Source organism: Neophocaena asiaeorientalis, unplaced genomic scaffold (genome assembly GCF_003031525.2).
Source record: "Neophocaena asiaeorientalis asiaeorientalis breed wild unplaced genomic scaffold, Neophocaena_asiaeorientalis_V1.1 scaffold437, whole genome shotgun sequence".
Lineage (NCBI taxonomy): Eukaryota > Metazoa > Chordata > Mammalia > Artiodactyla > Phocoenidae > Neophocaena > Neophocaena asiaeorientalis.
In genome coordinates, this window is record NW_020173375.1 from 1,735,508 (window position 1) to 1,807,596 (window position 72,089).

The following is a 72,089-nucleotide window of genomic DNA, read 5'->3' on the forward strand; positions in this document are numbered from 1 at the left end:
CAGTATTTTTTGTATACTCACAGAGTTGTGCAATCATCATCGAAATTAATTTTATTTTTTATTTATTTTAATATTTATTTATTTATTTTGGCCACGCTGGGTCTTAGTTGCAGCATGTGGGATCTTTTAGTTGCAGCATGTGGATTTCTTAGTTGCAGCATGCATGTGGGATCTAGTTCCCTGACCAGGGATCGAGCCTGGGCCCTGCATTGGGAGCACGGAGTCTTACCCACTGGACCACCAGGGAAGTCCCCTGAGTTAGAATTGTTACAGACAATAAAATCTACCCTTTTGAGTGTATAATCCTGAGTTTTGACAAATGTTTGCTGTTGTGTAACCACCACTACAATGATTAAGGAATAGAATATTTCTATCAACCTTCCAAATGCCCTTGTGCCACTCCTTTATAGTCAATCCCTCTCCCACTGCCCACCCCGTCACTCAGCTCCAGCTCCCGGCAACCACTGACATCTGTGTAATCCTCTGGAGGGTCACCCAAATTGCTGTGTATGTCATTACTTTGTTCCTTTTTCTTGCTGAGTAGTATACCATGGTATGGATATACTCCAGTTTATTGGACTATTCACCTGTTGAATGACATCTGAGTTGTTTTCAGTTTGGGGTTATTATGCAAAAATCTACTAGGAACATTCCTGTATAGGTTTTTGTGTGAGCATATGTTTTCATTTCTCTGTGTAGTGATATGTCTTTGTGATTTAAATTTTCATTTCCCTAATGGCTGATGACGTTGAGCATCTTTTCATATGCTTACTTACCATCTGTATATCCTTTTTGGTGAAATGTCTGTTCATGTCTTTTGCCCATTTTCTAATTAGATTGCTTATTTTTTCACTGTTGAGTTTGGGATTTTTTTGTATATTCTAAATAGTAGTCTTTTATTGGACATGAGGTTTGCAAATATTTTCTCCCAGTCTGTAGTGGTTTGTTTTTTCTTTCTCTTAATAGAGTTTTGGTTTTCTTAGAGCAAAAATTTCTAATTTTGATGAGGTTTAATTTATCAGTTTTTCTTTTTTGGATCATACATTTGGTTTTAAGTCTAAGAACTATTCACCTAATCCTAGATCCCGAAGATTTTGTATTGTCTTTCAAAAGTTTTATGGTTTTATGTTTTACATTACATCTATGATTCATTTTTAGTTAATTTTTACACAGAATGTGAATTTTAGGTTAAGGTTATTCCTCCCTGCCCCCCCACCCCCATGTATGTCCAGTTGCTACAGCACCATTTGTCGAAACGGTTATCCTTCCTACACTGACTACCTTTTACATGTTTGTAAATAATCAGTTGGGCATTCCAGTAACAAGGAGTACACCTAGTGTCCAGAATGTGGTTTCTAATATCACTCTCCAATAAAAGGAATAGGACTCCTTAGAGGAATTGTTGATTCTAGGGCTGTGGCAGGAAATATATAAGATGATACTGGAGAATCTTATAGTATCAGAAAGTAAGGAAGTGATTAAAAAACAAAACAAAACACACTGATGGGGGTACGTCAAAGGTGCACAGGAACCAACTGGAAGAGCTCCCAGTGGCCGAAGTTGGAACAATTTGAGCAAGAAAATAAATAAAGTAGTATTGGATTAAAGCTCAAAGTACAAAATAAATATCCATGATTCCATACTGAGGTAAATGATTGAATAATAAATAAATAGGAGAGAATAGACAAATCTCCCATACAGAAGAATTCCAAATAATTGATGCAGATATTTTGACCTCAAGGAGAGGAACATAACTCCTCACTCTTTGGGTGTGATCTGTGCATGGTGACTTCCTTTCAAAGAGTAAAGTCTGGAAATAGGAGGAGAGCAACTTTACAGTGGAGAAATCTGACAAACACTAGATCAGCCAGGTGATCAAACACAACATCAACAGTCATAAATCATGCTGATAATATGCACTTTTGATATGAGGTGATAAAAATAACACTTTACTTCTGTTATCTTCCTCCTAGTAACCATTACCATAGTCTTATTAGGAGAAAAACATCAGACAAATTCCAATTTGGGGGCATCCTACAAAATATATGACCTGTACTCCTCAGAGCTGCCAGGGTTGTGAAAACAAGGAAAGTCTGGGAAACTGCCACAGCTAATAATAGCCTAGGAGACATGACAACCAAAAACTAAGAAAATCTGAATACACTATGACCATTAATTAATAATAATGTGTCAATATTGGTTTCTTCATTGTAACAAATGAACCATCCTAACGTAAGACATTAATTATAAGGGAAACTGGGTGCAGAGTATATGGGAACTCTTCGGACTATCTGCTTAATTTTTCTGTAAATCAATGGAGAAGTGAAACTTGGCTGTAAAAGCTTCAATTCTGGGCTTCCCTGGTGGCGCAGTGTTTGAGAGTCCATCTGCCGATGCAGGGGACACGGGTTCGTGCCCCGGTCTGGGAAGATCCTACATGCCGCGGAGCGGCTGGGCCCATGAGCCATGGCCGCCGAGCCTGCACGATACATTCGTTCCCAGGGTTGTAAGGACACCCAACTGAATTAACATCAGTTTCTTGGAGAAGATGTGGGTCTACCATATATTCCAGATTGGGGTTATCAGGACACAGGACACTGGATCTAGGGTCACCTAGGTTATTCCTCCTGAACCATCTGTTTGTTTGTTTGTTTTTAACCAAGAGACTCTCTAAGTCCATGCCTTTAACCTCTTTCATACCCTAGTGAATTGCATAGTCCCTAGGCATAGCTAAAGTTATATCTTTATCCCCTCCTCCTTTTTTTCACCAAAGTCTTTTTCGAATGTTTTTGAATTTGGGTTGATGGGAAGGAACTGTACCCTCCAACTACTCTGCAACTGCCTTATGAAAGGATTCTGCACCTTTTTCCCCTTTGGCAGTTTATGAAGCCTATGGCTCTCTTCTGAGAATAGTGTTCTAAAATCTATTTCATAAAATACATAGGATCACAAAGGAAACCAAGTATTGAAATATAGTTATCAAAATATTAAAACAGATGTACAGTATATTTCTATACACTTCTTTATTAACAGGTTAAATATTAAAATCTAGTGACAAATTTATTTGCCATCACAATTTCAAAGTAACATTGAACAAAAATGATATTTCAAGATACTGGCAACAGCCATAAAGCTAATTGAAGATATCTGTGAATTCTATTGGTGACAAAGTCATTGGTGGCGTGATACTGCTCTGGTATATTGCCTCCATTCATTATTGAAGGAAATGCTAGATTTTCAGTTAGAGGTTTTTTTTCTTCCTCTGAGTTCATGGCTTAATGGAATCCCATTTCTGTTCTGTGAGATTCTTCACCCTTTTCACATTTTACTTTATTTGTCTCATCTACCAGCATTTTCTGTTCATTTTTATTAACCCCTCTGGGATGAGTTTCAGAAGGAGATTGAAGGGAGCAAGAGATAGCAGTGAGTACAGATTTGCCTCCTGGAATGGATGCCTTCCCCCCAATCCCCCACCCCCAAGCCTAGCTGGCTGCTGCAAGCAACTCCTCAATCATAAATACCAGCCCTAGTCACAGAGGGCTTGGACTCTGCATTGATTTCCCTCTGTGCTTTGTTGGCTTATCTGCAAGACCTACTCACAGCAAGTTGTTCTCTCCTTATCCTCCCGAAACTTGTCCTGTTGGAAAAGTGTTTTGACTCAGACATCCTGAATCTGGGCAGGCCCTTTGAAATGTGTGAGAATGTGTTTTCCAGTTCCAGCCTCTATAGATCCTAGAAGGCAAAATAGAACCACACATTTAAATACCACCAATAAAGCAGAACACTGAAGAATTTGCTATGGAAAATGAGCCCTCAAGGATATAAGTAATATATTGCCAGTACTGTGAAGTTAAACAATGAAGGCAATTATTTTGTTAAAGTGGGGACAACTGTTTAGCCTCTGCAACATTCTTCTCTCTTCAGTTCCAGTGCCTGGAGACCAGGAATACAGTGGGACTCTCAATGGTGAGAATGAGATGTGTTTTCTGCCTTTGGTGACACTGCTGTTTTTACAGTGCTTTTCTTGCTCTGGGACTCTTGTTGATTTCTGCCCTAGAGGTCGAGGGCAGACATGTTCCAGCTCTCCTGAAGAGTTCCCAGGGGACTGAGAGTGGACTGGATTCTGGCCATGGCCATTTATTCTTGAAGAAATTAGAAACCAGCGGGATATGGCTCTGCTTATTCAAAGGGAGTAAGAAATAAACTAGCATGTGACAAGGGCAAGGAAGTTTATCTTCATCTAGACAAACTTTTATTTGTATAGGTCTATCGAGGGGATAAAAATGAAGACCAGGAGAGAAGATATGGCTGGTAGTAAAACAAGAGAGGAGGGGGAGAGAGAGAGAGGTAAGGCAAGTTTCTATCCAGTAAAGGTTGTTTTCATGTAGATTTAGTGTTCTTCCCCCTTATTCTCTCTCACAGTTCTTTTTTCTTAAATTAAGAAATTTTAGAATATATAAAGCACACAGAAGGGCAAAGTTCATTACATAATAAACATCCATGGAGTCACCACCCAGATGGGACAAGTGTTACAGACACCTGAAAGGAGAGGGAAACTCTGATGAGCCAAGAAAGATGCCCAAAGAGAAAGAGTCACCGTTAACCATCTTCCTGGCTCAGAGAGTGTGAAGCCACCCAGCCAGGTAAGAACTGTTCTATCCCCTTCCTATCCTTGCTGCTAACGCCCTACCATATGGGAGGAGAACAAAACAGCAGGTGTTTAGTGGGTGAAGAAGAAATCCAGGGAGAGCGGAGAGCAGAAGACCCTATTCCTCTTTCCTACTGCAGGCTGCCAGCCCCCCGGTCTGGTGGAGGGGAGAAGGTTTACCACTAAGTGAAGTTGTGAGTTTTGATTATTTCAGGGGATTATGTATTCTGATTGCTAAACTGAGACTGTGTTTGTGATTTAAAATGATTGTGGGATTGTTCATTATTTAAGAGGGAACAGAAAAGCCATGGGACTCACAGAGTTTTTGCTCAGGAACAGGGAAGGTGACTTCCACTGGATAAATGTGTAAAGGAAACAGAGGGAAACAAAGCCAAGTTGAATTTCATTGCCAGGTGTCATGCTTATTCCACATACCACATGGAAAGCATTTTGCCAAATCTAAGATGCCATCAATACTAAGGCAAACTATAATTTTATATGCTACTAAGAATGAAACAAAATTGCTACACATGATACATCAAGATTAAGGCAAAAATCAATGATCAACAAAATACCAAACTTTAAACAGACAGGATCAGGAGTACTGATTTTTCCTTTTGCCTCAGGCTTCAATATGTCTTGGTATGGCATTGTCACTGATGTTTATCTAAAAATGTGATATTTTGTTCATCTTTTTTGACATTAATTTTATTTTTGAAAATATTCATTAAAATATATTTATCTTGATTTATTTTTGTTTTTTGGCCATGCCTTGCGGCTTGCGGGATCTTAGTTCCCCAACCAGGGATCAAACCTGCAAACCCTGCAGTAAAAGTGTGGAGTCTTAACCACTGGACTGCCAGGGAAGTCCCTATGTTGATTTTTGAGGGTTTTGGCACTCAGTTAAAATTTTCATCTGATGAATGGATAAAGAAGATGTGGTACATATATACAATGGAACATTACTCAACCATAAAAAGGAACGAAATTGGGTCATTTGTAGAGATGTGGATGGATCTAGAGACTGTCATACAGAGTGAAGTAAGTCAGAAAGAGAAAAACAAATATCGTATATTAATGCATATATGCGGAACCTAGAAAAATGGTACAGCTGAACCGGTTTGCAGGGCAGATATAGAGACACAGAGGTAGAGAACATATGTATGGACACCAAGGGGGGAAAGTGGTTGTGGTAGTGTGATGAATTGGGAGATTGGGATTGACGTATATACACTAATATGTATAAATTACTATATATATATGTAATTAGTGTATTATGTATACACTAATATGATAACTAATAAGAACCTGCTGTATAAAAAATAAATAAAATAAAATTCAAAAAATAATTTTCATCTGAGACAAGTGCCTCCCTCATCTTACCTGCTTCGCTCAGTTCCTCTGGGGTAGAAAACAAAGAAGAAGAAGGGAAGAAAGAGAGAAAAAAAAGAATGAAAGATCCTTTTGCATATTTTCTTGCCCATGTAATTATAAATGGGAGAAATAGTTTCATAAATTTCTTAGACATCTCATTAAAATTCTGGCTGGAAAATATCAGAGATGGTCTAACTGATAGCCCAAGATAACACTGAGGAGAGGAGCTCTAATCTCTTTGAGAAGACTCCAATTTACTGCCTGGATGACAAAAGTCCACAATAACCCACTAAACTGGTGCTTTCACTGCCGCTGATATTAAAGTAGGAAGCAAAGTTCTTGTTGTGTTTATTTCCTCATTCCTGCTATTTAAGGAAATTCCCTCTAGTTCCAATGAAAGTGTAAAAAGAGATTTATGACACCTGTGTGTAATGATAATACCTGGTTTACAGGTCTCTACCATTTCCCTCATCTCACTTAATTCTCGTAATATTTCTTATTCAATTCTCAAAAACTACCACAGGGGGTAGGTATTGACTTATTTTATGCACAAGGTATCAGTCTCATTTTTCAGGTGAGGCTGACCTAAATCACATGATGAACTGCTACCCAATGGGAACCAGTACCCTGATCTTTCTACTTCAAGGACAGTCCCTTTCCTTTAGTGTCGTTTGCCCCTGAAGACACAGGGAGAGACACTCTTAAGTGGCCGTGTTTGAAGGATTGCAGCTATAATCAGAGCTGGTTAGCAGCTGATCTCCCTGAGGCTATCTCCAGTCTCCTAATGCTGTTTCATATTAAACAGGTTTGGGAGTGAGTCATTTGGCTGGCACAAAGCAGCAAAGTGATTGCTTCAGCCCTGCTTGGAAACTCCCTTGGCCTGGGGGAATCAAACTCAATGCAAACCACAGCTATAATATTGCAGCTGCTCTGGGGCTGACTTTGTGTTTCACTTACGTAATTTCAGGCTTCGTTGAGCATTCACCCATTTTCGCCTTCCATATTTATGTGATTTGGTACAGTGTTCTCTTATGCTAACACCCCGGTTTACACACGTTTTCCTTTGTTTAGGTGATATTGGAGTAGAAAGGAAGACACGCCCTATCCACACAGCTCTTAGTTAGAAAAGGATAGGAAGCCCTCAATTAGCCCAAGTGGGCTGCTGGCTGCCTGACATCCAGGTAAGCCTTAGAGGTGACAGAATTTTGATCAGTCCGAGGAGGGAATTTGGATCTTCTGCTTCTTCTTGTCCAGGACTGAGGCATAGGTTGCTCTTGGTAATCAATTTGGGAGCTAGAAAAATATCCCCTCCAAAGCTCCATTGACCTTACTGATGAGAGAGCACATACCTTTCCTGAGCTAGAGGTAAACTAGGTGACCTCTTCCTCAGTTGCCACTCCCATGCCCTACAGAGAGGTGTGACACAGCACTCAGCAGTGTTTTATTGTGTTCTTTTATGTTAAATGGCTGTTTTCTCTATTGGACTATGAACATCTAGAGAGGAGGGGCCATGTCTTATACTGTAATCCCCTGAGATCTGGGCCACCTTGCAGCCAGTTTTATCATTGTGTGGCATCCAAGAGTAAAACACGATTCCAACTGCAAAGAAGTTCATAAAATCTCCAAGAGACCATGGGCAGAAATTACAATCTCACACAAACACACACACCATGTGCTATTCTGGCCTTTGCAGGTCTGTCTCCCCAGGCCCACTCATTGACCCACCTGCTCCCAGTTTTCTCACTACCTCAACTCCAGCCTCATTCAGTTCCTTCTCTCTCTCTCCTCTCTCCTCTCTTCTCTCTCTCTCTCTCTCTTTCTCTTTCTCTTTCTCTTTCTCTCCTCTCCTCTCTCTCTCTCTCTCTCTCTCTCTCTCCTCTCTCTCTCTCCTCTCTCTCTCTCTGTCTCTCTTTCCATCTCTCCTCTTACCCTTTCCCTCTCCCTCCCTCCCTTTTTCAGCTCCTTTGGATCTCTGCTCTCCTCTCCTCTGATCATCACTGGCTCAAAAAGATTAACATATGTGTATTCACAGCCTCCATCTCCCCTTCACTCCCAGCTCCTTTATGGCGGCTTCTATTCACATACTCCACTTCTGGAGCTGTGCTGTGTTGATCAGGAGAATGAGTGAGAAAGAAGATTGAAATAATTGAGGGGAGATGATATAATAAAGAATTGAGGGGCTTCCCTGGTGGCGCAGTGGTTGCGAGTCCGCCTGCCGATGCAGGGGACACAGGTTCATGCCCTGGTCTGAGAAATCCCTTGTCCTGACATGTCTGCCAGGTATATGGGGCCTGCTTCACACCTTGATCCTGCCAGCCCTGTTTCCTAAGGCTGGGCCCATGCTCCAATCTCCCCCGTGCCTCAGTGAACAGAATGCTTCAACACACCTCTTCTACCCAGTGCCCCTCACTCTTTTGACCCCAGTTTTTTGAGTGGGTTCTTCCTGTGGCCCCTCAACCCCTGCCTGTACCTGGGCTGAGTCTGTTGCATTAGGCTCAGATTTCTGTCTTTTATTGTTGATCTCTGCCTGACCTACCTCTACATCCATCTCTGTTGTTTTTGCCCAGCAATTTCTTTTCCTTTTTACAATCTCCTGGCAACCGTATTCCTAACCCTTTGCTGGATGCAAACATTGACAGTCTTCTTATAAGATTGTGGGTCTCAACTCTAGAGAGCCATGGCTTGAAGTGGAGAAGGAAGAAGAAAGCAGTGCCTGCTATCTGAACAGCAAGGCCCACCTGTTATGGCCAAGGCTTCCTGCAGAGACTTGATTTGAAGGTTAGTATTAATACATTTTGGCAAGAATATTGGATATAAGTGACTTTTCATAGTTTGACATTAAGAAGTGTTTCTACATTATGATAAAAGAAGAAACGTGATATAAGATGGATGGAGAGTTAGGTTGAAATGGCAATAATTCTCTGAAGACATTATGACAATTCTTTGAAAAGACAAGGCACCAGGATAGTGCTGAGAGGAGAAACATTTGTTGGATGATAAAATTTTAATTTGTTCCTGGATAGAATCCTCTGAGTTCTACTGCTCCAACACTGCTCAAAATCCAACTGGGAGGTGAATTGGCTCTATTTAAATCCAAGTAGAGTTTACCTATAGGCCTCTGACTTTTGTTCAGACTTACTAGCCATTAAATATTAGCTAGAGACGTGTGGAAAAGTTTAAGATTACCTGGATAATGTCAATACTAGTAGAAGTGTTATTTTATTAATATTTATTTTACGTAGAACACTGTTCATTGTTTTTAGTGTTTCATTTATAAATAAGCTTGCCGATTCTCAGGGGTTTCTATCTCTGAATGGACCGATAAAAGATAGTGGTAAAATACTGGTTTAATGAACAGCACATAGGGCCCAAGTAGGTGAGACAGTGAACGCAGATGGGAGAGAGATTAGAATAAAATAGAGGAATCCATGGGTTAGCACACTAAAGGAGGTCAAAGAGAAGTTGTCTTAAAAGAGGGAACTGGAAAATGGACTGGTAATGGGTTTCGGTGGGATATTGGACTTTAAGTTGGCAGAATTGAAATAGCTCTGGGTAATGGTTACATTCAGGGTGAAGCCACAGGAATGGCTGGTGAAGAGAGAGGAGGTGAAAGTCACCTGTAACCTTGGCAAGACTTGGGGAAGAGAGTTAGACTGAGGTCCAACGAATGTGGAGGGAGTGACCAAGAGAAGGATAGATGACAATGATGGCCACAACAAAGGGTAGAGAGTTTTTCTAACTGAATGAAGAATAAGTGTTTGAATATGGTCATAGGGAGCCAGAAGATATAAATATGTTCCTTTTCCCAAATAGCCATGGGGTGTGTGAAGAATGGAAGAATAAAACATCCTCACTCCCAGGGGCCTGCGGGAAAGGCAGTATCCTTCAACAAGTGTTGTGTTTCAGTCCAGGAAGGAGGGAAAAGGAGCCCAAGGAAAGCCTTACATTGTAGAGAAGGGAGTTTGTCAATGAATGAGGGTTCCAGAGGACCAGTTGGAAAGGGTGGGGTTGTGGGGAGGGAAAAGTAAGAATGAGCCAAGGGAGGTTGGAGGAAATAGTAACAGAAAAAGACAGGCCATCGGAGGGGCTAGTATTCAGGGTGGCAGCAAAGCTTGCCAGTAGTGGAGAGATAGGTAAAGCAGAATTAACTAGCCTGGAGCATCTGTTTGGGCCTCTGGCATAAGGGGTTTCTAAGCCCATGCAGAGAGGGTGCCAGGTGGTGTCTGAGGCTAGGTGCTGCCCACCCTCTCGGTCTTGTCAGCAACAGGAGGCCTCTGCCCAGGGCACCAAAGGGTTGCAACATGGCTATACGGTTGTTTGTGTTTCTGCATGAACCAGCCTCAAATAAAGAGGGTAGAATTGTTAGACCTGAATCAAGGGAATAGAACTGTACATGCTCCCAGGCCTTTGAAGCACATCTAATCATGGGTCCTGACAAATTAGCTAAGCCTCTCCTCATGTTGGTGACACACCCCCAACCCTGGTGTCCCCTCAGAAGACTTGGACCTCAGCTACAGAGTCTTCAGGCTTAGGAGAGAGAAGAAATCAGCACCTAAACTCCTTGGTCAACCCAACTTGACCAGGTGACCAGAAAATAAAGCTACTCCCAAGAGTTTTCATCATGATAACAGTGGGTCTCCCCAACACTGCTTCCCTTTGCTAGGGTGACCACACCTCACCCAACCCTGTAGTGGGTAGGGGGCCAGTTGCTGGGGATTTAGGTATGAAGTTGGGAATTTGGTTCAAGAGGGAAAAACTGTAAATTCAGGTTTAGGGAAAATTGATATTAAATTAAGACAGGAAAAGCAGCAAGATAAATGCAGTGCTGAATTGGCGAGTGGCTGATCTAATCTTTATGTAACTCAGACATCAGCTGTAGTCACCCTGCCCCGTAGTATCTGTTAGGATTGTCTCAAGCCCATCCTGGGGAAGTTCAGCGCCCTCCTCGGGTTTCTACACAGCCCCTCCTGCTGTGATTCCCAACTTTGGCTGAGTTCTCCACCCCCAAGTGGACCTAGTCACGGGATCTAGCTCCTTTTCCTTGGTTCCCTCCTAAAGCACTACTCATAGAAGTTAGCAGCACGTTGGAGAACTTCTGGTGGCTCTCCAGATCAGCACTAGACAGTGGGTGACACAGAGTTAACATCAGATAGGCCTGTTTGAAAAATCCCCTTTGCCTTTTCTCCCAACTCCCAGATTCTAGACTTCCTACCGCATTGCCTAAGCCTCTTTTTCCTCCCCTCTCTCTCCCATCTCCTTCCTCTTTCACTCTCTCCCACTCCAAGTCCCTTTTTGTTCTTTTTTTTTAAGCAGAGATGTTTATCTGCTTCCTTGTTAACTCCTGCCAGCCCCTGTCCCAGGGCTCACCCTTTAGCACCACCTGGCTTTTCAAGGTATTTTCCTAAACAAGGTAGTTGCTTCTCTAAGAGGAATTCTGCAGAAAGCTGGCTAAAAGATTTTCCTTACTTCTCTATTTTTACTGCCCCTGTTGAAAGACACCTGGCTCCCAGAGTCTGCAATGGGGCTTAACGTACAGGTACATTTTAAGTGGTTCCTGATATGATGGGCAGAGGAGGGGTTATTAGTGCTGGGCTGTTCCCTTGACCTTCTCAACCAGGGATTGGCTCTTACACATTCTCAAATTTGTGGCCCCCTGAGCGACTTCTCTCACGGGAACCTCCAGACCACCTGTGTGCTTACTCTTGGGAAATGCATCAGCTTGTCTTTTATTCACTCTCTTTCAGGTAGCAGACTGGTCCTCCCTCAGTTTTCTCTCTCTCTCTTTCTCTGAACTTCTAGCTCAATGATATCTTCCTCCTTTCTCTCCAGGAGGACAGACACAAAGCAGCTTTTTGTTTAAGGCTTGAAAACTCAGTGTCTTTTTTCACCTAATTGGAAGGAAGTATTTTTCCGTTCACTTCATTTTCTCATTGGAAATTTTGCTAACTGGAGCTGAGGAGCTTAGTTTGCACACTGAGTTGTTCATTAATTAACAGTCTCCAGGCCAGGTTGTCCTTATCAGTACTTAATATCTAACTCAGCACTGGCTAAACCAGAAAGAGTGCTGGAAATTGCTTGTAGCTGCTGCTATGCTGGGAAGGACCTCTAAGGTGGTAGCAGCTCTCTTTTCTGGGCTGGAAGCTATTCTGAAGATTAAGACTCTCCAAGGACTGTAACCTGAAATGTTTGGGGATCCTTAACAGAGATCAGGGATGGCCACCCCTTTGCCAGTTTCTTGTAATCATGAAGTAAGACAAATACCTCAAGATTCTAAGAGACAGAAAATAGTCAAAAGAGGTTTTTAAAAATTATTTTTTCCAACAAGTCCTTTCTATTATCTACTCAAGAAAGCACTAAGTAATTGCCAGCTATTGCCTCGCTGGTTTCTCCATCCTCTGCTGTCTGGTTGTGATAGGCAGAATTTTGGCCCCCAGATTTTTGCTCCCTGATATTACTCCTGTGGTTATGCTGTATTAATTGGCCAAAGACACTTTGCAGATGTAATTAAGGTTACTAATCAATTGACCTTAAAATAGGGATACTATCTGAGTAGTTTCAGTGTAATTATGGGAGCCCTTAAAAGCTGGAGGCAGAAGGGCAAGGCAGAGAGATTCCAAGCATGAGAAGGATTTAATGTGCTGCTGCTGGCTCTGAGATAGAGGGGCCGTGTGCAAGGACCAGGGAGAGGCCTTTCAGAGCTAAGGGTAGCTGACAGTCAGCAGAGAAACCTTAGTCCTACAACGGCAAGAGACTGAATTTTGCCAACAACCTGAATGAGCTTGGAAGTGGATTCTTCCCCAGAGCCTCCAGAAAGGAATGCAGCCTGGCTCACACCTTAACTTAAGCCTTGTGAGACCCTAAGCAGAGAACTCAGTTGACTCATGCCATATGCAGACTTCTGACCTACAGAAACTGTGAGACAAATATGTGTTGGCTTAACCTTCAAAGTCTGTGGAAATTTGTTGCAGAAATAGAAAATGATTACATGGGGTTTCTGTTTTTTTGTTCAAAAGTTGTGAGCAGTGAGGACTCTAATTTCTTAGGAGGAGCTGACTAAGCAAGGGTCTTCATGGCAAGGTTTTGTGGGCAGACTTGGTTACCATGCTCAAAGGGGCTTGGTGGCTTGGCCTCTCGTTTTATAATCTAGATCTGTGCAGTCCAATATGGTAGTCACTAGCCATAGATGGCTTAAACTGAAATTTAAATGAATTGAAATTAAATAAATTTAAAATTCAGCCCCTCAGTTGTATTAGCTGTGTTTTAAGTGTTTGATACCCCTATGTGGCTAATGGCTACTACATCGGAAAGCACAAATACAGAACATTTCCTTTATTGCAGAAAGTTCTATTGGACGGTTCTGGTCTAGATGATTAACAGTGATGACATTCAACTGCAGCTGTTCTTTTTCTCATTTGGGGCACTGAGAAGTAGGATTCCTCTCCTCTTTCGTAGAATTACCACAAAGTAGATGCATGCAGATTTCTCCCAACTGCAGCAAGAAATGGATGAAGTTTGTGAAAACTTTCATGTCTCTACTCTCCTTATCACTTGCATAAATTATCTCCTGGAGATAAAAAGCCCTGGACTTTCAGTAGAACACTTTAAGTATAATAACGACAGGGTATTAGGCCTCACTTTTTTCTGGATGAAGGAGGGGTTACCGTGAGACAGACGGCCAGAAGGCCCCTGGCTCTGACTGCAGGATTTTCTAAGGGTCTCCTGTATAGTAAGACAAGGTAGCTGCTGGGGCAAGCCAATAAGGTACCCCCTGAAGCAAATAAACCCCAAAAGGCTATAGCTGTTAGACTCTCCTCCTTCTGTTGGTTTGCAATGCCCCAAAATGACACTAACCTAAAGGGGAAAAAGAGCCTTATTCTCTCAGGAGACTGAAGCATCTTCTGCCTCAGGCTCAGACAACAAAAGCTGAGCCGTAAGACTTCGTGGCCAAACTCCCTTGTAACTGGTGGCTGTGGACTAAAGCTTGCAGGTGATGCAGTTGGAGAGGTATGGTACAGGCCAAGGGAAAGGACCTAGCTTTGGGGTTAGAAGAGCTGAGTCTGAATCCTGTATCCATATTGCTTGTTACCCTGAGCTAGTTAATGAACCTTTGTGAACCTCACTTTTTTCATCTGGGACACAGATGAAACAATTGGAGGATAACAACTTCTGATTCTTGGGGCTGTTGTAGGGTTATTGTGAGGATTAAAGGAGAGAATTGCATAGATTGTATGGGACACGGGAGTTGCTCAGGGAATAGTAGACCAACGTGGTTACTCACACGTGTGTCAGCCCCAGGTTACATCAGGAAAGACGTTTCATCCAATACCCCGGCCAGTTACATACGTGGTCTTGTCTCTGTTCCCACCTCAATCACTGCTCCTATGACTAGAGCCTCACATGAGGCAATTTGACAATTGTACTCCTCACCAAAAACCCTACAATTTCAAACACCCCACTCGCTTACCTCTACTCAATGCATTCCTCTGAACATCTGATTCCCTATGGTCTTCGCATATCACTAATACCTCCAGTCCATTATTTCACTGGAAAAATAGAAGCAGCCAGAAAAGAACTTCCACAAGCTCCTACCACCACATCTTCCCACCTTCTGGCATCTGTGCACATAGACTCTGCCTTTCCTCCTGTTGTGATGGGTGAACTGTGTGTACTTCTATCTAAGTCAGCCTCACCACCTCTGCACTGGATCCAGCTCCTCTTCCCTACTCTAGAATTTCACTCCTGCAATTATCCTTCTCTCCTATATCTTTATTTTTTTTTCTTTTTCACTGGATCATTTCCATCGCATCAAATATACCTTAATATTTCTTATATTAAAAAATATCCCTCCTAAGCAACCTAAATGTCCATCAACAGATGAATGGATAAAGAAGATGTGGTATATATACACAATGGAATATTACTGAGACATGAAAAAGAAGGAAATAATGTCATTTGCAGTGACATGGATGGACCTAGAGATTATCAGACTAAGTGAAGTCAGACAGAGAAAGACAAATATCATATGATATTGCTAACATGTGGAATCTGAAATAAAAAGATATAAATGAGGTTATTTACAAAACAGAAATAGATCCACAGACATAGAAAACAAACCAAAAGGGAAAGGATGGGAGGGATAAGTTAGAAGGTTGGGATTAACACATACACACCACTATACATAAAATAGATAACCAACAAGGACCTATTATATAGCACAAGGATCTATACTCAAAATTTTGTAATAAGCTATAAGGGAAAAGAATCTGAAGAAGAATCTATCTATCTATCCATCCATCCATACTGAATCACTGTGCTGTATGCCTGAAACTAACACAACATTGTAAATCAACTGTACTTCAAAAAAAAAAAATCCTTCCTAGATCCCTATCTTTCTTCAGCTGCTACCTCTTTTCTCTGCTTGCTTTATAGTGTACTTCACTGGTGTTTTCTCATCCCCCTGAATTCTAAATGTCGGTGTCGCAGTGTTTGGTCCTCGGAACTCCACTCTTTTCTGCCTACACTCGTTCCCGGGGGATGGACACAGTTCCATGACTTTAAACACCTTCCATGTGCTGCCAGATTTGTATGTCCTGCCCGGACCTCTCCCCTGAACTGCAGACTCTTATATCTAACTGCCTTCTTAACATCTCTACAGGATACCCATTAGGCATCTTAAATTTAATATGTTCAAAAACGAACTGTGGATTTTCATCCCTCAACTCCCAAATCTACTCCTTCCATAGTTGTCCGTGACTCAATAAATGGAACTCCGTTCTTCCATTTGTGCATACTAAAAATCTCAGTTTCTCCTTGGTCCCTCTTTTTCTCTCTCATACCTCATGTAGTCCATTAGAAATCAAAGGGAGATCAAGAATCTGGAAAGGCTATTTCAACCAGGCCAGAGAAAAGTCCTGAGTCAAAAGAGAATACTCCCCTCCAGTGATTAGAATTATTACATACATAACTTAGGTGTCTTCAGCCTTAATTCAGCAAATATATTTGGGACATTTACCACATTCCAGGCAATGTTCTAGGTGATAGGGATTTAACAATGAACAAAAAATTTCATGGAGCTTAGCTTCTACTGCAGGGAGACAGAAAACTTGTCAGATGGTTAAAGAAAAATACTTCAGGGTAAGGGGACATAAAGTGAAGTCAGGGTGCTGTTTCAGGTAGGGTGGTCATCTATGACTCCTGCAATAAGATTCCAGTTAGGCATAGATATTTAGACATTCAGCATAGTGAGCCTTGCAAATATCTGGGAATAGATTATTCAAGCAGGAGGGGAATGTGCAGAGGTCCTTAAGCAAAAGCACTCTTCGGGTGTCCCAGGAGCAGGATGAAAGAATCTACGGAGTGAATGAGGAGGGTAGTGGTGGGACACGACAAGATCAGAGAGAGAGTGGGGGTGAGAGCACACAGGTGTAGCAGCCGAAGAAAGACATCTGGGCTTTTATTCTAACAGGTAGGAAGCCAATGGAGTGTTTTGAGTGGAAATACTTGATGGTCCTTACATTTAAAAGGATCAGCCTGACAACCTGATCTGTGGCAGGGAGACAGTGGAAACCAGGAGACCAATTAGGGGGCCTAGTCCATTAATCCAGGTGCAGGAAGATGGTACTTGAATTAAATGGTTACTGTTGAGGTAGCAGGAAGTACTGGATTTAAAATTCATTTGAAGGTAGAGCTGACAGGGTTTGCTGAACACATGGTAGGTGCACAATTTATATTTGTTGAGTGACGGATACACACAGTGTATTCTGGGGTGAGGCAGGACTTTTCCCTGACCTGGATGAAATATCCTGGCCATTGACACCCACACCCTTTGCTCTCTCTCCATGATTATCTGCAGCCCTCTGATGACTACTTTGTTCCACATCCCCTGACTCTAGGGAGGGATGTCCTAAACATTGAACACTGGGATATTGTCACTGGAAAATATCTACAACTCTAACTTAGTAAATTGGGATTCTGTATATTTGTAATTCTCTTGCCAGTTTTCCTCAATTAGACCATCTCTCTTTACGCTGATAAAGTTGAGCTCCAAGTCTGAAAATTTGAAGCCCACACTCTGGAGCATCGTGGTCCCACGTGGTCCTTTTACACTGTCGGCCCATTCTGACCCATTAATTGGAATCCTTGTTGAGAGGCTTCTCTCATTTTAGCAATACATGCTTCTCATGACTCTTCAAACTCATATTGTTAAATTTCTAATATGTGGAATAATATTATTGGGTAGAAACCCAGTTATCATTATCAGAGACTTATAGAGTTCTTCTTTACTTCCAAGTCCTTTTCTTCAGTTCCAAGGGCAGCAACAATGCCTACCGGGGCCAGGACAAGGGTGAGGTAAGTGAGGAACCTAGGGTGCAGCATTTAAGGAATTGCTTACTCTCAAGGTCACGTAAGTGCAGGTGGGCACATGGGAATGAGGGCCACCTGAGACGTTGTGATCTGGGCACCTCAATTACCTCACTCCAGTCCTGGCCCTTCTGCCTACAGAGAAGCATTTTGGTTTATTAACCAGGCAGCTGTAGCATCAAGAGCAAAACCAGTTCCCCACTGTTTGGCCATGACTGTGCAACAGAAATCTGCTCTCAGAGAAAGCAAATGGCATGGAGAGGAGCCATGTTCTGGGAAGCTCTGCCAATTTAGACATTAAAACCAGTGGGAAAATGGTGACAAACATTATGGAGTTTTGCTTTGTAATCCACTCAACAAGCCACTGGCATTCCATTTGTTGAGGGCTACCTGGGTCAAATCATTCTATCTATGGCATTTCTATCTTGTTTGCAATTCCTCAGATACAACATTTAAAAAACATTTATTCTCCACTATCTCTGTGCCGCCTTTTTACTTGTTACAGAAATTAGCAGAACAAATAATGGCTGCAGTGTAAACGCTTTGGATACTCAGGTAAAGGCTTTTTTTTAAGGTTGAGTTAACAACTTCCATTTTCAAAACAAGCCCAAACTGACTGAGTGATTCTAAATTAGCTCCATAGTTTTTACCCTTAGCCACTGATAATGCCACTATTAATTTCAATTATTTAGAGGCAACATTAATAAGTGTGAAACAAGAACAGCAATAAAGACAGAAAGGAATAAATTACTCACTGCAAGACAGAATGACATTTTGACTGGCACAGAGGTTTTTTTCCTTCACACACTATGTGCTTTGACATTTCACTTGGCACAAACATTTCACAAATTCTTGACCTAATCTGATGTACTGTTGTTTAGCAATTGCTGACACGACATGTTCTAACCTCAAGCTCACTGGATTCCAAATGTTACCTTTTCCTGTCAATCAGGGTTGGATGACCTCCAAAAAACAGTCCAGGCAAAAGTCTGTGTACCTAGGAGGTTAAGTGTATTTGCTCAGAATGGAGAAATAGTAGCTTGAAGTAGTATTTGGGGGAAGGGTAGGAAAGGAGGTGTCATTCAGGCAATTGTGGGGTGAAAAGAGGCAAAAGACTGATCCCTAGGGAACCTTAACCGCCTGAGAGACATGACAGCCCCAAACATAAAATACCTAGGAATAAACCTAACAAGAAATAGGTGGGGCACATACGACAAAAATATAAAACTTAGGGATAGAAGAGATTTTTTTTTTTTTTTTTTTTTTTTTTTTTGTGCGCGGGATAAATATGTGCAACTTCGTGTATGCCAATTATACCTGAATAAAGCTTTTTTTTTTTTTTGTGGTACGCGGGCCTCTCACTGTTGTGGCCTCTCCCGTTGCGGAGCACAGGCTCTTGACGCGCAGGCTCAGCGGCCATGGCTCACAGGCCCAGCCGCTCCGCGGCATGTGGGATCTTCCCGGACCGGGGCACGAACCCGTGTCCCCTGCATCGGCAGGCGGACTCTCAACCACTGCGCCACCAGGGAAGCCCAGAAGAGATTTAAATAATCGAAAGAAATATATTTTCTTCCAACAAAGGAAAACTGTATTGTAAAAATATGTCACTTCTTCTCAAATTACATTTTAAGCATTACTTGACTGCCTCTAAGCCTCACTGCCTGTAGGTACTGGAAAGAGGTCACGTTCTTATTAGTACTTAGATTTGCTAGCCTTCTGTTGACATCTTCTGCCTCCCAGGTCTTTACTGAAGAATAAACCAACTTACAATGCTCTGCTTGATCTCCTTTTTCAAGGGCTCTATCATTTAGAAATGCTTTCAGTAGCAAGTAATAAAACAACCCCACCAACGGTGGCTTAAATAATAAAGATTTTCATCATCTCCATCATTAGACCAGAGACAGGCAGTTCCAGGTGTGATGCATTGGCTTACTGAACAAAATCATCAAAGACCTAGGCTTTTTCTGTTTCCACACTTGCCAACCTGCGAAAATTGCTTTTGTTGGAAGAACCACAGCTCCAAGCAAAATGTCCACACGTAACCATGTTCAAGGCAGGAAGAAGGGTCAGGGGCCAAGGAATCTCTTTTCACAAGCCTGTGTCTTTTTGTCAGACATACAAAATTTTCTAGAACCACTCCCAGCAGACTTCCCCTTACATCTCATTGCCTAAAGCTGGGTCATGCTGCCCGTCAGAATAGAACAATCACTGGCCAAGGTGGACTGCAATTGCTATGATGGGCTTTGACCAAACATGATTTATTCATGGCTGCTGGGAGCATGGCTGCCGGAACAAAACTGTTGTTCTGTGAGCTATGAAGAAGGGGACGGGTTGTGGCTGTTGGGTAGGCAGCCAACAGCATTTGCCCAAAGAATCAATACCCACAGGCATTTAGAGAGGCCCCTCACAAGAGCACTGCTCTGCTGGCTTCTCCGGACTCTTCTTGGATCTGCAGGGTACACTCTCCCAAGTGGTTGCTCCCAGTCAGTGTCCAGGCTGCATGGCCACCTGAAGCAAGGAGGGGCAGGGTGGCCTTCTCAGCAGTGTGCAGTGTGTTGTTTGGATCCCACGGCAACACTCCTGCGACCAGTCTTGCACATGTGTTCCCAGAAACAGTTCCTGCAGCTCCTGCCTCTAATCCCTCTTCCATGGTGACTTTGTGGGAGTCCCTGCAGGTGGGCTCCCTCCCCTTTCTCATCTTCGTTCTCCCACCTCCATTTCAGAGGCTGGAACCTAAACATCATTTTGTAGCCTTCTTTTCAGGGGAGCGTAGTTATGTGTGGGACAGTTTTGGGTAATGTTATGGAAGCAGACATTTGCTGGGGGTTTCTGGAAAAATCTTTGCTTTCCTGATAAAGGCCTCAGCTTCACCTTGGATCATAGGACTACTTAAGTGTAACATGACCTCAGTCGGCGTATTAATGGGATTTTTAATGTGTGGGGGGATGACAGCAAAATTATTCTAAAGTTTACCTGGAAGAAGGCACAAGTGAGAATAGCTGGAATATGAGCTTTATGAGGGCAGGGATTATACAAAAGTAATCTCCTTATTGTTTCTTCCAATGTTTTTATGATTCGAAGACTTCCTAATTCTGACAGCCATGAAATATTATTCTCATTTTTTTCTGGTTTCATTTTTTTTTTTTTCTCTACGCAGGCCTCTCACTGTTGTGGCCTCTCCCATTGCAGAGCACAGGCTCCGGACGCGCAGGCTCAGTGGCCATGGCTCACGGGCCCAGCCACTCTGCGGCATGTGGGATCTTCCCGGACTGGGGCACAAAGCCGTGTCTCCTGCATCGGCAGGTGGACTCTCAACCACTGCGCGACCAGGGAAGCCCTGGTTGCATTTTTTATATTAAAAAAATTATGCATCAAAAATCACTATAAGCACATTTGTGAGGCAATAGACAAACTGGGAAAAGTCTCCCTGACTCAGCATGGTGACACAGGAGCATGATATCAGGGGGTGGGGTGTGGGCTAGTGTTACTGGGGTCTGGGGTCTCCTTTCTACCATAGGCTGGTGGTAGTATCATCCCCCAATACTACTGTTGTCGTTTATCTCTATTTTGTCAACGAGGAAATTAAGAAGTTAGGTAATTTGCCCAAGATCAAGTGGGAGGGACTGAAATCCAAATCCAGGTGTTAATGACTTAAGTCTGTGCTGTCTCTACTACACCTCACTGCCAATGAATACTTAACTGAGACAAGTTAACTTTCTATTGAATTAGAAATAATCAGAGGAGTGGGGCAGAAGAGGGCGATTTGAGAGATATGGAGAACAGGAGGGATATATATTAACAGGGAAAGATGAAAATGAAAGTTATCTGCACACATAGTCCAAACTGGGTCTAGAATCATTGGGAACAGGCAAAGTAGGAAGGATGGACCCCAGATCCGTGTTGTTTGTGACCTGGATTGAATTCTTGGTCAAACATAGCCAAGGTAGTGTATGATGGAAAATCCAGACCTTTTATACCTAATAGATCTTTGTTGATCCCCTTTCATCACTTACTAACCACAGGTCAAAGTGAGGATAAAACTGAATCCTTAAGTAATCCAACTGCAGCCTCCACCAGATTGCAATTTTCTCTACTCCAAGGATCCTGAGGTTGGGGCTTTTGCTCCCAGTGTTCTGATTCCTGCTAGCTTGCACTCCCAGACACCAGTGGTATATTCCAGAACTACATTTAAAGCTGTAGGTATGAAAGCTTTTGTTGCCAACAAGAAGCCAATAAACACAATTTAATTCTGGTTGCAAGTATCCATCAAAACTCCATGTATTTAATACTCCATGCTGGGCTTCCCTGGTGGCGCAGTGGTTGAGAGTCCGCCTGCCGATGCAGGCGACACGGGTTTGTGCCCCGGTCCAGGAAGATCCCACATGCCGCGGGGGCGGCTGGGCCCGTGAGCCATGGCCGCTGAGCTTGCGCGTCGGGAGCCTGTGCTCCGCAAAGGGAGAGGCCACAACAGTGAAAGGCCCGCGTACCACAAAAAAAAAAAAAAAAAAATACTCCATATTGTTTTCCCTGGCTTGATATTGCATGAAGATTGCATAATTGCATCCACAGCCCTCCAGAGAATAGTATGTTTTATAAATATATTATATTTAAACAGGAGTGGCCATTGTGTATTGACGAAGGTAAAATGTAATTAAATAAAAACGATTACGCTCACCATGGATGATTTCTATCGGCCCTATTCATATGGGTGAATAGTAAAATCCACGATGGGATAGTTCCATTTAAAACCAATGTTGCTCAGTTGATGGCCAGCTTTACAAAATCTTCACTTCAATCACTTTCTTACTCAACACAATTATAACCATAAATAATTCGAATTGATTAAATTTGAAAATGAAAAATTCAATTTATGAAAGGCTAATAAAGCACAGTAAAATGAGGCAAATTTATAAGTACAGATCAGATTACACATGGAAATTGGCTTATATAGTTTGCAAAGAAATTCTTAATACAAGTAATATGATATAATACCAGCTTATCAAACTGATCAATAGACAGAACTGAAGATTATCACAATAATTTTTTCATAAATAAAACTGACTGATGTGAGAATTTATATTATTTATCCTCTTCTTCTTCTTCTTTTTTTTTTAAAAAATATTTATTTATTTATTTGGCTGCACCGGGTCTTTGTTGCAGCATGCGGGATCTTTTTTTTTTTTTTTTTTCAGTTGTGGCATGTGGGCTCTTAGTTGCTGCATGTGGAATCCAGTTCCCTGACCAGGGATCGAACCTGGGGCCCCTGCATTGGGAGCGCAGAGCCTTAGCCACTGGACCACCAGGCAAGTCCCTAACCTCTTCTTATATTTAATAATGAATAAGAACATGCAATTAAAAATGGCCATATTCTTTTCCTAGTGTATTTGTTTATTATTTTACAATCGCTGTGTTATTGCTTTGATGTCTGTAAAAGATTTACTTTTGCTACAAACCTTGAAATTAATTTAGAAACAATTTGATGTTCAATTTTTCAGTAAACAAAGAAACAAGCTGGTAAAACTAATTACAATGCATCAGTATGAACATATTCAATGAGTGTGTATGGGTGGAAAAACATATTCTTGCTTCAGATGGTTCTTAAATATTTATAGTACCATATTTAAGTATGAGCACACATATCCCGGTACATAATAGGTACTTAGGAAATGTTTGCTGATAAGGGATTAATACACTTTATCAAGCAAATAAGTGCATGTCATACCCATACTCTCTAAAAATCATGGAATTTTAAACATTTTAAACATTAAAAAAGTATTCTAATGATGTATGGCATATTTACTCAAGGGAGTAGGGCACAAAGTCCTCAGACAAATGTGACCTCACATCTGTTTGTTGCACAGCATGTCAATTCTAACCACCTTTTCCAGACCCCCTCCCATTTATGCACCTGTGAACTTAAACTCCAATATTATTAGAAAGGTTCCATCCTTCCCCTAGGGAAGCCACAGTTTTCACTTCTTATTTTAGAAAGAATCTCTGTTGGATTAGATGCACTTGTACAATTTTCTCTGGCTTTTCAAAACTTCTTATAAAACTTCTTCCATCATGGGCTCCCAGACCTGAAAAAACCCTCTAAACTCAATTATACTTTCATCTTCCAGTTTGTCCTACTGCTTCTTAGTGGGTCATATCTTTTTTGTTTCCTACATTCATTTTAAGTCTCTCAAATCCATACAATTTTGACTCAGACTTCATTCCAAATGTTTAGTGACCATCCATCAATCCAACTGCATGTTGGTATTTTTAGAGTTAAAAAGGACTTCCTTTATTTAATTAGCACATTGGCCTAACATATGTTCGAGCTTGAGGACACAGAAAGCATCACTCCAGCAGGGCGTGTTACCAGGGACCACTACGGACCCCGAGCCAAAAGGGCTCCTGGTGGCTGGAGTAGGGATGGGGTACAATGAGCAGGGCTAGAGCATCTGAGGAGTACAGCCAGGAAGAGCTTACATCAATTTCTGAAATGTCAATAGAATTTACTCAAGATTCTTACTTTGTTGGGGCGAGGGAGCACTTGGCTTTTGCCTCTCAGTTTCTCTCCTGAGGACCTTGGGAACACCCATGTAAGTGCCAGACAGTGTAGTTCTGTCCTACTCACAGCCTATGTACTAGATGCTGAATTGTCCATCCATTTCTCCCTTCCCCATTCCCCACAGGCCCACTTTCATTTAGGCACCCATCTCTCCTTCCCCACTCCCCCCACAGCTCACTGCCTCAAGGAAGCTGACCCTCCATCGGTTCCAGGGCTGCACCTGATTGGCCCAATGGGACTCTCATCCCCTTTGTCAGGAAGTGGGTATTGAGCCAATGAGGTTTACTGTGACTTCTGGGGAAAGACTTCTTCGATTTCAGGAAGAGCTCCTAGCAGCAGTTGGCTTTCTCTTCCTACAGCTGTTGTTACTCACAGTTGGGAGACCTCCAGCCTGAGGAGGAAGCCAAAGCACAGAGGAGCACACTGATGGAGGGCAGAGGAGGTGAAGGCATCCCTGCTTTTTCATCCATAATTTGGGAAGGCAGTCTTTTTCCTTTTCCTACCTCCTTTCCTCCATGAAGAGTGACTTAAAAATTTACTGTAAAATATACGCAATGTAAAATTTTACCACGGTAACCTTTTATTTTTTATTTATTTATTTTATAAACATCTTTATTAGAGTATAATTGTTTTACAATGGTGTGTCAGTTTCTGCTTTATAACAAAGTGAATCAGCTATATGTATACATATATCCCCATATCCCCTCCCTCTTACATCTCCCTCCCACCTTCCCTATCCCACCCCTCTAGGTGGTCACACAGCACTGAGCTGTGCTATGTGGCTGCTTCCCACTAGCTATCTATTTTACATTTGGTAGTGTATATATGTCCATGCCACTCTCTCACTTTGTCCCAGCTTACTCTACCTTTCCCCATCCACGTATCCTCAAGTTCATTCTTTAGTAGGTCTGCATCTTTATTCCCATCTTGCCTCTAGGTTCTTCTGAACATTTTCTTTTTTTATTTTTAGATTCCATATATATGTGTTAGCATACATATTTGTTTTTTTTTTACATATGTGTTTGTTTTTCTCTTTCTGACTTACTTCACTCTGTATGACAGTCTCTAGGTCTGTCCACCTCACTACAAATAACTCAAATGTTGTTCCTTTTTATGGCTGAGTAATATTCCATTGTATATGTGTGCCACATCTTCTTTATCCATTCATCTGTTGATGGACACTTAGGTTGCTTCCATGTCCTAGCTATTGTAAATAGAGCTGCAATGAACATTGTGGTACATGACTCTTTTTGAATTATGGTTTTCTCAGGGTATATGCCCAGTAGTGGGATTGCTGGGTTGTATGGTAGTTCTATTTTTAGTTTTTTAAGGAACCTCCATACTGTTCTCCATAGTGGCTGTATCAATTTACATTCCCACCAACAGTGCAAGAGGGTTCCCTTTTCTCCCATGGTAACTATTTTAAGTGTACAATTCAATGCCATAAAGTTCATTTGCATTGTGGTGAAGCCATCACCACTGCTCATCTCCAGAACTTTTTCATCATTCCAAACTGAAACTCTATACATATTAAACATGAAAAGGGACTTTTATATAGTATGTGTGTTTGTATGTATTTATTTATTTTTATTGAAGTATAGTTGATTTACAATGTTGTGTTAGTTTCTGGTGTACAGCAAAGTGATTCAGTTTTATATCTATCTATCTACCTATATAGATAAATATATAGATATATATAGTCTTTCTCTTTTCCATTATGGTTTATTACAAGATATTGATATCTTGTTCCCTGTGCTATACAGTAGGACCTTGTTGTTTATTTATTTTATATATAGTAGTGTGTATCTGCCAATCCCAAACTCCTAATTTACACCCCCTCCCCTTTTTCCCCTTTGGTAACTGTAAGTTTGTTTTCTATGTCTGTGTCTGTTTCTGGATTGTAAATAAATTCATTTGTATCATATTTTAGATTCTACATATAAGTGATATCATATATTTCTCTTTCTTTGTCTGACTTCACTTAGTATGATAATCTCTAGGTCCATCCATGTTGCTGCAAATGACATTATTTCATTTTGTTATGCCTGAATAATATTCCATTGTATATATTACCATATCATCTTTATCCATTCATCTGTCAATGGACACTTAGGTTGCTTCTGTGTCTTGGCTATTGTAAATAGTGCTGCTATGAATGTTGGGGTGCATGTATCTTTTTGAATTAAAGTTTTCTCTGGATATATGCCCAGGAGTGGGATTGCTGGATCATATGGTAACTCTATTTTTAGTTTTTTAAAGAACTTCCATACTGTTTTCCATAGCGGCTGCACCAATTTACATTCCCACCAACAGTGTAGGAGGGTTCCTGAAAAGGGACTTTTAATCCCACTGGATTCCAGGGTATAGACTGGGCTCTTGCTTCCTGGAGGAGGAGGTCACAGTGTGTTTGAATGTCATACACAAAGGGGTGTCTCTCTCTCTCTGGCTTTTCCTTCCACCCACGTAGCAAGAGGATGAGCTGAGTCAAGGCCCCATCCCTGGAGGAGGCCTGGGCATCTTGGTCCCTCCACTTCTACTTCTATGAGAAAGTACTGAGAGAAGGCTGGTGGTTAGTTGGACCAAAAAAAAAAAAAATGAAAAAGAAAAAGAAAAAAAACATTCATTGTTTACCTGAAATTCCACTTTAACTGGAAATCCTATATTTTTATTAGCTAAATCTGGCATCCCTAGGTAAGGGGAATGCAACCAATTGATTGTGGTGAGTGGAGGCCTTGAAGGACCCCTGGCGGTAGCAGTGGACCCCAGTGCATGGCAATAAGGATTGAGCAAGAAGCTGGCTATCTCGGCAGAGACCAGCACGGAGAGAGGATTGTGAGCCCAGCTGACCCTCTATATCCTCATTCCTGTTGTCAGGATGGGACATAAACTACACCTGAACTTACATTGTGGGGGGCGGGGATGGGGGAGGAGAACAGAGAGAGAATCCTTAACTGGTGGGTAGTAACCCAAAAAGATCCGAGGGGGGGAAACATGAAAGTGACTGAGTTATTCTGCATTGGCAAGATTGAATAGACATGAGAATTTAAGAAATAAGTTCATTTATAATGTAATCAAGTCACATTTTCACATCTAAGTCTGGGAGTGAAAATTTGTTCCTACTACAGATTAAAAAATGGGACTGATGAGAATGTCTCCAAGGTCCCTTCTGCATTGACAATTCCATAGCTATAGAGATGAGGCTTGAGGCCCTGAAAGGAAAAGTAAGACACGAGTTAGACAAGAGTGAGAATATTTCAAAACCCCTATTGAGTGCCTGGTTACAGGAGACCCAGCAAATGAGCCTGGGTGGGAAGAGGCTTGAGGAAAATCATAACCATTGTGTATTTAAGCTGTCCCTGTGTTTTGAGTTTGTTACTTCTTAAACATTTAAAGTTGAGAACTTGCTGGAGTTAATTATTATTAACAGTGAGAGGCAGCTGATTTATGCTGATTAAGCTGATTTAAGAGCTGTTTTCTTAAGAGAACTATGAACGGGCTTTCTAGGGAACCAACTGGTGAACAAGCATATTTTTACAGGGAGAGCCACATAGGACTCTTGACCCAGGAAGTCTGAAAGCCGAGGGAATTGCTGCAGAGTACACCATGTTCAGCTTCCTGCTTAAGCAAGCAGTATGTGCTGCAAGAACAGGGTGTGCCCCCTGCTTCCAGAGAAGGTGAAAGGCTTCATCTGGGGCTTCCTGATCCCTGTAGAGGAGAACATTTACCTAGACAGTGGGGAAAACACATACCAGGCAGGAAGCCAGAAGGAAAACCTTCTTAAGAGAGGCGGGGGTTTAGCCAGTTTCAGGAGGCTTGATAGAAAAACAGTAATCAGGGACTTCCCTGGTGGTGCAGTGGTTGAGAATCTGCCTGCCAGTGCAGGGGACAGGGGTTCGATCCCTGGTCTGGGAAGATCCTACATGTTGCGGAGCAACTAAGCCTGTGCACCACAACTTCTGAGCCTGTGCTCTAGAGCCCATGAGCCACAACTACTGAGCCCACACACCACAACTACTGAAGCCTGCACACCCTAGAGCCTGCCTGCTGCTACTACTGAGCCCACATGCTGCAACTACTGAAGCCTGCATTTTATAGAGTCTGCATGCTGCAACTACTGAGCCCATGTGCTGCAACTACTGAAGTCCATGCACCTAGAGCCTGTGATCTGCAACAAGAGAAGCCACCACAATGAGAAGCCTGTGTGCTGAAACGAAGAGTAGGCCCCATCCGCCACAACTAGAGAAAGCCCGCACACAGCAACGAAGACCTAAAGCAGCCAAAAAAACCAAAAAAGAACAAAAAAACCAGTAATCCAGTGGAGGGGCTGGTGGAGGAGAAACATCTCTACCTGGGGCCAAGAAGACAGTTTTGTGCTCCTGCCCAGCAGTGCTCCATACTTATCTGCAGTCAGACGGCAGGCCAAGCCCTGGCAGGAGCAGGAGTGAGTAAGGCTGTTCCTACCCAGTAAGGAAGAGATGAGTCACAGATGTTGGCGAACAACTCCCTTTGGGGCAACCCTGTGGCATGACACAGACAGCAGGGGTGAATTGTCATGCTGGAGCATTCAGGCAAGCAGGACATGGTTGACACCCACCAGTATATATCAATCCTACTCTACTGATCAATGCTCATACCTACAGAGTTATATATAAAGGAGTGAGTGAGGCAGAAGAACCCTGCCATGTATATCTTTATTGGCTTTGAAGGCCCTTATAAAATCCATGGAAGGCGAAAGTAGAGGCAGGCAGAGGTCATAATCATGTCACACTGCATTTTAAAGGTTGCCACTTGTGAAGAATAATGAGGAGTGAAAACTGAAGTATTGGCTATTCCTGGTATTAAGTAGCAGGCTTTAGTTTTCTAGATTGTGGTTTTTGATACCAGCACTTCTGGCAGAGATTTTGAGTGCTTTGCACTAAATCTGGGAAGACCTGTTTGACAGGAAATGCCTACTTAATTGAGAGATTCCACCCCAAATTGGAAAGAGTGGGGAGAAATTGGTCTAATAACACCATGGAACCAAGTATCATGGAAGATAACCTGTATAGCACAAAGGGAATATGAAATCAGAGAAATTTTCAGGTGGAAGTATCCAGTAAATGGGTTAGAAGCAGTGTCCATAGGCCTTGAGATCTAGTCCATAAAGTGCAGAATCAGGGAAACAAACAAAATGTAGTTAACATTTGTACACAGTGAGGTAAATATAATCCCATAGATATGAGCTGCAGTGGGAACCAATGGCTAGTCCAGGCCTGTTATACCCATGAGAAGAGCATCAGGAAGGCTAAGCCAAGAAGGAGCCAAAACTTGTTGGAAAAAAAGACTAAAGACAAGCAAAATATTTTTTAAAGAATGATGTTTGGAGCAAGAAGTATATAGAGGGTGTAGGCTTGCTGTTTGGGAAATTTAGTGCAATATTTGCAGATGAGAAAGACCAAGGGAAAATATATAATAAAGATAGTGGATCAATCACTTATAAAGCAAGCACGAAAGTTAAAAGATGAAAGTAGCAAAATTAACTAAAATTACAATAATTAGTTAAGGGATGCATGAAATAAAAAGATGTAAAATATGTCATCTAAGGTATAAAATGTGGAGGGGGTAAAATGATGGAATGTGTTCCATCACATTTTTGGAATGTGTTCAAATTTAAGTTGCTACCAGCTTAAAACAGATGACTAATTACATAGAATGATATATGTGAACCATGCAGTAACCACAAGGAAAAAACTTATAGTAGGTACACACAAAACATGAGAAAGGAATCTAAACATAATGTTAAAGAAAATCACAAAAACACAAGGGAAGAGAAAAAGAGAAGAAGAAAGGGACAAAGAAGAACTACAAAACAGCCAGAAAACAATGAACAGAATGGCAATAAGCACATATCTATCAATAATTACTTTAAATGTAAATGGACCAAATTCACCAATCAAAATACATAGAGTGGCTAAATGGGTAAGGAACAAGACCAATCTATATGCTGCCTCCAAGAGACCCACTTCAGAAGAAAAGACACACACAGTCTGAAAGTGAAGGGGTGGAAAAAGATATTCCATGCGAATGGAAAGGTGGAGTAGCTATACTCATATCAGACAAAATAGACATTAAAAAAAAGACTTAATGGGCTTCCCTGGTGGCGCAGTTGTTGAGAGTCCGCCTGCTGATGCAGGCGGTCTGGGAAGATGCCACGTGCTGTGGAGCAGCTAGGCCCGTGAGCCATGGCCGCTGAGCCTATGCGTCTGGAGCCTGTGCTCCACAACGGGAGAGACCACAACAGTGAGAGGCCCACGTACTGCAAAAAAAAAAAAAAGACTTAATGATAAAGGGGTTAATCCAGAAAGAAGATATAACATTTACAAATGTATATGCACCTAACAGAGGAGCACCAAGATATATAAAGCAAATATTAATGGATTTAAAGGGAGAAATTGAAAGCAATAAATAACAGTTGCAGACTTTAATACCCCACTTACACCAAATGGATAGATCATCCAGACAGAAAATCAATAATGAAATATGGAATTTAAATGACACATTAAATCAGATTGACTTTATACACATGCATGCACACACACATGCACACATACACACACACACAACATTCTATCCAAAAGCAGCAGAATGCACATTCTTCTCAACTGTACCTGCAACATTCTCCAGGGTAAACCACATGTTAGGTCACAAAATGAGTCTCAATAAATTCAAGAAGATTTAAATCATATCAAGTATTTTCTCTGACTACAATGGTCTTAAACTAGAAATCAGTAGCAAGAAAAAACAAGAAAATGTGGAGATTAAACAACATTTTTACTGAATAACTAATGGGTCATTGAAGAAATCAAAGGAGAAATTAATCTCCTAAAAAGCTTAGAGATAAATGAAAAAAAACCTAGAGATAAATGAAAATAGAAATATAGCATACCAAAATCTAGGTGATGTAGCAAAAGTGGTTCTAGGAGGGAAGTTCATAGCAATACAGGCCTACCTCAAGAAACAAGAAAAATCCCAAATAAACAATCTAACTTTACACCTAAAGGAACTAGAAAATGAAGAACAAATGAAGCTCAAAATTAGTAGAATTAACATGTATACACGACCAAATGTAAGGTAGACAGCTAATGGGAAGCAGCTGCATAGAACAGGGAGATCAGCTCGGTGCTTTGTGACCACCTAGAGGGGTGGGATAGGGAGTGTGGGAGGGAGACGTAAGCGGGAGGGGATATGGGGATATATGTATACATATAGCTGATTCACTTTGTTATGCAGCAGCAACTAACACAACAATGTAAAGCAATTATACCTCAATAAAGATGTTAAAAAAAATAAAAGATCAGAGTGGAAATAAGTGAAATAGAGACTAAGAAAACAAGAGAAGATAATCAGTGAAAGTAAGAGCTGGTTCTTTGAAAAGATAAACAAAATTTACAAACCTTTAGCTATATCGAGAGGGAAGAGAAAAGGCGAGAGAAGACTCAAATAAATAAAATCAGAAATTAAAAAGAAGATACAACCGATACCACAGAAATGCAAAGGATCATAAGAGAGTACTATGAATTATATGTCAACAAATTGTACAACCCAGAAGTAGATAAATTCCTAGAAACATACAATCTTCCAAGACTGAATCATGAAGAAATAAAAAATCTGAATATACTGATTACCAGTAAGGATGTTGAAACAGTAATCAAAAATCTCCCAACAAACAAAAGCCCAGGACCAGATGGATTTACTGGAGAATTCTACAAAACATTCAAAGAACATTTAATCCTTCTCAAACACTTCAAAAAAATTTAAAAGGAGAGAAAGCTTGTGCACTGAAAACTATGACACTGATGAGAGAAACTGAAGAAAGCACAAATAAATGGAAGGATAATCTGTGTTCATGGATTGGAAGAATTAATATTGTTAAAATGTCCATACTACCCAAAGTAATCTACAGACTCAATGCAATCCCTATCAAAATTCCAATGACATATTTAACAGAAATAGAACAAATAATTCTAAAATTTGTATGGAACCTCAAAAGATCCTGAATAGTCAAAACAATCTTGAGAAAGGAGAACAAAGCTGGAGGCATCATGCTCCTGATTTCAAACTATACAACAAACTATAGTAATCAAAACAGTATGCTACTGGCACAAAACCAGACACACAGACCAATTGAGAGCCCAGAAATAAACCTATGCACATATGGTCAATTAATTTACAAAAAAGGAGCAAAAGACATACAATGGAGAGAGGATATTCTCTTCAATAAATGGAGTTGGGAACACTGTACAGCCACATGCAAAAGAATGAAAATAGACCACTATGTTTCACCACACACAAAAATTAACTCAAAATGGATTAAATACTTGAATGCAAGTTCTGAAACCATTAAACTCCTAGAAGAAAACATAGGTGGTAACCTCATTTACAATGGCCATAGTGATGTTTTTGTGGATATGACTCCAAAGGCAAGGGAAACAAAAGCAAAAATAAACAAGTGGGACTACATCAAACTAAAAAGCTTCTGCACAGCAAAGGAAACCATCATCAAAGCAAAAGGGCAACCTACAGAATGGGAGAAAACATTTGCAAACCATATATCCAATAAGGGATTAATATCAAAAATATAATGAACTCATACAACTCAGGAAGAACAAAAAGCCAATTAAAAAAGGCAGAGTATTTGAATAGACATTTTTCCAAAGAAGACACACAGATGGCCAACAGACACATGAAGATGTTCAACATCACTAATTATTAGTGAAATGCTAGTCAAAACCCAGTGAGTTATCACCTCACACATATTAGAATGGTTATTATCAAAAAGACAAGAAATAACAAATGTTGGAGAGGATGTGGAGAAAAGAGAACCGTTGTACACTGTTGGTGAGACTGTAAATTGTGCAGCCACTATGGGGAACAGTACAGAGATTCCTCAAAAACTTAAGAAAAAAAACTATCATATGACCCAGCTATTCTACTTTTGGGTATTCAAAGGACATGAAAACACTAATTTGAAAAGATATACGCACCTCTATGTTTATTGCAGCATTATTTACAATTGCCAAGATAGAGAAACAACCTAAGTGTCTGTTAATAAATGAACGGGTAAAGAAGATGTGGTATATATATAATGGAATACTACTTAGCCATAAAAAGAATTAAATTCTGCCATTTGTGACAATGTGGATGGACTTTGAAGGTATTAGTGTTTACCAGAGGGGAAGGGGGTTGGGTGGGTGAAACAGGTGAAAGGGTCAACTGTAAGGTGACTGATGGTAACTAGACTTATGGTGGTGATCACTTTGTAGTAAATGCAGATGTTGAATTTTAATGCTGCACACCTGAAACTAATATAATAAAAAAGAGGTTAATCCCAGGGAGACAAGTTGAATTGGAAGGTGAAGGGTATGGGAAGGTTTTCACTTTACATATTTCTATATTCTTTAATTTTTTTTACAAGAATGTGTTTTATATATTACTTAACTGAAAGAAACATTTAAAAATACATTTTAGGGACTTCCCTGTGGCGCAGTGGTTAAGAATCCTCCTGCCAACGCAGGGGACACGGATTCGAGCCCTGGTCCAGGAAGATCCCACATGCTGTGGAGCAACTAAGCCCGTGCGCCACAACTACTGAGTCCGCGCACCTAGATTCCGTGCTCCGCAACAAGAGAAGCCACCGCAATAAGCCCATGCGCCGCAACGAAGAGCAGCTCTTACTCGCCACATCTAGAGAAAGCCCGCATGCAGCGAAGAAGACCCAGTGCAGCCAAAAATAACCAACCAACCAAACAAACAAATAAATACATACACTTTAAAAATTGATCAGGCAAAGCAGAATGAGTTTAATGGTTCGATTTTAAAATACTGAAATAAACTCATTCTTAGTTTAAAAAAACAACCAAGGAAGAATACACTGTCTGAGTGTTGCTTCTGTGTCCTCCAACAAGAGAACACTTTTCAAGCTCCATAGAGCCCAACAATACACAGAGGAGAAGGAAAGATAAGAGAAATGATACAGGCTCCAAATACTTACCTGTCAGGGTTGTGCTTGCTGAAAAATTGTTGTTAATTAACTTGGTGCAAAAGATGAAGCATGGCGAGGAGATGAAAGAGACCTTTACACAAAGGGATTTGAGTACTTATTTTAGAAGATTCTCTTTATGTGGACTATCCTCTCCTAGCACTCTGAGGAATATCTGCCAAGCTTAATGGGTGTTCTTGCCCTCCCAACTGCAAACCCTCTTAATGCCAGATTACAGAGAAAGGACATAATAGAGTTAAAACTGCACCTTACGATCAAGGTCAAAAGTCCTGCCAACTTCCCATTCTCAAAGGTAGGAGCAGAAACAGTGGGAGAGCGATAGGAGGTCCTCTGGTTTTGGGGGCAGGGGAGGGAGCTACCATGTCATTCTCTGCTAAGCTGACACCTGTTCTCAGCAGGTGACTTAATCACTAATCCCTTAAAATAGCAGCGTGTTCCCTAAGCATTCTGGGTTCCCAGTAAAAAAAAAAAGCCTCTTCAATGATTTGTTTTAAAGAGCCATACATAGTCATAATATGAAATTTGGGGAAACATTTTGGAAAACACACAGAATTAAAAAACCAAATTTGACCTCATTTTCTAGAAATAGACTCTGTTAATACTTTCTTTTATAATGTTTATTATTTTTTCTGATAATAGTGGGGCATACATAGGATTCAAATTTGGAATATAGAGAAAAGCTTACAGAATAAAATAAAATGGCCTGTAATTCCACTATTACTGATATTTTGATCTTTTTCCTTCCAGTCTTTTTTCTTTACACACACACACGTACATTTTAAATAAAATCATATAGTATATGTAGTTTTGTATCCTATTTTTTGTACTTAATGTTATATCATGAACATTTTCTTTATCATTAAGTGCTATTCAAGAACATGATTATAATTGGTCATCTGCTATTCTACTAGATGAATTAGCCACAGTTCATCTAACCATTAGACTGGAGTGTTGGAATCTGGCTTCTTTCTACTTCTTCACCATTTGAAAATAATGCCATTATAAACAGCCTTACATGGGAATCTTCACTTAGGATCAGTTTCTAAAGGTTGAATTTCTAGTTCAGACCATGCACGTTTTTAAGGCTTTCAATACATATTGCAGCCTTGTCCTTCAGGAAGGCTGTGTCCTTTCACACTCCCCCAATGGGCAAGCCAGTGCCCATTTCTTGTCAACTGCTATTAGATTTGTAGTTTCTGTCTGAGAGGCCTCCCTGCTTTGTGCAATCCCATCGCACCACTGCCATCTTGTGTTCTCCCTCTGTGGCTTTTCTAGGAGAGAGGAAACGTCTGGTCCCTGGACTATATGAAACGTTCTCCCTACATTCCTCTGAAGATCTTCACTCCTCCGTAGTTGTTTCTAAGTTTGTTTTGAGGTGATATGGGTCCCCCTTGTTTGACCAGCTGAGTAACCCTGTCCTGCACTCAGCTCACACCTTGTCTCCTCTGCAAAGCTTCCTCTGACATTCCAGGCTGGTTTAAGAATCTCTCCTTGTTACTCCCCTCAGTCCTTTCCCTGTCAAAGTTCTTGTCACATTGTACTATGTGCTCTGCTGCCTCGCCTCCAGATGTAAGCTCCCTGAGGGTATGGGCGTGTGCCTTTTCCCACTGTATGTTCAGTGCCTGATGGTGTACCTCGCAGATGTGGACATTCCATAGATGCTGAATACATGCTTACTTTATTTTAAAAATTCTTGAATGTTCACCTCTATTTCCATACCGTGTATTCTATCCTATTCCCCCTAAACATTTACTGAGAGTTCTTCTGATTACATAATCATCTTGTAGTTCTATTTATTTATTTAATCTTATTTTTCTAGCTTTATTGAGGGATAATTGACATGACATTGTGTAAGTTTAAGGTGTACAGCATGATGATTTGATACATTTATATATTGTAAAATGATTATCACAATAAGCTTAGTTAACACATCTAACACCTCACATAGATATTATGGTGGGGTTTTTTTGTGGTGAGAACTTTTAAGATTTATTGGGTTGGCCAAAAAGTTCATTTGGTTTCCATAAGCTCTTACAAAAAAACCTGAACGAACTTTTCGGCCAACCCAATAAAAAGTGAGATCATACAGTATTTGTCTTTCTCTGTCTGACTTATTTCACTTAGCACTATGCCCTCAGTTTTCATCCATGTTGTTGCAAATGGCAGCATTTGTTTCTTCCTTATGACAATAATATTCCATTATATACATACCTGTATATACTTTTATTTTATCCATCCATTCATCAATGGGCCTTTAGGTTGCTTCTTTGTCTTGGTTATTGTAAATAATGCTGCAATGAACATGGGAAAGTCGATATCTCTTTGAAATAGTGATTTCATTTCCTTCTGATATATACCCAGAAGCAGAATTGCTGGATCATATAGTTCTATTTGTAATTTTTTGGAGGAAACACCATACTGTTTTCCATAGTGGCTGCACCAAATTACATTCCCACCAACAGTGCACAAGAGTTTCCTTTTCGCCACATCTTTACCAACACTTGTTATTGTCTCCTGGATAATAGTCATTCTGACAGGTGTAAGGTGTTATCTCATTGTGGTTTTGATTTGCATTTTCCTGATTATTAGTGATGGTGATTACATTATAATGTGTCTGTTGACTATATACGTTCTTAGGAAAAATGTCTACTCAGGTCCTTTGCACATTTGAAAATTGGATTATGTGAGGGATTTTTATTCTTTTTTGCTATCAAGTTGTATGTATTCCTTATATATTTTAGATATTAACCCCTTATCATATGTATGATTTGCAAATGTTTCTCCCCATTCTGTATATTACTTTTCATTTTGTCAATTGACCATTTCTTTTGCTGCATGGAAGCTTTTAGTTTGATGTGGTCCCACTTGTTCATTTTTGCTTTTATTGATTGTACTTTAGATGTCATATCCAAAAAATCCTTGCCAAAACCAATGTCGAGGAGTTTTTTCCTATGTTTTCTTCTAGGAGTTTTATGGTTTCAGGTCTTCCATTCAAGTCTTTAATCCATTTTGAGTTAATTTTTGTGTATGGTGCAAGATAATTGTATAGTTTCAATTCTTTTGCATGTGGCTGTCTAGTTTTCCCAACTCAATTTATTGAAGAGACTGTCCTTTCTCCACTGTATGTTCTTTGCTCGTTTTTTGTAAATTAATTAATCATATGTGCATGGGTTTATTTCTGGGCTCTCAATTCTGTTCCATTGGTCTGTGTGTCTTTTTTTGTACTAGTACTATACTGCTTTGATTGCTGTAGCTTTGTAGTATAGTTTGAAATCAGGAGATGTGAACCTCCAGCTTTGTTCTTTCTCAAAATTATTTTGGCTATTTAGGGTCTTTTGTGATTCTATAGGATTTTTAGGATTGTTTTTTCTATTTCTGTAAAAGATGTCATTGGCATTTTGATAGAGATTGCATTGAATCTATAGGTGGTCTTGGGTATCTAGCAGTTCTTAATCATCTTTTGATAACCTAGAGTTGACCTTAGGGCACCAAAAAAGGAAGAAGGGAAGGAAAAAGAATGAGGAAAAGAAAGAGGGAGAGGAGATATATAATAGAATATAAAGGGTTTTTTGTGTGAATTGACAGTGAAGTCTTTTTATTTATTCTTTATTTTAATATTTATTTATTTATTTGGTTGCGCCAGGTCTTAGTTGTGGCAGGTGGGCTCCTTAGTTGCAACAGGCAGGCTCCTTAGTTGTGGTTCACTGTCTCCTTAGTTGCAGCACATGGGCCCCTTAGTTGTGGCATGTGAACTCTTAGTTGCAGCTTTCGTGTGGGATCTATTTCCCTCACCAGGGGTTGAACCCTGGCCCCCTCCATTGGGAGCGTGGAGTCTTAACCCTGCACCACCAGGGAAGTCCCAGAATATGAATTATTATACTTTACATTTCTGTATGATTTTACAGTTTACAGTGTTCTTTCATACGCTTGTGGAAATTCTAAGTCCCCTTCCAGAAAGGTTGGACCTTCATGCTGGATGCTGTGATAGTACACTGTATCTTCCATAGCACCTCTTGCAATTGTTGGCATATCATTATTAGTGTTCACTGATGTATCCCCAATATCTACCAGAGTGCTTAATGCATTGTAGCTGTTTACTAAATATGAACTCTGAGAAAAACATTATTATCTCCATTCAAAGACATATCATTAGAGAACTGACATTTCAATCTAGGGAGTTGGATTCCAAGTTTGGTGTTCTTTCCATGTCAGCTAATGTAGTGGACATTTTTCACCCATGGGAAAAAATGGAAAGGGAGAATAATTGAGAGAAAGAAGAGAGGGAAGAGAGAAGGAGAAAATCATAGAAATGGAGAGAAGTGGTTTGAAGTTGACACCTGATGATGAAGGGAGGATAAATGCAGAGCTTTGATGCAATAGGATGTAGCATTTGTGGCTACATCAAGCTTAGTAAACCAAGATTCCACTCAGAACTGAAGTATTTTTAAAACAAGTCAAAAATGAAAATTCAATAGTACTTTCCCCCATTACAGCTTTTTATACTCTCAGGCTAATCAATGATTGAATTTCCACAGCTTTGAGACTGCACCAAGTGGTAGTGGGAGAAAGGGTTCTCCCAGTGATGTCCTCCAGAGAATATATGGACAGGATCAAGCTGCTTCCTCCTGGCTTCATACACCTGAGTGTACAGGTTAGATGAAGTTTTTCTGTAGACAAGGAGATGTGCCCTCTGGAGTGGTACAGACGAAGACCAACAAATGCTATGACATAGATGTCACTAGTTTTCATCTGTAGAATTTTTGGAAGGCAGCAGAGCATAGAGGTTAAGAGCATGGGCTGTTCCTCATTTGTAAAGTGGGAATAATAAAAGTACCTAACCCGTTGGGATGCTGTGAAGATATAATGGGATAATGCATGTAAAGGGCATAGAACAGAGCCTGGCCCGTGGCCAGCACTTAATAAATGTTGACTATCTTTTTTAGATTGCCTTCCAATTGCAGACATGGAAGAAAATGTCTGCAGTTCTTTTCAGTAAGCAATGAGCATCGGGCCATTTTCCATTGCCTGGGATCCTCTAAGAATTCCTAGGCACCTGAAAGCACACACAAGAACATACCTTATGGTATGTTCTAGGACTAGGGTAAGCTAGTCCTAGAAAATTCAGCAATTGGAGTTCAGTACTTTCTTAGACACACTAATTACAAATGATCTAAGCCAAAGCCAATAAGTAGATTCTTTGGCCAGCATGTTATCCATTTGGTGGTATCTATCTATCTATCTATCTATCTATCTGAATTTCAATACTTTTAGTCAGGGCATGTACTATGCAATCTATTGACACATTTGTTACTTGCTGGAGCAGACAGATGCCCCTATTCTAGATTCAACTTACCAACAATTTCACCTAATACTGGCATTTATTTGTCATTAGTAAATTTTTGTGTTATGGTGAGCTACAAGCTCCTCTGCAACTCTTCTCTTACCCTAGGTCCCCATTGAATACCTAATACTGTCTGAGCTTCTCACCAGTGCTTACCAGGTCCTCCATGACCTGGCTCATGATCACACTTCCATCTTCCTCTCTTGCCCCTGCCCACTCTTCCATCTATTCTAGCCTCTAAACTTTAAGTTCCAGCCATAGGAGCTAGGGTGGTTCATGGCACTCTTACGCATATATTCACCTTCTTTGCTAATATTGTCTCTTCTCACATCACCTGCCTAATACCTCCTAATATTTTGGGACTTAGTTCAGGCCTTATATCTTTTTGGAATCTTTTCTGATCCCCTTGTGCTGGATCAGATTCTCCCTTCAAATTATCAAATATCTATCCTAGTCCTTACATATTGTGTCATAATTTACGTACTGTGTTTTCACCCTTATACCTTCTTGACAATAGAAATTATGTCTTATCCACTTTCCAATGCCCACAGTAACTGATATATACTAGGCCCTCAATAAGTGTTGAATGAATTCCTGGATGATTATGACTAAAGATAAAAAACAAGCAACAAAAAACATGAGAAATTTATGAGACACTATTAAAAAGGCAGACAAAACCAAAAGGCAGAATTAAATATACTTTCTAGAAAAGACATTATAGTTATTAAAATAAAAAACCTAACAGATGGAATAAACAGCAAATCAGACAGACTCAAAGGGAAATTGATGAACTGAATTGCAGCACAGAGAAGCTAAGGCATAGAAAACATGAAAGAGAGCTTAAGACACACACAGACATATATACACACATGTGTGCACACAACAAGAAAGACTAAAGTAAAAATTGTAGAAAAAGAATATTTATTTTTTAAATTAAAAAAAATTTTTTTTTGCAGTACCTCTCACTGTTGTGGCCTCTCCTGCTGCAGAGCACAGGCTCCGGATGCACAGGCCCAGCAGCCATGGCTCACGGGCCCAGCCGCTCCGCGGCACGTGGGATTCTCCCGGACTGGGCCACAAACCCGTGTCCCCTGCATCGGCAGGGGGACTCTCAACCACTGTGCCACCAGGGAAGCCCAGAAAAACAGTATTTGAAGAAAATGGCTGACAATTTTCTAGTGTTGTTAAAAGACAGGAATTCTCTCATTCAGGAATCATGAGTCTTGACAAGATAAACAAAAAGAAAAATCCACACCTAGACATATGAAAATGAAAAACATTAGAGAGGAAAATGTCATAAATGCAGAAAGTAGACTTCACCTACAGAGAAATGATCATTAGAATGACAGCAGACTTCTCAACCATTACAATGGAAACTAGAACACAATGGTAGACTAACATTTAACATGGAACAGGATTAAGTAACCAAGTACAGATCTGAGAGCCTGGGGCTATATTTAGATGCAGAAAGTGGTATGGTTATGGCTTCATCCATAACTTAGAGGAAGTCCTTAACTGGGCTCACATTTGGGGGAAAGAAGCAGATTATGATATCCACATCCAAGGACTCCCTCTCTCACCGCAGAGGCAGCTTAGGGTATGAACTAGAAATTGCATCCATCTAATGTGCTGCTTATAAGGCAGAATGGGCCACCAGCAGGATGGTGGCAGTAATTTTGCCTCTTTCTCCTGGTGTTTCAGGGCCCCAGTATGGGTGAGATGGAACCTAATGTTTGGCTGTTAGGAGATGGCCTCACACTTGCTTCCTTTAAGGAAAACAGGGAAATCTTATGATTGTTTATCCCCAGGCATACTGTCCTCTCTATAGTCCAGAGCCAAGCCCCTCTGCTGGAGATCATCTTATGTTAATTCTGGTGTGACTCCATATCCTCTCATTTTCCTCATGAACCATGATGTGCAAGAAGTTATGAAACATTACCCAAACCAAGTCTCTTTTAGGGAAGGAGGATTATATGATATATGGATATATCTCTGCCTGGGAAATTTCCCATTACCTAGTCCTAAGATTTATTAGAAGGGGCTGATAAATCCAGGCAAGTTCAGTTGGCGGTTTACTCTCTTGTACCCCACAGGTACAAGAGAGTAGTGGCTCTCAACTCTGTTAGACTGGTGATTGCTAACATCTAATGTGAAGTCTCTCCTGGTAGGCACATTAAGACAGTTTCCTGGACCCTTTCCCCAGAGATTGTAATTCAGTAGATTGGAGTGGGGCTTCCGGCTGATGCAGTGCCACTGGTCTGAGGATCTGACTCGGAAATTACCATAAAAAAAGATGGAAAAATAAGTGGGCGCCTGGGGGTGGTGGTGGAGGGAGGGAGATACTGAACTGCCAGAGTCCCTACAGCATGTATTTGTATATGAGAGACATGTATTTGTATATGAGAGAGCGTTTTCTTTTTTCTGGGGGAGAGTGGGTGAATCTATGAAAATTCCCAACTTTTACTCTCCCTTGCCACATAAAGATTGTTCTGGCTTTGCATCCTGCTTCTTGCTATCCCCTGCACAATGAGGGGACTAGTTCCTTAGAGTTTAGAGGGGCAGAAATTGGAGACAGGGGATGAAGAGAGAGCTGGAGAGGGAAAGGGTGGAGAGACAGGTGGCTTAGGGCTCAGTGATGGAGGATGAGTTTTCTAGGCAGTTTTGAGGAGAGATGTGGGAGTAGCTGTGGGGAATGAGGGAAGTGGATGAGAGAAGAAAGGAATTTCTTTGAGTTCCATAGTCCTCAGGGTGCCAGAGTGTGATCTGAGGCAGCCCACAGGTATTTGAGAAATGCAGGAAATAACTCGTTACTTTGAAGTTACCGTTTGATTGTTGGATGGCATGTCTTAGGGTGAGACACAGCTCTGAGTCTTTGGCTTCACTAGGGTTACAATAGCATGATAGTTCTGATGAATCACGTTTGCGACACTGGGGGGCCCAGGTGGGACCACCCAGTCCCTCATCCTCATTAAGACCCTCCATGTTTCTCACTGGGCCAGCTGTTGCAATGGTTTCCTCTTGTTACCCCACCTTGAGGCCCTCTTCCCTCTTCCTCCACACACAGCCATTAGGCTAATCAGCCTAAACTGGAATTCTGATAACAATAGCTAGCATTCAGTGGCTTCTGCCATAGAGCCCTTGGTCCCCTGGAACCCCAGATTCCCTAGTGATACAGGCTCTCATGTGCCCTCCAAGCCTCTTTTAGTGGAAGGATTGTTAAATGTTCCGTTGACTATAGATTTTAACCAAAATATCTTGCAAGGCATTCAAGGCTTCATAGTCCTTGTTTCAACCTATGCTTCTAGTGTTCTTTCCAGCCACATGTACCTCATACTCCACACCTCTGTTCCTTGGACATTTACTTACAGTTTCCCATCTCCATGCCTTTGTACCTGCAGTTCCTGCCACCTGGAATGATCTCCTTACCGCTTCTGTCTGATAAGATCAACCCATGTTTCAAAGCCAGCTCAAATGCCTCCCTTTTAGGAAACTTCTATGGTCATCTCTACTCATCCCTCCCACTATGGAACTTTATTTGTACTTCCCTGTACTACAAACTCTACTGATACTGTAGTTGTCTTAGTCTTATCTGTCTTTCAAGACCTGTGTCGTCCAATATGGTAGCCACTAGCCACTTGTGGCTATTTAAATTAATTAAAATGAAATAAAATTAAAAATTTAGTTTCCCACATTTCAAGTACCCAATAGCCCATGTAGCTAGTAACCACTGTATTGGGCAATAAGGATAGAGAACATTTCCACTATTGCAGAAAGTTCTAGTGGACAACACTGGGACCATATATCATTCACTCCCTCTTATATTTGTTTGTTTATTTATTTATTTATTATTAGGTTTTTTTGGATGTGGACCACCTTTACCTTTAAAGTCTTTATTAAATTTGTTACAGTATTGCTCCTGTTTTATGTTTTTGTTTTTTTGGCCACGAGGCATATGGCACCTTAGTTTCCGGACCAGGGATCAAACCCATACCCCCTGCATTGGAAGGGGAAGTCTTAACCGCAGGACTGCCAGGAACGTCCCTCTGTTATACTTATTGAATAAAAGTCAGTTACATTGAATTAACTAGAATTTTACTGGTTATTTTATCTTGATTTCTCACCCAGAACTGGAGCTTTATATTTTCAGCTTCTAAAAAAGGCATGTGGTACTACCTGTTCCTTGTGGTCTTTTTTAAGGATGGTCTATGTTCTCTCTTTTTAAAAAAAATAAATTTATTTATTTATTTAATTTGACTGCATTGGGTCTTTGTTGCTGTGCACGGCCTTTCTCTAGTTGTGGCAAGCAGGGGCTACTCTTCGTTGCGGTGCGCAGGCTTCTCATTGCGGTGGCTTCTCTTGTTGCGGAGCACAAGCTCTAGGCGCACGGGCTTCAGTAGTTGTGGCATGCAGGCTCAGTAGCTGTGGCTCATGGGCTCTAGAGTGCAGGCTCAGTAGTTGTGGCGCATGGGCTTAGTTGCTCTGCGGCATGTGGGATCTTCCCAGACCAAGGCTCAAGCCCATATCCCCTGCATTGGCAGGCTGATTCTTAACCACTGCTCCACCAGGGAAGTCCCTGTGTTCTCTTGAGATGAAGCCGTCTCCTCTTTCTGTGGGTTGCCTTCATTACAAGGCCTTTCCGAGAGTTGTTTGGTGTGCCATCTTCCTGGAGGTATGTCCCAGTTCACTTCCTGTGGCTTACCCGTTGAACCAGTATTCTTTAGTAATAAGGCCTCTGCCTTGGAAGAAAGAGCAGAGGTCTGTAACCCTCATTGTTACACTGCCACTCGAGAGAGTCTGCCTGTCCTTCTAGATAGACCCTCATGCCTGCAGGGGTCAAAAGACACAGACACAAGGACACCTATGACAATTAGCAATGGCATTTGGCTTTCTCATTACCTTCTTGGCAAAATCAGTTGTCTGTAGAATAGGCTTCTGGGAAGAAACCACAAGGCCAGAATGACCACAAGAGGGCACCAGTGCACCTTCAACAGCCTTTACCTCCAAAAACCCTGGGAAGGTTTCCCGGTGCAAGGGTAGGATAGAATGAATACACATTGGATTCGAAAGGAATAGAAAAAGAAAAAAGAAAAAAATTTCATCATACTGTTATGTCTAACTGGAAGGCCTGCTTACCAGGCTTTTATTTATGCATCCAGAACCTCCTTAAATGTAGGAATAACAGGAACATTATACAATAATAGCCAGACAAGGGATTAGATTGAAAAATATTCTAAATAGGGATGTGAATAGGTCAGTAGACTTTAAAACAGAATAAACCTCACTTCGAAGCAAGGTAGCTATGGAAACATTACCAAAATCATTCTGTTACTTCATGGCTGCAGTGGTTTCTGCAGCCAGGAGATGCTGTCAAGGGAGGGCAGAATATTATTTTCTTATAAATAATACAACATAGGATCCTATATGGAAAGTTGCAAGAAATTAGATTTCAGACGTAGAGATGTTTCAACAAAAATACCCAACAGCTTTAATTTGGTTTCTGATAAATTGGCTCTGGGTTTGCAGTTGTTAAGTTTTTCTCTATTTCTGTTGCAGAAAGAAAGGGAGCCTGTGAGAGGATATATTTCTATGTCTCTGGATCTATTATATACACACGTATGTGTGCACATCTAGCATGGCTGATAGAGTCACCTGTTCATCCCTGGTGTGACCCACGTGAGGGCAGGCGACCTATATTTAGCCCTTAGACAAGGGGCTTACTTTCTTGTAGGGCGTGGAGCCATGCTGCCTGAGGCCACAGGGTCCTGCCACTGACTCTCTGAGACCTTAGACCAACCGCCCATGCCCTTGAGCTTCCCAGAAAACCTCAGTGAGCACGTAAAGGCCATTATACAGAGCTGTGCCCTGACCATGCTGATCATGTAGGTGGAGGTGTGCGTAAACAAAGTAGGTTGGTGTAAGAGGGGTAGATGTTTGGTAAGTTAAGTAAATGTGGTACTTGCCCTGGAGATATGGTAAATATCATGCTGGTAGGTGCTCAGGACTAAGAGTGAAATTTTGATGCTATTATGAGGTCATGCCCCCATCCTGGCCTGACATGCACCCCTTATCCCCACAGAGTTTCAAGGGAGCTGTATTCGCAAAGAACAATAACATATTGGGACTCAAATACCCAATAACGACAATGCAGCATGCTTTGGTAAGAGACCAAGTTGTTCATGTGCTTGAGGTCTCAAGACAAAGAAGTGGGCTCTCCTAGCTCCCTCTGAACCTAAATATTGGTTTGTTACTTATGGACACATAGAGAAAGGAATTCAGAGAGGTGGGGGTGGGTAGCAACACACAGAGGAAGCCATGGCTTAACTGTATGTGTGGGGAGAGAAGAAAGGAAAAGAGCAGAGTAGCCCTGACTATTATTTAAAAAGAAAGTGTCCCATTCAATATCATGAGACTGGAGGTGGGTAGGAATTTTGTAGTCAAACTTTTCCTGGGACAAGAGATCTTAGGTTCCTCCTTTTCCAGAGAAGTGAGTTTAACACTTTAGTGAGCATCAAAATCACCTAGGGGGCAAACACACGTTGCTGGGCTCCACCTCAGTTTCTGATTCAGAAGGGCTATAGTGAGGCCAAGGAATCTGCTGACAAATTACTGAGGATGCTGATGTCACTGGTTCAGGGATCATGCTTTTTGAACCACAGCTCTAGAACACTGTAAGTGGTTTAGGTCAAGTATCAACAATGTAGGCGTGACATGGATTTAATTCTGTCCCTGAAACAGAAAACTAGTTGAGGGCTCATTACTTAAAGAAAAACTTATAATTCACAAAACATACAATTCCTCCAATTGAACGTGTTTAACTTAATAGGTTTTGGTATATTCATAGAGTTGTGTAACTTTCATCACCCCAAAAGGAACCCCATACCTATTAGCAATCATTCCCCATTCCTCCCAACTCCCTGAGCCATAGGCCACCACTTAGTACTTTCTTCTGGACACTTCATGTAAGTGGAATCATACAATATGTTGTTTTTTGTGACTGTCTTCTTTCACTTAGCATAATGTTTTCAAAGTTCATCCATGTTGTAGCATGTACCAGTACTCCATTTCTTTATATTGCCTAATAATATTTAATTGTATGTGTGTATACCACATTTGAGTTATCCATTCATTAGCTGATGGACATTTGGGTTGTTTCTACTTTTTGGCTATTATGATTAATGCAGCTATGAACATTCATGTACAAATTTTTGTGTGGATAAATAATTTTATCTTTCTTGGGTATATACTTAGGAATGGATTTGCTGGGTTATATGATAACCCTATATTTAGCATTTTGAGGAATTGCCAAATTGTTTTCCAAAGTGGCTGAAATTTTACATTCCCATCAGCAGTAAGGGTTCAATTTCTCCACATCCTCACCAACTCTTGTCTTTTTTTTTGCGGTACGTGGGCCTCTCACTGTTGTGGCCTCTCCCGTTGCGGAGCACAGGCTCCGGACGCGCAAGCTCAGCAGCCATGGCTCACAGGCCTAGCCGCTCCGCGGCATGTGGGATCTTCCTGGACCGGGGCACAAATCCGTGTCCCCTGCATTGGCAGGCGGACTCTCAACCACTGCGCCACCAGGGAAGCCCAACTCTTGTCTTTTGATTAAAGCCGTTCTAGTGGGCCTTAAGTGGTAGCTTATGTTATTTTCATGTGTATTTTCATGATGGTTAATGATGTTGAGCATCTTTTCATGTGCTTATCAGCTATTTGTGTAACTTCTTTGGAGATATGTCTATTCTGATCCTTTGACCATTTTAAATTAGGTTATTAATCTTTTTATTGTTGAGTTGTAAGAGTTCTTTATATTCTATAATATAAAAAATCCTTTATCAGAGATACGACTCAAAAACATTTCTCACCCTATGTGTGTGTTGTCTTTTCATTGTCCTAATGATGCCTTTTGAAGAACAAGGGTTTTTAAAATTTTTGATGATGTCCAGTGTATCCGGTTTTTCTTTTATCACTTATGCTTTTGGTGTCATATCTAAGAAAGCATTCACAGCCTAATCCAATGTCATGAAGATTTATTTCTGTGTTTTCTTCTAAGAGTTTTATAGTTTTAGCTCTTACATTTATGTCTATGATCAATTTGGAGTTAATTTTTGTGTATGGTGTAAGGAAGGGGTCCAACTTCATTCTTTTGCATGTGGGTATCCAGTTGTTACCCGTTTAAAATATGGTAAATAAAAAAAAAACTAGAACAACAAAAGAGCTCCTTTTTTTGTGGGAACTTTTGAATATTGATGTGGTTTGAACAGTATTTATTTTTGTGGCTTTGCTCATACCGGATCAAGTACATTTATTCCTCCAATAAATACTTTCAGAGCATCTACTTTTTGCCAAGCATGTGTAAGTTCCTGGTAATACAGCAACAAATAAAGCAAAGATCTTGCCTACATGTAGCTTACATGCTAGTGAGGAAGATGAGCATAAGCAAAATAAATGAATAAATATATAGTATATTGCAGTAGTGATAAGCATTATGAAGAAAAAGCAGAGTGGAAGGATAGAAGTGATGTGATGGCTGGGGAAAGAATGCTATTTTATATTGAGTAGGAAAGTCAGGGAATCTCTCTCCAAATTTGCCACATTTTTTCAGTGACCGGAATTACATAAGGAGGCAAGCCATGTAAATATCTGGAAGACGTGTTCCAGGCAGGGGAAGAGAAAATGCAAATGTCATGGAGTGAGAGTGTGCTTGGATTCTTCTAGGAAGAGTAAGGCAGTGAGGCTAGAGTGTGACACATGAGGGGAAGATGCGTGGAAAATGATGTTGGAGAGGTAGTCATGGGAAAACCAGACTTCCCCAAATTTCTGATCTTTTGCCTGAGAATGCATTTTTCCCTACAATATTTGCATTGGCCTTGAACAAAAATCAATACCATTCTTTCTCCCCCAATGAATCTAGTACCTGCCTCAAAACTTTTAGCAAAAAATTTAAGAATAGGGACTTCCCTGGTGGTGCAGCAGATTAGACTCTGCACTCCCAATGCAGGGGACCTGGGTTTGATCTCTGCTCAGGGAACTAAATCCCACATGCATGCCACAGCTAAGAGTTTACATGCTACAACTAAGGAGCCTGTGTGCTGCAACTAAGGAGTCTGCCTGCCGCACTAAGGAGCTGATGAGCTGCAACTAAGGAGCCCTGGAGCCACAACTAAGGAGCCTGTGAACTGCAACTAAGACCCGGTGCAATTAAATAAATATTTAAAAAAATTAAGAATAAAGAATACAAATAATTGTATGAACATAATTCTAAGGCATAGATTTCCTTGGAAATAAATAAACAGACAAACATTAAAATAATTCAAAAGAAAAAAGTAATTGAAATAAACTTTCAGAGTCCTTCTTTGTTTTCCAATGTGATTTCCATTAATCAAACCTTCCCCTTTTCTTTGTTTAAGGTCCATGGCCAGGTCTGCAGGCTGCCCCAAAAATCTTTCCTCTACAACTGGGTAAAAGGAAGCTGCCCAGACAGGGACTGCAATTCCCGTACCCTCTTGCAGTAGTTTGGGCCATGTGATCAGTTCTCAGCAGTAGAATATGAGTGGAAGTGATGTGAACCCCTTCTAAGCTGTGGCCTTTAAGAGGCAGGTGAAACTTCTCTAGGTTCTTTCCCTTTACACCAGCTGGATGCAGAGGTTGCAGAGAATGATGGGGCTCTAGAGGATGGTGTAGCCACAAACTGGAAGGGACCTGGATTCCCTGAGTCATTATGTGATGAAGAGCTTCCTGCTGACTCAGAAATGCTTGCCTTGGATTGTTATGTGATTTGAGCTATTACATTTGTGAATACATTTGCTAAAGCAATTTAACCTACCATAACTACAGTAAGTACCTTACATACGAACCTTCAAGTTGCAAACTTTCAAAGACACAAATGTGCGTTTGCATGTCCAATCACGTAAGTTAGTTCATGTGTCTGGTGTACATTGTTACGTGCACGCATCCTCTACAAGTGGTTGTGCTTTTGTGTACTTTACTGTACAGTACTGTATAGAGGTACAGTAGTATGGCATCTTTATTTCAAGCCCAGGATGTTCGGAAGCAAGAGTAAAAGCAGCAGTGATGTAGCTGCTACTGCTGAGAAGCGCCAAGCGATAACGATGGAACTTGCTGTGCAACATGAGCTGCTTACTAATGAAGACCTGATGGAATTGGAGACGCAGAGAAAGATGAAGAGAGACAAGAGGAAGAAGTAATTGAAGAACTGAAGAGATTCATGACACAAGAAATGGCAAGGGGATTTTCTTTATTTGAGGAGGCACTGTTAGTTTTTGAGGCACAGGATCCAAACATAGAACGGTAAACAAAGGTAGCAGCAGTCGTGCAGAAAGCAATCCAGTGCTACCGAGTCATATATGACGAGAAAAAAAAGAGCTACTACCCAGACATCACTGGATCGTTTTTTCAAGAAGGTAGATAGAATTGAATCCAGCAAGGGACCAGAACATGTGCCATCAACGTCAGGCGTGAGTGAAATTGCATCTTGTCCTCTGTCTCCTATGGCTGATGAACCTTCAGCTCTACCATCTCCCACCTCCTCTCCCTCCTCCAGTCAGTAACTCTTCCTGCCTGTTCACTTGATGCCAGCCCATGTTGGCCAGCTTTTGTACTGAACTACTGTACTTTTCAAGGTACTGTATTGTAAGATTAAAAATGTTTTTTTTTTAGTTTTTGTGTTTGTTTTTTATGTATTATTTGTGTGAAAAGTGTTATAAACCTATTATAGTACAGTATTATATAGCTGATTGTGTTAGTTGGGTACCTAAGCTAACTTAGTTGGACTTACGAACAAATTGGACTTACAAAAGCACTCTTGGAATGGAACTCGTTCATATGCAGGGGACTTACTCTAACATAAATTCAATTTAGAAAGACAAAAAATAGACTACTTGGAAAGCCAGACTTAAGGGGACTAGGGTTGAGAACAATGTTAAATTGGGATCTGAGAAAGAGACATCTGGACTGAGGAGGTCTGGGATTGAATGGTTCCCCTCTCTGGTCATATGCATTGGTATTGCATGGCTAAAGATCTTTCCATTTTTTCTGTGCCCTTGGCAGTAGAGGTGAAGGGGTAGGTGTGGGTGGTAGTGGGGGTGTGGCAGTGGTAATGGGGCAGGGGATGAGCCCTTGAATGTGTGTTTAGGAGCACCTGGACAAGTGGCTTGAGATGGGACCTGACCCAGCGAGGGTCACTGGGTCCTGAGTTTGTCCATCATCTCTGTTCTTCCAATGTGCTTAGGATTGCAGACCCCTCAGTAGACTGTAAATGGGAACTTATTGGTTCAATAGCACACTGACTTTTTTTTAAACTAAAAGAATAAGGATTTTTATTAGGCACTGTAAGCAGCATCAAATAATTTTCAAATTCACCTCATCAAAATCAAGCCACGATCAATCAAACAGAACAGTAGTTCATTCTCGCACAATTCACGAGTTAGGGCAAAACTCCCATCACCTTACATTAGGACGTTAAGATAATTATTTAGCTCTTGAGGGCAGGGAGTGAGGTGCTATACCTCATTTTTGATCACATAAACCAGCTGTTATGGAAAGAGTGGTCATTTATATGAGGCAGAGAATTCTGGGCTGATGACACTGGCCACAAAGGTCAAATGGTCACTAGTGAATCTGGGCTCAGACTTAGCTGAGAAAAATAGATGAAGGCACATTAACTCTGGGCAAGTCATATATATTAGAGCTGAGGTGAATTTAGGTGAGCGCAGTAAATGATGACATCAAACTATTGACAAGTGTCTCGTAATTTAAAGATGAGAAATCTGCCTGTAACCTCACTTGTGTTTGTACTTGTGTTTTCTACTCTTTTTCTTTTTCCATAGAATAATTTTGAAGACAAAAATTCAAAAAACATTTTCACTTTTGTCTCAGCTAGACCAAGATAAAAAAGATACTTATTAAAATCTAAGCCAAGATTGGTAGGAAGAGTAAACTGCCACCAGAACAGTTGTGGTGACAGTGGTCATCTCTCCTGGAGGAGGGAGGGGGATGGGGTAAGTGAAGACAGTGGTCCTCCCTGGGAGAACGTTAAGGATGGAGATGGTTTGTCCTCTTTCTCTCCTTGAGTATTCCCTCACAAGATTTTCATGTGTGTGTGTGTGTGTGTGTGTGTGTGTGTGTGTGTGTGTGTGTGTGGTTGTTAACTTTTTATTTGAAATAATTTAAAACTCATAGTAAAGTTGCAAGAATAAGGGGTGAACACAGAACACCCATATACTCTTTCCCCATATTCACGTATCTTAACATTTTGCTGGATTTGCTTTATCGTTTGTGAGCGCGGATGTGCTCTCTGACACGTAAATACATAGACATGATTTCTTTTCTGAACAATTTGAATGAAGGTGGTATACCTCAGTGTGTATTTCCTAAGACTGAGAAGAGCCTCTTAACCACAATACAGTTATCAATTTCATGACATTTAACATTGATACAATACTTTGATCTATCTACCTACTATATTTCCATTTTTTCAGTTGATACAGTAATGTCCCTTGTGGCATTTTCTCCCCATGGCTCTAGCATTCCAATTAGTTGTTATGTTTTTAGTCTCTCTATCTGGAACATTTCTATAGCCTTTCTTTGTTTTTGAAGACATTGGCCTTTTTGAAGAATTCAGTCCTTTTTAATATATGTATACAGAATGTTCTTCATTTTTACTTTGTCTGATGTTTCTTGATGGTCAGCTTCAGGTTATAATACAGGCATAATCTTCAGATAGCATCACATCTGGAGGCACACAAAATCCAGCTGCCTCTCATTGGTGATGCTAATTTTGTTCCCCATCCACCTCTCAGGAGACCCTTTAAGACCATGAAGACATTCTGTCCCTCATCAACAATTCCCTCCAGATTTAGCAACCATTGATGATTCTTGCTTGGACCAGTCTTTGCTCTGGTGGTTGCAAGATGATGATTTCCCACCTCCAGCCCTTCATTTGTCAGTCAGCATTTGGCACACCCTGTGATTCTGTTTCTGTTATAAGAGCACCTTTCTGTATAGAACTCAGAAGGAACTGATTCTCATGATGTACAAATTTGAATTCTATTTTTGTATATAGGAATAGGATGTTTTACCCTTATACCTGACAACCTACTAAAATAAGATATTAAAGAAAAACATCTCCATCTTGGTTTTAAAATATTATATTCTGCTTAAATATGGTTTAGGTAGAACAAGGATTGTGAATGAATTGGAGGTCTTTATCCCTTATTAAACAAGCAAGTAAGAAAACGAACATTTGACTCTCATGGACAGAAGGGCTGGTTGAAGGACCTCCTCTTTGTGTGAAATCATACCCTTCTCACTAGATTAAAAGAAAACCTACTCGTGTGTGTGTGTATGCTCCACACCATGGGTATGTGGTATGAATCTAACCACTTTCTCTTTTTGGCTGTTGGCAAATGGTGTGGAGTAGAAGATCAGTCTCTCACACAGAAGAGCAGAATAATTAGACAGCAAGACTGTTAATTAGGATGTTAGAACATAGCAGGGCACCACCTCATTGAGAAGCTGTATGAAGGCAGCTAAGACTGAGGAAAACTGGAGAGAAACCATGTGAAATATTTATTGGTGCCCAAATCTCTAATGCCCTGAAGAAAAAAAAAAACCAAGTACCAACCCTAAACAGGATTTAAACTCTCAGGAAAGACACAGGGTGAATTCTAGATGAAGTTTTGGGCAAGTGCCAAGATTAGATTAAGCAGTGAATGATTGCTGTTAAAAGTAGCAATGAGGTATATGTATTTCTTTAATCTCACTCTAAACGCTGTAATCAATTTTTATCTATAATAATTTGAGATGAATTGTCACGCTTTGTTAACATAATAAAGTATTCTATTTCTATAGAAAAAGCACAGAGGCATGGAAAAGCATGTTAACGTCTCTCTCCTGTGGGAAGCCTTTTGTTCCAACTTATGGTCACAGTCCAAGTCTGGGTCGGCCCGGGAGCAGCCAGCTCAGATGGTAGTCTTGGTTATAAGAGGGAAGGGTCCATATGTGCAAACTCCGAAACCCAAACCTGCAAAAGAAGGTAGCCAACAAGTTCCTTGGAGGAATGAGAGATGATGACAGGGGCCATGAAGGGGCCAGGAGCCCATGGAGCCAGGAATCCTGCCCTGCACCTGATGGGTGTGTGGGGCTCTGAAGTCAGGGAGATGACTTGTGGCCTAGAGATCACCAGCCTCTTCTTCTAGATGTCTCTTATCTTCATAATTGGGCCAATATGTGCCATTTTCCAAATCCCTTCCACCATGTTCCTTGCTGACGCCACACAGTCTAAACTACTAAGGACTGGGGCCCCGTTAAGAAAGTATTTTCCCCTAGGTGTTAGAAAAAGTAAAGAGACTTCCAGAAGAGATGCCTTAGAAACCTTTGATATACAGTGCAAAGGGTGGAGGCAAAAGCTCTTCTTTTTTAAAATTTTATTTATTTATATTTGGCTGTGTTGGGTCTTTGTTGCTGTGCGCGGGCTTTCTCTAGTTGCGATGAGCGGGGGCTACTCTTCGTTGCAGTGAGCGGGCTTCTCATTGTGGTAGCTTCTCTTGTTGCAGAGCATGGGCTCTAGGTGTGCGGGCTCAGTAGTTGTAGCACTCGGGTTCAGTAGTTGTGGCTGGCAGGCTCTAGAGTGCAGGCTCAGTAGTTGTGGCGCATGGGCTTATTTGCTCCGTGGCATGTGGGAGCTTCCCGGACCAGGATCGAACCAGTGTCCCCTGCATTGGCAGGTGGATTCTTAACCACTGTGCCACCAGGGAAGTCCCAAAGGCCCTTTTTAATTAAAAAGAAAGCTGTGTGGAAGCCAGGCAGGGGGCAGGAAAGTGTAAGGTGGAAGCACTGGCCACAACAGCCATATTGTTTGAATTGTAGCTCACCATTTCCAAGTTGCGTGATCTCGGGTATTAGTTACCTAAACTCTCCAGTCATTGCTTTTGCCATTCTCATCATAGAGTTCATAGCACTTACCTCTTGGTGCTGTGAGGAGTAAATTTAATAATTTATGTAAATCTTGTAGTACAAAACTTGAAACACAATAAGCATTAAATAAGTGGTGGCCAGTGTTAGGAGCTATTATTGTCATGCCTAAATTACAGTGCCTGGTATTGAAATGCCTGTGCAATCTGTCTCCAGCCTGCCGACTTATCTTGTTTCCTGCCATTCATCCATTCATTCCTGCTGTATTTGTTCATCCTGAACTTGCACCTGGCTCTAGCTAGGCCTGTGCCCGTTTCTTCTCCTTCTCACCTTCGTTCTTACTATGGCTTCCAGATGAAAAACCCCTTCTCATGCTTTCATCTCACCCTCTGAGGCTCAGCGTAAGTCCCATTTCCTCCCTGAAGCCCTTTACAGTGAGCCCATTTCTGTTCACTGTAGGCTCTACTGTTCTCTAAATCCCTGTTGTAATTACTGTTTGTGTCACAGAGTTTGGTGCTGGATTATATAGAGAAAACCTTTCTGTGATGATGGAAATATTCTATAGTTGAATTGTCCAAAAAGTAGCCACTAACCTTATGTGGCTACTGAGCATTTTAAATGCAGCTAGTGTTATTAAAGGAGTTAATTTTAAATTGTTTTTCATTTTAATTAATTCAACTTTACATTTAAAAAAAATTTTATTGGAGTATAGTTGACTTACAATGCTGTGTTAGTTTCAGGTGTACAGCAAAATGAATCAGTTATACATATACATAGATTCACTCTTTTTTAGATTCTTTTCCCACATAGGTCATTACAGAGTATTGAGTTGAGTTCCCTGTGCTATACAGTAGGTTCTTATAAGTTCTCTATTTTATATATAGTGGTGTGTGTATGTCAATCCCAATCTCCCAGCTTATCCCTCCCCCTCTTCCCCCTGGTAACCATAAGTTTGTTTTTTACATCTGTGACTCTATTTCTGTTTTGTAAATACATTCATTTGTGCCATTTTTTTTAGATTCCACATATAAGCGATATCATATGATATAATGCCATTTGCAGCAACATGGATGGACCTAGAGATTGTCATACTGAGTGAAGTAATTCAACTTTACATTTGAATGGCACCTTGGCCCAAAGTGTCCACCATCTACCCTGATAAAAGCTCTTGTAAGAGGTACTACTCATGTGTTCCCACTGGCCTCCTGGGGCCAAACCTATTTTCTCTTCCCATGGTGTCCCTTTTGCCCATAGAGAAATCAGGGGTGGATTTTGGAAAAAAAGGAAAACATGGGATAGAGGGGCAGTGCTCAGTCAGAGGAGGTGGGTATGAGCTAGACTGAAACTGGGGTGAATGGGAATCAGTCTGATGCCTTCTATCTGTTTGTGAGTAATCCTGTAGAATTGTCTTCATTGTTCAGTGGGATTTACAGGAGCCCTGGTGACCTACTTGCCTTACAGCCTCACATGTGAGTGAAGTCTCTTGTGGTGGCCACTGAGTCATTGTGTCCGACCCGTGGACCTGACCCTTTCAGGGATCCCTGGTGATGGTGCTATAGCATCCCATTTGGCCTGGACCAAGCCTCTGCTTGGCTCTTCCTTCCAAACTTGACCTTTCTTAGAGAATCCTCAGGTCTGGCTCTGATTTCAGACTCTTCAGAGCTGCCTCAGTCTCCTCCCTGTCTATCTTGAGTCTATTCTTCTGTATATCCCAATAGTTCATGAACCTTTAGAGATCACAGACCTCTTTGAGAAGCTGATGAATGCTATGGACACTCTTCTTAGGAAAATGCACATGGCCATATTCATTATGTAGTTTTGCTGACTGTTTTGGGAAGGTCACAGATCCCTTGAAGCCCAGGCCCAGGTCTGAGAGCCTTGGCTAAGAACACGTTCTTTAATTTGACCTTGGAGGTTTTTATATGCTATTCCTTCCTCTCTCAGCACCAGCTCAGCTCTAACTAATTCTGTACTTGTTGGGCAATGTTTGTATGACTGGTTGAGGGCTCTAGTTACCTCATGACAGGAACAGTTACTCTGAATAGCTAGGGGGAGTATTTCAGTTTCTATAAATATCTATCCTCAATTGTAGGTTAATAGATGAGCATTATGGTTTCTAAATCCTTTCCCCACCTTACAAAAGAGTTTTTAGAGCCTGGTGATATCTAGGTGAAATAATGAAATTCATAAAACAGCAGTACTGAGCTGTAGTCTCGGGGCTGAGCATGCCCTCTCCACACCCACCCTCATCATCTCCAGTTAATTAGAGGTTTCCAGCCCTGGATCTGTCATGTAGGATCATTCATATCCTCAGCTGAACTTTGAATGTGCACTTCTCTAACTTGGCTGGGCTTTCTTCTGATCTTGCGTGATCCTCTATCTCACAGACTACAAAACTTTAGAGTTAGAGGACATGTTGAGACCATTTCTTGCAGAGGCCCAGGGAGGGAAGGGGCTGGTCCAAGTTTCCATAGTTGGTGGTGACAAGGCAGGGCTAGAACCCAGCTGCCGCCTTTTTTTTTTTTCTTTTAATTTTTTGGCCACACAGCATGGCATGTGGGATCTTAATTCCCCGACCAGGGTTCGAACCTGCACCACCTGCATTGGGAGCATGGAGTCTTAACCACTGGTCTGCCAGGGAAGTCCCCAGCTGCCTTCTATAACAGCTCAGTCTCTCAATTTCTCTATGCTTTATGAGTGATTTGTCCTTGAGTTTTGGTTAAAATGACTCAGGAAGTAGAGTCTGTATCATATGTGTAGAGACACCTCATCGCATGCCTTGGGTATATTATTGCAAATTTGATAATAAAGTGAATTTCAGTAAATTATATATTCTATCATGTCTTGCAAAGATTAGAGATGTATTCCTTCTGTAAAAGCTTTCAGCCTTGGGTATACACATGGATATAATAGAAAAAACCCACGTGCTTAGAGGGAAAATAATTTTCTGATGAAATATTCAAATGATGTTCAGAATAAGCCAACACATATTAACGCATGAGATAACAATCTTTTTGTCTAGAGGAAGATATAGCCTATTTCTTTAAATTGAATATACATTTTTCTCTATCCACAGGTAAATATTCCTTTTGAAAATCTTTCTGCTCTCTGAGGGGTTTATCTTGCATGATAACTTTTAATTGTTTATTTAACAGCCTGGATTAGCTTGCTGCAATGTTTGCTTAGTATCTTGTGTAAATTCGTTGTCGTTAAAAGTCAGTTTTCCTGATAGCATTATTAAGATTTATTATTTCTATAAGTATGACTTTCTCTGCAGTGGGGTTTCTGTAAGTGGAATAGACAAAGAGGGAAGGAGTTATTTTGGTTTTTACTAGCCATGGGATGGTTTATTTTACAATTTAATTTTAAAAAAACTCTAAAAGTTTATATGAGATAACATAAAGTTTTGGATGCTTTAGAAAGTCTGATGTCAGTTTTCCCTCAGTTGCTTGCCATGATTATTTTTCCCGGGGCCAAAATGATCATAGTAACTTTCTTAGCCTGGTCCTGCAGCCAGTACATTTTGTACTATAGATGATTCCAAGAGGAAGGACAAGCTTAAACAAACGAGCTGCAGATACAATCCTCAAACTTTATATTAATTAATCATTTCAGCCTGCTCCTGCACTAAACTTTTAACTAGAGCAGCTAATAGGAAGCAAATGGATGGGTTTGAATTTCATCTCTTTTTGTTTTCCCTGCTCACTCTCTGGAAAAGGGGCTAATGAGCAGTGAAATGGCCAGGCATGAGCTGCAGAGGAGAGGACGCTCTGCTTGGGGAGCCTGTCGCTTTGTAATCGGCTCCTGAATTATCACAAGGTGCCCCATGGTTTTATGAAGGTGTCTGAAATGGCCAGGATCTTGCTTTGAGGGGAGTCAGTAGAAGAAAAGATGGTGTTCCAAAGGGAATGATGTCCATTCAGTCCATTGGATTGAAGCTGTACTCCCAAAGAAGGCTCCTTAGAGAAAAAACAGTGAAAGGCAAATATGGATGTGCAAAGTTTGTATCTACAGTACAGATGCTGACACTGTTTAACCTAATAGCAAGCTGTTGCCTAAGCATCTTTCAGAGGGTAATTAAAAGGCTCCTACGTGTACCGAAACCAATTATACTAAAATTCTATTTGTAGGGAGTGCTCAAGACTTAAGGTAAAAAAATCAGAATTCATAACCCAGTGAAAGATGTCTTCTTGCTACGGGCAACAGGGATGCTGCCGAGGAGAGCCCAGTTAAAGGCCAGGGCTTGGGGGCTTCCCTGGTGGCGCAGTGGTTGACAGTCCGCCTGCCGATGCAGGGGACACGGGTTCGTGCCCCGGTCCAGGAAGATCCCACATGCCGTGGAGCGGCTGGGCCTGCGCGTCCGGAGCCTGTGCTCTGCAACAGGAGAGGCCACAACAGTGAGAGGCCTGCGTACCACAAAAAAACAAACAACAAAAAAAACCAGGGCTTGGTTACAAAGGCGGAGACCTCAAATCAGCTTTCCTCTGACCCAATCCAGGGCTACTTTAATGAGGGAAGGAAAAAGTTCACTACTGCAGCATTATTAAGTAGAAACTGGAAGAAAGAACTTGTTATTCCTTTGGAAAAAAAGACCAAAAAAATGATGTGGACCTGCCTGAAGAAGTTTCAGTGGCAGAAGGGTTTGGAAAATCAACGTTGAAAGGCTTCTAAGAAGATGCTTGTTTTCTGGAGAGCTGCATTCTTTGGGCATAGTAAATGGTTCATATTTGCTGTTTGTGTGTTTGTTCATTGTCAAAAAATCCAGCAGGTCAATCTGCATGCCCCAGCTGAATCCAGGAGACATGCATCCTTATTCAGATGCTGAATAAGGAGATTCAGCTCCTTATTCTCAGACTGTCACGGACAGACTGTGTGATCTCAGAGAAGTCACTTTCTTGCTCTGAGCCTCAGTATCCTAGGATCTGTAAAATGGAAGGAATACTTCCAGCTCTAAAAAGCCTCAATTCTGCTGTAATAATACTCTGGATTCAGAAAATGTCTCCTCTTCTAACCCCTAAATAATTTGGAAAATGCTGTCAACCTTTAAAACCTCTCTATAATTCACAGGTATTAGTTTCTTCTTATTGCAGTTGGAGTTATGGAGAGTCAGTGAAGTTTACTGGCAGGCACAAGGTGACCTTGCCATCTTTCAGAGGAAGATAAAGAGCTGTACTCCTGGCTTCAGCCCAGAGCTTAAGACATTCAGGCCCAAATTGCATAGAAAATGATAAAGATTCTGATGGAATTTGATGTATGGTGTCTTCCTTAATTAACCACGTCACATCAACTCAGTCATATGGGTCTTTCCATTTCCTCATCAGGCCTCTCTGCCCTTTTTGTTCTTTGACCAGAGTCCATCAACAGTAGCTGTAGCTAAAGATACCAGGATGTGAGTGATGTCATCTTTTGCTACATCTGTGGGGTTAAGGATGTGACGTGAGTACCTGCGTATGTGGGGACAACTCATATACCACAAACTTCCTTCCCTGGAGGATGTTCTGATACCCATTCTCCACATTCCCAACGAGGGCTGTCTCCAAAGTCTGAGCGAAGAGATGTATTGGGCTGAAAACTTGGGGCCCTTTGCAAGGATGTATCTTTGGCTGGCAGCTCCCACCCATGTTTCTTGTCCCCACCAGTCAGTATTCTCTGCTCCAGGTCCCTGCCACAAGTCCTGCCAATGGCTCTGGGAGCTCCTGGGGGAATCTCAGGTATGACTGGTACATGGGTATTTGATACTTTCACCACTTTCTCTCTCCAGCTCTGACTCATAGGTTGCTGACTCTTGTCACTGCCGCTTTAGGTCTTGGTGTAAGTCGCTGGGCCTGGAGCTAAGGATGACTCAGAGTGTCATCTCTGGTTGCAGCCCATTACGCTTGAACCAAACTTCAGTACCTCCTTTCTCTCTTTTCTCAGGTAGGACTTACTTTATTTCATTTTTTATCATCCTTAATTATAGTTTACATTAATGTTTATATGGATTTTTAAAAAAATTTTATTGGAGTATAGTTGATTTACAGTGTTGAGTTAGTTTCAGGTATACAGAAAAGTGAATCAGTTATACACATACATATAACCACTCTTTATTTTAGATTCTTTTCCCATATAGGCCATTACAGAGTACTGAGTATAGTTCCCTATGCTATACAGTAGGTTCTCATTAGTTATCTATTTTATACATAGTAGGGCGTATATGTCAATCTCTATCTCCCAATTTATCCCTACCCCCTCGTACCCCCTGGTAACCATGAGTTTGTTTCCTGCATCTGTGACTCTACTTCTGTTTTGTAAATAATTGTTTTTAGATTCCACACATAAGCAATAGCATCTGATATGTCTTTCTCCGTCTGACTTACTTCATTTAGTATGACAATCGCTAGGATAAGACTTGCTTTAGAGGGTCCTTAGCTCTCCACATGAAGAGACCCCTCATATCTGAGTCTTCAGGCTCAAGCTGAAGTCCTCACCTCCATGGATTCTAGATGTGGAGTCAAAGCTGCCCTCGAGCTCTTGATATCAGGGTCCATGAGGCCCAAAGACCGTAAGGAGAACCCTCAGTTAGCTTGCTCTTCCCCCTGATGGGACAGCCTGTCTCCCTGGTGAGACAGGAGGAGAGGAAGGTATTTGGTCCCCACTTCTGTGGCTTGCTGCCCTCCCAGAACACACCCCAGGCTCCCTTTGACCAAAGAAAAAAGTGGAGAACTTGCCTCTGTAATGACCCTCTCATCTTTCTCTTCTTCTTCAATTCTTCAATGCCTGTTACTGGAAGTATGGTGTGTCCTTAAGCTCCACTTGCCTGCTAGGACTCTCCATCATGCTGCCTATCTTGGCCTGGCCGCCATAGACAGGGTCTTGTGCTGGGAGCTCTCCTCTTCCTTTCCTCCCCATCTGTCCATCAAGAGCTGATTTTTCCTGGAAAATGATAAGCTGAGATGTTGGATAATGATCATGACTATACCCTACGTCTTTAGCCAGCCATTCCTGATGGAATGTGATCAGAGCTGAGAGGTGATACCTACCTTTTGGGTTTCAGGACTGAAGACCAAGAGCCTTGCCATAAACGTGAAGATGGTAGCTCACCTGGGAATAGGTGGGGACCCTGCCTGTTGAGACAATCCACACAGGTGGCCCTTCATTTATCCCATTGCCATCCTCCAGGGATCATTGTAACTAAAACTTAGGGTTGGATGACTATTTATTTATTTAATTTGGCTGCACCAGGTCTTTGTTATGGCATGTGGGATCTTCACTGAAGCATGTGGGATCTAGTTCCCTGACCAGGGATTGAACCCTGGTCCCCTGTATTGGGATCGCAGAGTCTTACCCACTGGGCCACCAGGGAAGGCCCTGGATGACTGTTTAGACCCAGAGCGTGCTGCCTCTCTGGGAAGGCACTTGTGCCTGATGGTATTTACGATAATTCATGTAATCTGTCTGCTATTGAGTAAGGAAAGCTGACAGAAGAGATCAAGTCGGGGGCTTCATTCAGTAGGCAACAGAGGAGTTGAGGGTGGATATAATAGAATTAAAATGGTGACTAGTGGAAGCCATGGAGGCAAGAGAAGTGGGTGAGGATACAAACAGACAGAAGAGGGTATTGGAAACATTTGAGCCCAGTTATTTTAGGGAGATCTGGGTTATGGACACAGAGAGGTTTAAGGAGAAATAAGGCAAGTAGGTGGAAGGAAAGGTACTGAGTAGATTGGAATGAACATTCTCCTTGGAGGAATCAAGGTGAAGGTCATTGTTAGATTTAAGGACAAGGGCAAAGGGACTGCTCTGGAAGTTCCAGATACTCATGCTCCCAGCAGTCCTTGTTTTGAGCAGATGGGAGGAAGGATGACTGAAAGAATGAATGAACACTGCCAGTAGACTCTCTGAGCTTACAAAGACTTGCTGGGTGAGTCAGAGTTATTAATATAAATAGTTATGGTGGCAACAATATGTCCCAGTGACAGTCTTATTTTAAAAATTAAATTAAAAATCTATTTAAAAATGTTGTTCTAAATCCTATGTGCATTTTCTTTTGCATTCTTTTGAGGACTCGAGTCTGTTATTTACAGTGTTTATTACTTTTAAGCATATGGGAGTACATATGATGTCTGTCCACTTTTTTTTAGAGCTGGTAAACAGACTGGGATCAGGACCAATATAATCATATTCATTCTGCCACTGACCTTGCGCAGTGCTCTCCAAGGTCAGTAATGGTGGTTGGATTTTTGTCAGAACTGACTTGTTTTCAGCAGGAGCTGGGTCTCCCGCCTACTAACATTTGTAATCTCTCCTTACTATCTAGCCGGCTGTAAAATACTAGTACAGTTCCCCCAGACAATGACTTTTTGATTTTCTACTTTTTTATTGATCAATAAACAGGTTTTTTTTTAGTGGTACGCGGGCCTCTCACTGTTGTGGCCTCTCCCGTTGCGGAGCACAGGCTCCGGATGCGCAGACTCAGCGGCCATGGCTCATGGGCCCAGCCGCTCCGCGGCATGTGGGATCTTCCCGGACCGGGGCATGAACCCGTGTCCCCTGCATCGGCAGGCGGACTCTCAACCACCGTGCCCCCAGGGAAGTCCCCAATAAACAGTTTTAAACCAAAAAACTCCACAGTGAGAATAGAAACTTATTTGGTACTTGTAACTACCTGCCTTGGAGAAGAGAGAGGGATTGGAAAGATAAGAGCCTTAGGCTCCTGCTGCCTTCTTCTTTTTTTTTTTTTAATAAATTTATTTATTATTTATTTTTGGCTGTGTTGGGTCTTCGTTGTTGCGTGGGCTTTCTCTAGTTGTGGCGAGAGGGGGCTACTCTTTGTTGTGGTGCATGGGCTTCTCATTGCGGTGGCTTTTCTTGTTGTAAAACCCAGGCTCTAGGTGTGTGGGCTCAGTACTTGTGGCTCGTGGGCTCTAGAGCACAGGCTCAGTAGTTGTGGCTCACGGGCTTAGTTGCTCCGCGGCATGTGGGATCTTCCTGGACCAGGACTTGAACCTGTGTCCCCTGCATTTGCAGGTAGATTCTTAACCACTGCGCCACCAGGGAAGTCCCTCCTGCTGCCTTCTTGATGGCAACACCAATAGATGAAAATAGAAAAATGCAGTCATAGGTTAACAAAACTACTGACTACACTATGCTAAATAATCGATTGCTTTGCATGAAGTTAACCCATTGTTTTCTTGTTCCCTGGATATATGTATCACCCTCTGTAAACTTCAAGAAGGCAGGCTTTGGCTGTTTGCCTTGTGCCAAACACAGTGCCTAGCCTAGAGTTACTGTTAAGGAAAAAATAATACAGCTATCAGGATTGATGATAAGAGGGTGAATTTATGTCTCTGTTGTATTGAGTCTTGTTTCTAAGAATTTCCTTGCATAACTTTGATCTCTCCAGCTACAGTTAAGGAGAGACCCCCGGTCCTGTGTGTTTTGTATTTACTATGGCAGCAAATTTAGTTTACGACCGTGGAAATATCTCTAGGTAATAATGACTGTGTTTCCAATGGTTATGGCTTCCCATCAACCTATTCATTTTCTTTTGGTTTTGTTTTTGGGTAAATAGAATTTTCTAAATAAGTTTAGAAAATAAGGCAATATTTTTTAGTAAAACCAAATCAATAACCAGCTAAGGATAACAGAAAATTTGTGATTTGAATAGAAAACTGTTCACGTGGGTGCATTTTGAAGGATGGCAGACGTTTCTTCTCACATTTGTTGATATCATTGGTTTTAACCAAGGAGCATTTGGAGGTAGGGTGAAGTGAAAGTGTGTGTGTGTGTGTGTGTATGTGTGTGTGTGTGTGTGTGTGTGTGTGTGTGTGTTTTGAGCAATGCTGAGTCATTTGTTTTTCTGTTAAGAAATGTTGAGAAACAGTCGACTTTTGGTTTTCCTCTTTTCCATGGGGACATCACTGACAAACACCTGTTGTCTGTGTAATGCTTAGAATTCAGAAATGGCAAATTCAGTGATGACACAGCAGGGTATCAAGGAAAAGGGAAGGATAGAAGAGCTAGTTTATAGTTCATCAAAGTAAGAATACTCTTATCTTCCTTGAATAAAACATGTGCTTTAACTCACCAAATATGGAATCACAGACATTGGGACCTGGAAGGGCCTTGGCAACCTCTCTTTCAATCTGCTCATTTACACACAAGGAAACAGATCCAGAGCAGCTCAGGACTGTTTGAAGTCACACAGTGAGTCAGTGGCAGAGCCCTCCCACTCTGGACTCCAGCCACATGTTGCGAAGAGGGGTCGCCACCCTCGATTGTCCTCTATCAGAACATCCGCAGGAAACAAATCTGTGTTCCAGTTACAGATGGGACTCAAGTGGCCTTTCCCTCCATGCCTTTGCTGGTCTGTTTTCTCCAAGTGGCTTCCTCAGGTTGCTGGGTACCTTGGAGGGGCCCCTTTCCAGGACATTGACAAGAAGACTGGGAATAGAGCCTGGAGGGAGGTTAATGGCCATGAGACACTCAACCCACTTGTCCACATTGAGAAGGTTGTCCAGTGCCCATGGGCTCTGTGTGTCACGGCTGCAGCCCAGCAGACCTAATAGCAGTGAGGCATAAGGCCTTTCACTTAGCCAACTGATGAAAACTCTGTCCTTTTCAAAATGTCCCAGAAAGCTAAAATAACTCATATTTCCCACGCAACGTTAGAGCAGATTTATGCCCCTTTAAAAACACATGTGGTGCAAAAAGATGAAGGGAGAGAGGGCCTAAAGTTTTACATATGGCACCAAGGTAATCCTAGCCGAGTTGGCTCCTCTCCGGAGAGTGCTTGCAGGGTATAATTAGAACAGAGATAGCCATCCCCACAGATCTAAACTTGAGCAAATCGTGGCTATGATAAAATTGGAACCAAGGCTAAATTTATCAATAATGGGGTTTAAAAAAAGAAGACAAATGAAGTTGAAATTTCTCCTTGTTTATTTTAATGTGCAGAACATTTTCTAGCTGATTTATGCCACGGCTTCAGTGTATTTTTCATTTTTTATTTATTTTGCAGTTAATTGGATTTCCAGCTTTTGCAGCCAGCCACTGCAATTGATCCCTGAAAAGATGGATTTATTGCTTAGGCAGGCAGAATTCTGACAATCTTCAGAGGTTGGAAAATAAAAGAAAAGAGCGCATACAGAGAGCACTGTGGGTCACCATTGGGTCAGATCAGCAAGATATGTTACAGCTGGCAGGTTTATGGTAGCCTTCCTAAATGAGTAGCACCAGGATCCAGTGGAGTATTTTGTAGGATATTGTCAGTGATCCATGCTTAGGAGGAAATGTAGCTTAAGATGGAGACACCAAGGTAGATGTCAGATCCCAGATAGGTTGGACCCATGGTTGGAAAATTATTGATAGCTAAACTTGAATGTCACACCTTTGGTGGCTCAATAAGGAATGGGACCTTATTTTCGCTGTTAGGTGGCTTTGTTTGAATGACGTAATGGCTCAGGGGGCAGAACCAATATGGAACTCATGCCTTCAGCTACTCTTTGCAGAAGGTTCTGGAAATTTGTCAGCTGATAAGCAGCAGAACATTGCCCTCAGCTCTGCAAAGGTCAGACATCCATTCAACCATCCCCCTAGCCATGCATCCATGCATCCATCTATCCATCTATGTAATAATTTTTTTTTATTGAGCCCCTACTCTATGCTAAGCCCTTTGTTTGGTGCTGAGCATAGAAAATGAATAATAAAAAAATATAGTCTCTACCCTCATGGAGAGTATAACCTATTGGGCAAGTACTAATTACAAGTTTGCTGAGAATTAGGAAAGAGAAATTCAGGAAACTGCAGTTACATATTACAGGTGGACCTACCCTGATCTGGGGGTTGGGGAAGTCTTCCAGGAAGAAATGCTGTGAACTGAGACCTGAGAGACTAAATATACAAATAGACCATTGTCACATCCTATGTAAAATAGAACTCTGACCCATCATCTGCAGCAATCAGCCCAGGAAACCAGCCTATTATCTACAGTAACCAGCCTGGGCGGCCAGCCTGCTATCTATGTCATACTTACAGGAAGTCAGACCACTCTCTCTAATAACCAGCCCAGGAAGCCAAACAATAGCTCATATAACAATTGGCCCCAAATGGCCAGGACTTGATTAATAACTGACAGCTTCCCTAGTTTTTGTCCTTACTTCCAACTTAGGATCAACCAGAGAAAGTCAAATCTGTACTCCTAACCAATCACATAGAATGCCCTACTTCTAGTTTTCCCACCTACAGCTTTCCCTTGCCAACAGCCTCCAATAAGTGCACACCTGAAACCTTCCCTTTTTCTGTTATAAAGATTTCCTACTCCTCTGCCTGCCTTTGAGACTGTCAAAACTCAAGAGGTAGTGGCTCTCTTGCTGTAGCAAGCTCTGGATACATAGTTTTTGCTTGTTCTCATTTGGTTGGGCTTTGTTTTTTTCCACAGACCTGAAGAATGAGCACGTGTGGGCCAGACGGTGGTGGGGAAAAGAGTGTTCCAGGAGATGGAACAGCACATGCAAAGACTCTAAGATAAGAAAGACTAAGGCGGGCTTCCCTGGTGGCGCAGTGGTTAAGAATCTACCTGCCAACGCAGGGGTCACAGGTTCGATCTCTGGTCCAGGAAGATCCCACATGACACGGAGCAACTAAGCCCGTGTGCCACAACTACTGAGCATGCGCTCTAGAGCCCACGAGCCACAGCTACTGAAGCCCACACACCACAACTACTGAAGCCTGTGCACCTACATCCCGTGCTCCGCAACAGGAGAAGCCACCTCAATGTGAAGCCCGTGCACTGCAACAAAGAGTAGTCCCTGCTCACCGCAACTAGAGGAAATCCCACAGGCAGCAACAAAGACCCAACACAGCCAAAAATAAATAAAATAAGTAAACAAATTTATATATTAAAAAATGACTAAGACATACTTTTCAAATTGACGAGTAGAACATGACTGAAATGTGGAGGGTGTGGGAGAGACTGGCTTGAGATGTGGCTGGACATAGGGTTTTTGCGGGGAGGGTTGCAAGGCCTTTTGAGCTGTGTTGATGATTTTGGCCTTTTTCCTAACCAGAGCATCATTTATGGCTGATCCTTGGGAGTTTTCTTCTTAACTAGTGCATTTCCATTGTGACTGGTCTCCAGCTCCTGTCTGCTCCTCTTTATGTGAGCTGCTTACAGCCTATCTGTGGGCCTACCTGCTTTGAGAACTCCTCATTTTCTGTTGCCATTGTTTTTGTGAGGCAAATGTGTCTTGCTGTGTGAGTCCTGCTCTATGCCAGGACCAGCTTCCCTGTCCTTCCGGGCAGTGATAAGGTGAGCCCTGGCTTGTCCAAGCTGCTCTCTGGGCCTGGGCCCAACTGAGCCTAGGGGGAAAGGTCAGCGGAGCAGAGACTGAGACTTATCCCCATATCTGTTCTCACCTTCTTCTACGGTCATAGAACACACTGTCAACTAGATTAGAGGTATTTCCCAGTCTCCTTTGCAGTTCAGTAATAGGCTTTTGTCCAAGGTCTGGCCAATGGAATTCGAAGGGAAGTGATACATACAACATCTGTTTCTGTTTTTTTTTGACCGTGCCATGTGGCATGCAGGATCTTAGTTCTCTGACCAGGGATCGAACCCGTGCCCCCTGCCTTGGGAGAGTGGAGTCTTAACCACTGGACCGCCAGGGAAGTCCCTACAGTATCTGGACATGAACATGAAAGAACAGGGAGTGCCTTCCCCTTCCTGCTGGCTGAAATGTAGAGGTGGTACTGGGGAGTTGTTTTGGACCATGTGTACCAGGGATGGCAAAACAACCAGAAAGAGCATCATGACTGATGGGGACTGCTTACATCTGGAAAGTTAAGCAAGAGAGAAATATATTTTTATCTTATTCCAGTCACTGTTATTTTAGTCTCTGCAACAACAGATGACCAATACTGTATCTTAATTCAGTAGTTTTCAAAGTGTGGTTCCAGAACCCCTGGGGCAGGGGGTTGTGTCTCTGAGACTCTTTCATTAGACTCATCACAGTACTGACACTTTATTTGCCTTTTTTATTCTCATTTTCTCATGAGTACATAGCTGAGCTTTCCAGAGGCTACATGATCAGTGATATCACAACAGACTGAACACAGAAGCTGATACATGAATACAGCTGTCTTCTACTAAGCCAGATATTAGAGCTTTGCAAAAGTAAAAAAAAAAAGTCACTCTTCTCAATAAAATTTTTCTGAAAATATTTATGTTTACATCTTTATTATTGCTATTTTAAAACAAATGCATGAAGAAACAATTTTTCTCCATTTTAATTTCTAACGGTAAATATGGAGAGAAAAAACCTACATATATAAAAGCACTTTGGGATTGCTGATAACAAAGTCCAAAATGTTTGAGAACCACTGTCCTAACTAATCCAGACAGCTAGACATTCGCTGTTCATCAAGAGTTACCAGCTCCAGGTCCTGTGCACCTGTCGTTTTGGGATCAGCTGGGGTGGCTGCCACTCCTTCGTCTTTCTGCACACTGCTTCTGCTCTCTTCTCTCCTTGGTGTCCTTTGATTTTCCAGGAATTGACTTCAGTTGACACAGAATCCACTGAGTATTTCTTCCCTCCTCCTTCATCCTTCATTGCTTCATCCATTCACTCAATAATGAAGCCCCTAATACGGGCTAGGGCTGTGCTAGGTGTGGAGGTCAAGGATGACCAGAACACGGTGTCTACTTTGGTTTGACTCACACCCGAACAGTGGAGAGAGGCTGTGAATAAGCAGCGGCAGCCCAGACACTCAGCACAACAGTGGATTGTAGAGGGCGTGGAAATGATGCAGAGACGGGGATGATCAGCTCTGCCCAGGGGGGTGGGACGTGGGGTGGTGTGTCAGGAAAGCTTTAAGGCAGAGGTGACTGTGCGGGAACCTGAAAAATAAATATTAATTAGCAAATTTCTGTGTAAGGAGTGCAAGGAGGGGGAAGGGCACACGGGCAGAGGAAAGCACAGGGGGAAGGGCACGGTGACTTCATAGGGCAAGGTGTTTTTTGAAAAGTCTAAGTGGTTCATTATGGGCTGAGAAGCCAGAAAGGGGCCAGGACCCATTACGTAAGGATAAACAATTTGGCTTTTATTCTTAATGCAGTTGGAAATCACAGAATAATTTTAAGTGGAGAGCGATGTGATCATATTTGATTTTAACAACTGTAGGGAAGGATTTTTCACCTTGTTTAGGGGCTGTGTGCATTTGCTTCCAAGAGATGCTGCTATATTTCAGCATGACTAGTGGGTGGGGCCTCTCTGGAGAGAACCTTTTATTCAACTCCTGGCAGGCAATTAAGGTCCCTCCATTTTTGAGGGAGGAGAAGGACAAATGATTCTGAGTATTGATGGCAAAGCATGTGTCCTTTTGATTCCCCTGTTTGCATAGACCCCCAGGCATTAGTGTCTAAACTCTAGGGAGGGAGGGGCTATACAATAATTAGAAAGAACTGTCTTTGTCTGTAATTATGACTACTTAACAGTTAAAGCTAATTATGCCTTTATAAGTTTGTGATTAATTATAAACCTTTTCTAGCACTTTAATATGTCTAGGCACCTTTTATGCTACATGTATTAGTGCATGTAATCCTCACAGCAACCCTTTCAAGTAGGTCCTATATCATCTCCCTTTTTATGAGTAGGATATTAAGGCATAGAGAATTTATGGGATTAAACAAACATTGCAGCCTGGACCTTGAGGCTGCACTCTTGACTACCACCCTGCACTGCTTTCTGGTCCAGAGCAGGGGGCTCTGTGCAGTAGGCTGGGGGATCTGCAGAGGCTGGAGGTCCTGCAGGGTAAGTTCATTACTGTCATAATTTTTCTTTACTCACCAAGGCCAGAGTGACTGGAGAACATATGGGTTAGAAGTCTGACCAGGAGCTTCAACATCACCTGGGAACTTGTTAGAAAGGCAGATTCTGGGGCCCCGCCTCAGACCTATCGAATCAGACACGCTGGAGTTGGGGCCCAGCAAACTGTTTTTCACAATCCCCCTGGGTGATTCGGATGCATAGTAAGGTTTAGAATTATCGGATTTGAGATACATCCCGGGGTGCAGGTGTGTGTGGAGGAAGGGATGGAGACCAGATCGGAGGGAAAGACTGGAGGCCAGCAGCCCATTTCTGAGGTTGTTGCCATTGCCAGAATGAGAACTCAGAGCCTGAAATCAGATTCGCAACATGAGCTGCACTTTAGAATTATCTGGGGAGCTTTTAAAACATACCAGCACACTGGCTTCACCCCAGACCTATTAGATCAGAATCTCTGTGGGGGGGATAGAACCCTGGCATCAGTGTTTTAAGAAAAATTTCCCCCGGTGATACTTATGTGCCACTAGGGTTAAGAATCAGTGGTTCTCAAGCTTGAAGATGCATCAAAATCTCCTGGGGAGCTTGTTAAATGGACGCTATTGAGCCGCACTTCCAGAGTTTTAGATTCAGCAGGTCCGGGCTGGAGCCTGAAAATCTGTATCTCCAAGTTCCCAGATGATGCTGAGGCTGCTGGTCCAGGGATCACACTTTGGGAATCACTGCCTTATATGTTCACCAATAGTCCTAGCAGGTTAAGCAAAGTGAAGGCTGTGGAACCAAACCTGGAGGGGAGCTGGAGGGCCCCTCCCTCTGTAGTTAACTGAGTCGAGCTGATATATCAATGTGCCTATGACATGATTTATCTTGCTGAAGATGTGAAAAATTGTAGTTAATTATCTAGATATTTTTACCTGCCAGACATGTTTATTACTTAAATTTTTAGACCTAAAATTTGCCTTTCCCCAGTACAGTGGCTGCTTGAGATTTGATAAAGAAAGCCTAATTTTCAGATATTTCTCAGTTTTGTCCCTTAAAGGATTTCTCCTACATATGAACTTGCAGCATGGAAGTATTCTGAGGGAAGTGCTAAGGTTTGAGTTATCATTTTAGATGTACAGTCAGAAATCAGGCTTTTAGAATGATCACAGTTATGGGGCTTTCAGTATAATACTCATTGCTCAAACAACTTATGAAAATAGTCCAAGGCAATTTAACTTTTATTTCCTCTATAGAGCTTGTCACCATTTATTAATCGTAATTCCCCTCAACATCACATATCAGGTGAAAGAGCGATTTTTCTCCTTTGTTTCCATAGCATTAATATTTAAATGGCAGAGTATGATACTCATAAACAGCTACAGAGGAGAGGAATATTCCTAGGAAGGAAAACCTGGACTAAATGCCACCTCAAGGCTTCTTCCTTAAAAAACTTCCTAAACAAAGCCAAGAAAACACGCCCAGTACACCTCCCAGTACAGGATAGGAAGATGACGAAGCATCACTTGTGAAATGAATAACGTTACGTGAAATGAATAACATTACGTAAAATGAATAACATTGTTTCAGAGATTTCCCTTATAAGACTGAAGAAACATTTGGGGAGGTGGAGGTGGAAGGCGGTGCAAGTGGATATGATGGCAGAAGTCCTTCTGCTTTGAACGTGAGTGCAGCTCACAGAAGAATCGAAGGCACGTTCCCTACTTGTTTTGTGGCTCCAGGAGGGAATTCGGTTTTATTACTTTAGATATCTATCTGGCATCACTCATGTGCTAGGCTCTGGGCTACAGGTGACGGGAACACCAAGATAGATGAGGCACAACCTCAGCCTTCAAGCAGCTGGTAGAGAGGATCAGATAAAAGCCCAAGTCGGGTGGGACACACGCCAGGGAAAGATGTAGACAAAGTGCTGGGGCACATCATGGGGGCAGGGGGGAGACTGGGAAGGCATTGGAAGATAGGATACTTGCAAATGGAGATCAGAAATTTGGGTAAAGGAAGCAGAACGGATTCACTATATGTTTTCAAAGCATTCATTG

General features: G+C 41.6%; 1 long non-coding RNA gene across 2 annotated transcripts; it reads right to left on the minus strand.

The window, feature by feature from the left end:
- Nucleotides 1-26,987: 26,987 nt before the first annotated feature.
- On the minus strand, nt 26,988-34,355 carry LOC112400473 (uncharacterized). 2 transcript variants are annotated; one of them, XR_003003408.1, is made up of 4 exons: nt 34,226-34,355; nt 33,970-34,051; nt 28,288-28,456; nt 26,988-27,148 (listed from the first exon to the last, which is right to left on the minus strand). It is a non-coding gene; the product is annotated as an uncharacterized LOC112400473 (long non-coding RNA). The 2 variants fall into 2 exon arrangements; XR_003003407.1 differs by lacking the exon at nt 28,288-28,456.
- Between the last annotated feature and the right edge of the window lie 37,734 nt (nt 34,356-72,089).